The sequence below is a fragment of the Sorex araneus genome, chromosome 3 (genome assembly GCF_027595985.1).
Source record: "Sorex araneus isolate mSorAra2 chromosome 3, mSorAra2.pri, whole genome shotgun sequence".
NCBI classification, from domain to species: domain Eukaryota; kingdom Metazoa; phylum Chordata; class Mammalia; order Eulipotyphla; family Soricidae; genus Sorex; species Sorex araneus.
Window position 1 is genome coordinate 175416820 of NC_073304.1, and position 62717 is coordinate 175479536.

General features: G+C 59.4%; 3 protein-coding genes across 5 annotated transcripts; 1 reads left to right on the plus strand and 2 right to left on the minus strand.

The window, feature by feature from the left end:
- Window positions 1-20112: 20112 nt before the first annotated feature.
- Window positions 20113-33451, plus strand: ROBO3 (roundabout guidance receptor 3). Its single transcript, XM_055132790.1, has 28 exons — window positions 20113-20342; window positions 23126-23452; window positions 23680-23837; window positions 24147-24267; window positions 24357-24495; window positions 24879-25006; window positions 25190-25314; window positions 26548-26719; window positions 26827-27032; window positions 27220-27301; window positions 27715-27880; window positions 27990-28156; window positions 28710-28831; window positions 28916-29132; window positions 29221-29342; window positions 29423-29594; window positions 29692-29880; window positions 30576-30599; window positions 30674-30716; window positions 30805-30944; window positions 31117-31311; window positions 31432-31570; window positions 31661-31849; window positions 32061-32200; window positions 32298-32393; window positions 32468-32629; window positions 32872-33044; window positions 33270-33451. Exons 1-28 carry the CDS (start codon window positions 20183-20185, stop codon window positions 33279-33281), a joined length of 4086 nt encoding a protein of 1361 aa, XP_054988765.1. The 5' UTR covers window positions 20113-20182; the 3' UTR covers window positions 33282-33451.
- Window positions 33452-34304: 853 nt separating this feature from the next.
- Window positions 34305-45070, minus strand: ROBO4 (roundabout guidance receptor 4). 2 transcript variants are annotated; one of them, XM_055132791.1, is made up of 19 exons: window positions 45001-45070; window positions 44453-44690; window positions 42856-43158; window positions 42536-42693; window positions 42332-42452; window positions 42083-42210; window positions 41795-42005; window positions 41546-41658; window positions 40452-40620; window positions 40191-40376; window positions 40053-40095; window positions 38264-38400; window positions 37918-38181; window positions 37308-37415; window positions 37078-37216; window positions 36706-36951; window positions 36271-36629; window positions 34985-35173; window positions 34305-34887 (listed from the first exon to the last, which is right to left on the minus strand). In XM_055132791.1, exons 2-19 carry the CDS (start codon window positions 44520-44522, stop codon window positions 34877-34879), a joined length of 2955 nt encoding a protein of 984 aa, XP_054988766.1. In that variant the 5' UTR covers window positions 44523-44690; window positions 45001-45070; the 3' UTR covers window positions 34305-34876. The 2 variants fall into 2 exon arrangements, with proteins under 2 accessions (XP_054988766.1, XP_004605203.2); XM_004605146.2 differs by having other exon boundaries at window positions 44453-44566; window positions 45001-45019.
- A 2497-nt stretch (window positions 45071-47567) lies between these two features.
- On the minus strand, window positions 47568-60384 carry HEPACAM (hepatic and glial cell adhesion molecule). Of its 2 annotated transcripts, none has more exons than XM_055130894.1 (7): window positions 59980-60384; window positions 51583-51924; window positions 50686-50967; window positions 50447-50546; window positions 49852-50081; window positions 49655-49722; window positions 47568-49246 (listed from the first exon to the last, which is right to left on the minus strand). In XM_055130894.1, the coding sequence occupies exons 1-7, from the start codon at window positions 60062-60064 to the stop codon at window positions 48959-48961; spliced, it is 1395 nt and encodes a 464-aa protein (XP_054986869.1). In that variant the 5' UTR covers window positions 60065-60384; the 3' UTR covers window positions 47568-48958. The 2 variants fall into 2 exon arrangements, with proteins under 2 accessions (XP_054986869.1, XP_054986868.1); XM_055130893.1 differs by having other exon boundaries at window positions 47569-49246; window positions 49655-49725; window positions 59980-60383.
- Between the last annotated feature and the right edge of the window lie 2333 nt (window positions 60385-62717).

Consider the following 62717-nt stretch of genomic DNA (forward strand, 5'->3'; position numbering starts at 1 on the left):
TGGGGGCTACGCCCAGCAGGGCTGGATGTAGGGGGCGGGCAGTGCCAGGGATCGGGATCGAACCGAGGGCCTTGAACAGGGCCAGGTGAGCCCCATCCCCGGCCCCAAATAAGTAAAATCTAAATTATTTTTATATAGTCCCTTTCTCTAGCATGGATATCTATGCACATTTATTTGATTATGGATTTGGGGGCCTCACGTGGCAGTGCTTGGGGACCATTCCTGCCTCTGTGCTCAGAGGACCATATGTGATGTTGGGGGGTTGTGCCAAGGTTGTCCGCATACAAGCGCCTTACCACCCTCTACCACCTCCCCGGCCCTTATCTATACCCATTTACAGTGCACATGTGGGTGTGCCCAGGGCCCACAATTGTCCCCCAGAACAATCCCACACTGGGGAGTTTGCGTCAGTCTCAGGGTGTCTCCGCCCACCCCATAACGAGGGAGGAAGCCTCAGGCTGACCAGGGAGAGGAGGAATGAACCCCACAGGCTAGTGGGGCACTGCCCTGCCTTCGTTAGGGGACCTGGTAATGGTGTTGATTACGTCCGGTTTCCCTGGAAGGGCAGAGCTGTGACCTTGGTGTTGTGGTGGGTGTTTCTGTTCTCATTGCCTGCTGCCAAGTCCTGAGGGAGGAGGCCTTCCAAAGCCCAGCTTCTCGCGCGTCCTTCCCAGACCATCACTGTGCCCTCCCATCCGTACATACCATTCTTGCTACTTACTGTATGCGTTTGCTCCATGATGTTACACCCAGTCAAGATCTTTTGGAGAAGAGAGAGTAGGCCGGCCCGCCTCAGGAAGTTTCTAACAAATCCTGGAAGCCAACAGTCTTAAATCACCGCTAATGAGGGGAGGAGAAAAGCCCCCCCCCCCCCTGCACCTGGCTGTGTTTATGCAACACTACACACCTCTGGTCTGAAGCTACATTCATTGCACACTCCTGAAGTACTGAAGTAACCCGTTTTCTTTTTTAAAAAAAAAATTAATTTTATTTTGTGTTTTAAATAATGTAGGAGTACTGATATTTATTCAGCCATTGATGAAGCTGATTGAATTAGGTCTGAACGCCACATTACTTTTTTTTGGGGGGGGTCACACCTGGCGATGCACAGGGGTTACTCCTGGCTCTGCACTCAGGAATTACTCCTGGCAGTGCTCAGGGGACCATATGGGATGCTGGGAATCGAACCCGGGTTGGCCGACTGCAAGGCAAATACCCTACCCGCTGTGCTATCGCTCCAGCCCCCTAAAAAGATTTTTTTAATTGGATATCCATGAGATAGACCACTACAGAGCTGTTCATAATTGAGTTTTCAGTCATGATCCAAACCCATCCCTCCACCTGCGTACATTTCCCACCACCAATGTCCCCACCACCACTTCCCACCCCCAACCCCCAGCCTCCCTCTATGGGAGACACTTTCCTTCTTGCTTTCTCTCTCCTTTTCCTTTTACACATTATGGTTTGCAACACACTAACCCGTTTTCTTATGGCTACAAGAGGAGGTGACTCTTACCCAAGAGGGAGAGCTAGGAAGTTTCAGTGAGTCCGTTCTTACGCATGAGAAGGCTCCGAGGATCACTTGGGCACATTGGCAGCAGCTGCAGAAGTAATTGCCCTCCACGCCTGGGTGCCTCAGTGGTTCCAGGTTCTGAGGAGGACTCAGCACTTTAGTCCTGGCTCTGGCAGGAAAGCAGGTGTTCTCATTGAGAACTGAACTCTAGGACCCTCTGCTCCTAGAGACTATGATCCCAGAGGTCTTCTAACCCATTTTGGCACCCAGAGTGGCTTCTTACAGAAATGCATCTAGACTGTGAACTGAGCTAAAATATCAGAAATCCAAAACCGCGCGGCCACGAGTTCATAGAGTCTTCACTCTCAGCAATGAAAAGAAATTATTAAATGATGCCTTTTCAGCAGGCCTGATTGTTGGGGGAAAATTCCAACCAATAATAGTGAGTTCTCTATTGAAACATTAAATGTATTCAAAGTTTAGAGAGAATAAAGTGAAGATCATTAGCTACTTAGGTGGGGGCTGGGTGGGAGGGGGGTATTTTGCGGTTCTTGGTGGTGGAACATGTGCACTTGTGAAGGGATGGGGGTTCAATAATTATATGACTGAGACTTAAACCTGAAAGCTTTGTATTTTTTTCATGGTGATTCAATAAAATAAAACTTTTTAAAAAAATTTTTAAAAAATAATAAAAGAATTAAATTCTAGGCACCAGAGACATACTACAAGAGTAAAGGTGCTTGGCCTGCACACAGTCCAGCCTGGTTTGATCCCCAGCACCCATAGGGTCCTCCCAAACCCCACCAGGCAGTGACTCCGGAGCACAGTGCCAGGGATAGCCCCTAAGCATGGCCTGAAGGACCGTGGAGTTATCATTAAAGAGGCAAGGTCTGCCACCTGGTGGTCAGAAGTAAAATGTCACTTACCCTATCTCCCTAGATCTCTAAGGCACACCCCCATCCCACCCCCCACTTATTTTTCTTTTGATCTTTTTGTTTGTTTATTTGCTTTGGTTTTGGGGCCACACCCATCAGAACTCAGGGTTGTTCTTCAACCTGTTGAAGGTTGTTCGCACTTCAGTTGTTTTTTTACTCTTCCTTTCGAGCTCAGCTCCCAAGCCCGCGTTATCCAACCTCAGCGCGGCATTGCCTGGGGAATGATTAGAAAATACAGAGTCTCAGGCCCAGCCAGAAACCAGACAGCATCGGCCAGTGCCTGGAGATGCGGCGCCCGCTCAAGTCTAGGACCCTATGGGGGCCGGACCACACCTGGGGCAGCCAGGTCCCACTATACTCTCTCATCAGACCTCCATCCTCATTTTAAAAATCTGGTCTTTGCAAACCCATCCGAGGCGTCTAACTTGGGTCTTCCTTACATACCACCAACCAGTGACAGCTAAGACAATGATACTGATAACTCATACCTCGAGAAGTTTCCAGCAGATTCTGGAAGTCAACCACCTTAAATCACCTTGGAGCGTTTCAGAACTACAGCGAGAGGGAAGGGTCTTGTCAGGGTCCCCCAGGAAGAGGGAGAACCCGTTCACACTTCATGTGGACGCGCACCCAGGGAGTCTGAGTGCCCAAACTCCAGGTACTCTTCCCCTTAGTGACAAAGTGAGCTGCCACCAGCCACGTTTGCCCTCGCACCCTTCCTGCTTCTCTGCAAGATGGCAGAGAGCACAGAACCGTAGGAGTCCGTTAGTGCAGAGTCAGAGAAAACACTCTCTCTCTCTCTCTCTCTCTCTCTCTCTCTCATTTTGGACAAGCCCTCAGTCCCTGGAGATTGATTAGTCTGTCCCTGCGGAGGTGGGGCCACCCCGGCCCTGCAAGCACTTCAGTTGTTTTTTAACTCTTCCTTTCGATCTCAGCTCCCAAGCCCGTGTTACCCAACCTCAGCGCGGCATTGCCTGGGGAATGATTAGAAAATGCAGAGTCTCAGGCCCAGCCAGAAACCAGACAGCATCGGCCAGTGCCTGGAGACACGGCGCTCTCTCAAGTCTAGAAAACCGCGGAGGGAGGAGGGGTGGGGTAGCAGGGGGGTAGCGGCGGGGGATGGAGGGCAGCGGCTCCCACAAGCCAGCTAGGTGGAGGCAGTTATTGCTGCAGGAGGCGGCTCGGGCCAGAGCGGGGGGCGGGGGGGGGGAGGGGGAGATGGAGGGGCAGCACAGAAGTCAGGCACTGATGAGGCTTTGCCCGCTTCGTCTGGGGCCAGTGGCCAGTGCACCCCCTCCGCCAGGTGCGTCGAGGTACCCAGGTGCCGTCCAGAAAGAGGTAGCCCGCAGAGTCCAGGGCCTGGCACCTCCAACCCGCACAACCTCTGCGTCAATTCTCTGTGGCCGCCGCTTCCCTCCAGCACACGCCGCGGTGGGGCTGACGGTCCGCATGGTGTCCCCGCGCGCTCCCGGCTCTGCGGCGCACACCGGGTGGAAACGCACAGCCCCGAATCTGGGGGACCTGAGCGCAGCGCGGTGGATCCGGGGGTGCCCTGCCCACCCTCCTCCTTCGCCCCTACCCCGCAAGTGGGTGTTTAGGGAGCGGGAGCGAGCAGATGCGGCTTCTCTCTCCCGCGGTGCGCGTCTCACCGGGTCCCCGACTCAGTGGGTTGGGGTCCCCGGCTTGCGCCCGCCTCTCCCGGCCGCCCCCACCCCTGACACGTGCGCACACAAAGAGCGGCGAGCGCGCGGGGCCGAGTGGGCACGCGCGAGGTGCGGGGCGCGGGGCGCGGGGGTCCCCGGCTGCAGCCTGGAGGCGGGGCGCGCGGCCCGCGGGGAGCAGGGCTGTCAGGCCGCATCTGCTCCAAATTTATGGCTCCTCCCCGGCCGCCGGCGGCCTCTCCACGGCCTCTTTACCAAGTGCAGCCCCAGCTGAGACCCCTCCCGCGGGGAGACCGCGGACACACCCGCGCGGCCCCGGGCTGGGGGCGGGGAGCAGGTGTGGGGCGCGCGCGGTCACCCTCCAGCGCACGCCGGAGCCCCCGCGTCACCCCGCGCGCACACAATAGCGGCTCATTACCCGCGCGGGCTGATGAGGAAGGAGGTGGGAGCGCCGTGCCGCCCTGTGGAATGACCGCGGCCGGCGCACCTCTGTGGTCCCGCCTCCGCCAGACCCTCTGCGCTAGAGGCAATCTGGGCCCCGACGAGGCGGGGGCGGCGCTGGGGAACAATCAGAGGCCCGTGAGGGTCCGGAGGGGCCGCACGCGCCTCGGGAGGGGTCCCCGCGAGTTCAGGGTGGACTGATTGTCTATTGTCCGCCGCGCCCCCGGAACGCCTGGAGCGGCCAGCGTCGCTGCAGACTGAGAGCCCGAGAGCTGGGGGCAGCTTCTGGTCGAGGGGGTGGGGTGCGGGTACCTGTGCAGAGACAAGGAGGCGTCACCCGCCCACTGCCCCCACGTCTACCTGCCTTTAAGGGACCTGACACGCGCTCTCCTTCCACGCAGCGCCCCAAATGCTTCTCCCACATCCCCAACGCTGCCTCCCTCTTCTCCGACATGAGCCTGGATGTCACCGGCAGTGATTCCTGCCTCTGAGTTTTCTATTCCCCCCTTTCTTGTCCAGGCCCTGGGCTGCGCAGGGTGAAAGGTCCGGCCAAGAAGGCGCAGGCCTGAACTTGGTTAAGGAACTGAATAGAGCTGGTAGGGGTGGGGGTCTCCGCCAGAGACCCGGATCCTCTTGGTCCTTTTTAGTTGGGGGAATTCCGGCTGGGGCTGGCGCCCAGCTTTGTTTATTCTCCTCTGGGGCAAACCGTTATCACCTTCCCTGAGAGGTGGGCACTCAGGTGGGGCCTAGAAAAAGTGCAGGGACATCTGCTAGGGCAACGAAGGGCACCAACGCGGTGGGCCATGTTTTTTTTTTCTTTGGTTTGCTCTTGGTTATTTATTTATTTATTTTTATTTTTTATTTTATTAATGAAGCACTGTGAGACAAAGTTACAGACTTACAGGTTTTCATGCTTACGTTTCAGTCATACAATGATCAAGTACCCATCCCTCCACCAGTGCCCATTTTCCACCACCAATGGTCCCAGCATCCCTCCCACCACCCCCACCCTGCCCCTTCCCCCAACCCTGCCTCTGTGGCAGGGCATTCGGCGGGCCATGATTTGAGGGTGGCTGAGAGCTAGATGGAATTGGGTGTCTATGGACACCCCTGGACCCTAGAGCTGTTGAAACATTTCTGATCTCACTGTCCTGGAGACAACAGACTCTGTAATGAGGGAGAGTGACAGAAGGACACCCCTCCCACCCAAACCCATGAACTTCTGTGCACCCCTGGTCTAAAGCAACCTGCCTTCACTTCCTCCCACACCCCCTTCTTGATTCTGAGGCAAATCTCAGAAGTGGTCTTGCTTCTCTAAACCTTTAATGTCATCCTAAAAAGCAAAGACTCATTTGATAAGACAATAATGTCATCAAGATGGAGAAAGTCAAATAAATAGCCCATTTTCAAACTTCCCAGTCCTCTCATCTGTTGTTGCTGAAATCGGAGTCCAAATGAGTCTTGCAGTACAAAGTTTCTTTTAACCTGATCACCGTTCCCCTCAGCTCCCACCCTCCCCCATCTCTTTCTTTTATCCCCCACAATTTATTTGTTGGAGCAACTGGGTCATTTATTCTGTAGACTTTCCACAGTCTGGGTTTTGGGAATGGATCCCCATGGCATCATTGAACACCTACCCCAGCCCTCATATTTCCTGTAAATTGGTTGTTAGCTCCAGAGGCTTGATCAATTAATGCTTGGTTGACTGTTGCAAGATCACTTCACAAGCAGCGTTCTCTAATCGGATGGGACATCACTCAGGGTTGCTGTGTGTCAGCTTACCTGTTTGGTGGTGGTTGTCCCGGTCACCAGCAATGACCCTTTGACAGCCCCGTTATTTATCAGGGATTGTCAAACTGCAACATTCTGATTCTGTGATTGCACCTTCATTCAATCAGCTAGCCAATGTCATCCCGCGCTCATTTCTTTAGAGCAGAGCCTGCAAGGAAAAGAGGTCAACCGGGCCATTCTTTCCTGTCCCTCCTTACTTTTCACCCGCATACCTCGATTCCTTGGCTTCTGCTGCAGGTGATTTTGAAATTGGGAGTTAGAGGAGAAGCAATGAGCCCCGGCTTCCCCTGTAGGCACCCTGGTGACCCCACAGTCCTCTCCACCAGGGCCAGAGCACTGGGGATGAAGATTCCCGCCTCTTCCCCCCTTCTGGGGTCACTTATCCTGGTGCTGGTCTGCTTCGGCCTGTTTCCTCTGGCCCCCGCCTAGTGTGAGCTATGAACCAGACGCAACCTGTGTTGATGCTACAAGTGAGAAGCAATGTCCCGCCTGGGCCCTTGACAAGTGGCCCTGCTGCCTGCAGGACCAAGACAGTACCTGAGCGTCCACATGGGCCTGGATGGAGACTTTGGACCACCCTAAGATAACCTTCCTCTCCCAACCCCCCAGACATCCTTTGCAGAAGGAGCTTGGGAATGTTCCAAACATTCCTCTCTCAGTCTTGCCTCCCACACCCAGTCAGTCACCTCATCTGCTAATTAGCCTATTCCTTCCCCGCCCCCCACCCCCTATCCTCCTCACTGGCTCTCAGGCTTCCAGGCTTTTCAAAACACAGAATCTAAGCATAACCCTGCTCCAGCCCTCACTTTAAAATCTGCCTGTCAGGCCTCACTACCGTGAGGTGACACCTTAAGTCCAACTTCTGTGGGGGAGAAACCGCGGCCCCCATGGGGCTCCTTCCTGTCTGTCACCTGGCTCTGTGGTTTGCCTGTGCCCTGGATTCTGTCTTCTGCCCTTGCTCTCTCTGCTCCTCTAAGCACCTCACCCCACCGTGCTCCCCAAGTGTAGTGTCAGCCCTGATTCCAGCCTCTAGAGGTTTGCTGTGGCCACCCCCTGTGCCTTTCTCTGGCATCCTGTGCTGGCTTTAAGATGAGCACCTGCCCTTGTGGGTTTAGATTTGGGGGTGGCAGGTCCCCCACACCCTTCTGCCTGCAGCCTCAGCCCCTGGAACTGGGTTCTGCACACAGGGAGGGGCTGCAAGGGTAGAGCAGAGATGGAGGGGAACATTTTTGTTTGTTTTTGGTTTTGTTTTGGGAGCCACGGCCAGTGGTGCTTGGGGATCATGCCTGACTGTGCTTGTTGGGGGGCCATGTGGGGCTCCAGGGATGGAACCTGGCTCAGCTGTGTGCAAGGCAAGCCCTCTACCCACTGTCTTACTTTTGAGGCCTGAGCAGGCCTGAGCAGGGTCGTGTGTGTGTGTGTGTGTGTGTGTGTGTGTCTTTTTGGGTCACACCCAGTGATGCTCAGGGGTTGCTCCTGACTCTGCACTCAGGAATTACTCCTGTAATTCCCTCAGGGGGAATGTATGGAATGCTGGGGATCTAACCCTGGTTAGCTGAGTGCAAGACAAACACCCTCACTGCTGGACTATTGCTCTGACCCCAAATGTGGGCATTTTTGGACCAAGAAGTTTCCCGTTTGCTTGTAGGGAGAGAACTCGCTGTAGTGCCAGGTCCACTGCACCCAGTGGTGTGCAGATGGTGTCCTGGGAGCCAGCCTGGAGGCTCTGGGTCTCCTGCCTTGCCTGATCATCCTGATCCTGCCTGCCTGGGCCGTCTATGGCCATGCTTGCATGTGTGCACGTGTGTGCATGCCTGCGCATGCATAGTGCACATGTGCTCACATGCTTGCATGCATGTGTGCGCTTGTGGGTGTCTGGGTGTGAGCCATACCCACCTCCTCCCGCTGGGAGGATAATTAAAGCGCCAAACGGCAGAGCGGGCGGCCAGCGTTCCCGGGGGCACATTTCATCGGGGCTGATTAATGAGGCCAGGGAGTTAATGAGGATAAAGCCGGACGGAGGGAGCTGAGCAGCGCGTGTGTCCCTGGGGCCCTGAGGGGCTGTCCGAAGGCATCTCCCGCCCGCGCCGTGCAGACGGTCAGTGCGGCCCACATGGTGCCCAGGAGTCGGGCAGGGGCCCATGGTGCTCAACAGAGAAAGAAGCTGCTTGTGCTACGGAAGCTGGACCCTGGAGACCACCCTCCTCCATTCTGCCTGGAGGCACGTGGGCAGGAGTCCCAGACCACCTGCAGATTCCCCTCCAGGCCCCTCTCAGAACCAGACCCTTGGTTTCTGCCCCGTGAAATGGGACCATACTCCCCGCCACGCCCAGCCAGGACTTGATATGTGCCAAGCAGGAGGCATGGAGCCCCTCTCGGCTTCTCCCAGGACTCACAGGCGTGGGCTCCCCCTTCATCATCATCTTCCACGCACAGTGCGGCCGGGCCCACGGCATAAGCTGCCTGAGGTCGCAGAGACTATGGTCTGGGGTGAGGCAGCCCTGAAGCAGAGCTGGGCCCGAACCCATGGGACGATGATCTGCTCACCCTGGCACACAGGTGGGATGCAGCAGGGGGTCGGGGGCTGGGCCAGTGTGAGAAGAAGCTGCTGTTCTGCTTCGGTCTGGCTCTGACCCAGGGTGGAGACGGGCGGGGAAAGTGGAGCCCTGAGCAGGGGGAGAGCACAGGAAATGTGGTGGCCTTCTTCCAGCCAGTGTGGGGAGCAGAGCAGGTGGTCTGCTGCACCCCGAGAGCCTCCCCTCAAGGCACCTGTCTCCACCATCAGGCCAAGGACACACCCCATAGTCCCCACAGCGGGATAGAGCACACCCTCAGGTTGGAAGGCATGGGGCTGAGGTTAGATTCCCCAAACCCTTGTGCCAACAGGAAGCTGCCTTAACGCAGCTGGCGGAACCCAGGAGCTGCGGAGGGAGCCCGGGAGGCTGCCCCGGCCTCCTGGGGAGAGAACTGCCAGGTGTGTCTCACCAGACTGCAGAGGACAGGCACCGAGCTGTCCTGTGATGACTTGTGGTTCTGCTTGTGTCTGGAAGTGGCGGGATGGGGAGCCTGGGTCACTTCCGGGGTGCACTCCAAGGCCTCCTGCCAGGGCCAGCTGGGCAGGCAGCCTGGGTGTCCCCTGGACTCTGCCTCCCATCCCCCCCGTAATCTGACTTAGGCATCTACAACTCCCCCCTTATTGATCTCCAGTCTAGAGTGATTTGAGCCCAGAAGCCAATCAGCGCCTGCAACGTCTTGATGGGTTTGAAATGAGCCAATTTCCTCAGGATGAGTTCCTGCTGCTGAATCAGAGAAATTGAGGCTGGCCAGGCCAAAGGAAAAAATTGGTCTGCCCGCTCTTGTCAGACCCCTCCGCCTTCCCTACCGCGTCTACTCCCAGCCTTCGCTAACACCCCCCACCCCACCCCCAGTCCCCCTCTCTGTGGGAGACGCCAGCTCTGGCAAAAGAGGGAGCATCAATAATTTTCTCCAAAGGAGCTTGTGTCTGGAGAAACCAATATTTAACATCCCCATTTACATTGAAAGCGTGATTCTGATTATGAGATGGTAATGAGGGGATTAGATCGAGGAGAGCGCCCCCCTGCCTGCCGCCCCCGTCCCACTCTTCCCTCCATCACCCTGCACCCCGGCTTATTCCTGGAGGAGGTGTGGGGGAGGGTCGAGGCGTCCCCACTGGGAGAGCTTCAGAAATGCCAGAGCAGGGCAGGGGTCCGCCAAGACCCCATCTGAGAGCCCCTCATTCATGTCTGGAATCAATTAGCCTCAGAGGGGCGAGTTGTGAGACCCCGAGCTCTGGGGGGGCCTTTCATGCTGCTCCCCGTGGCTGGGCTGGTGGAGGCCTACGGATCTGCTATTTCTTGGGGGGAGTTTCTTGCGCCATGTGTGCGGAAGTAGAGAATGACACTGGGGGAACTTTGCATGGCTCCGGCCTAACCTCCCCTGGCCTCCCAGATTCCCGGCCTTTCTGGAGCCCTGGCCCCTTCTCCTTGCCCCAAACCTTCATGGTTATCACGGGCTCTTCCGGTGGGGCAATGAAGGGGGGGGTGGAGGGAACCCAAGGGGGTCACCCATCCCGAGGCCCCTTTTGTTGGTGGACAATTGCGCCGGACTGGATAATTCAGTGTGTGATTGTGGTCACGCCCCTCCTTTTGTGCCCCTTTCAGAGCCAATCTCCCAGGCCCAGATGGGTTAATCCATAATGCAGACGAGCAAGTAATTGGCTGTCAGCCGACCCCCTGCACCCCCTCCCCTATTAGTGCCACTGCCCTAATGAAGCCCAGCTTGGAGAGCGCCCTTCTCAATGAGGGGCCAGCCCCAACCCAGCCAGCCACACATGCGGCTCTGCGGCTCTGCCTGCAGCCCGGCTCCCTTCAGGGAGCCCCAGCCCGGCCTCCCCGGGGTGACCCAGCTGCCGGGGCTGCAGAGGCCCGGGGGGAGGCCATGATGAATGGGAAGGAGTTAGTTAATAGAGCCCACAAACACATGGGCCCTGCCCCCACACCAGCCCTCCCCAGCCCGCCCCCTCACACACACACACACACACACACACACACACACGCACACACACACACACACACACACGCACACACACACACACACGCACACACACACACACACACACACACACACACACACAGAGAACAGTCCTAGTCTATTGAAACAGCCTCATGGAACGCCGGAAGCTGGACTTTGGGGGATTGTCCACGTCGTTGCTGTCTGACCCCTGCCAGCTTCTGCCGACCGAAAGTCCCTCTTTGACCAGGGCCTGGGCCTTGCCTGGAACCTTGGACTTTGTCTCTGGTTCTGGATCTTACTTCCCCTCCTGCCCATGGCCCACCTGGGCCCGTGGTCACTGTCAGAACCGGAAGCAAGCCCAAGAGATGAGGCAGGACTGATTACCACCCCCTATAGTCACCTCCTCAACGCGGGGTTCCCACTTCCTGCGCTGAGGAGGTCTGTTTAAAACATCACAGAGAGAGCTGGGGAAGGATGCCCTGCTGGCTCCTGGCACTTGTTCCTGTCCTGGCCACCTCGCCCTGGCCTTGTCGACCCCCTTCCACACCAGTGGGTGAAAGACAGCTGCTGCCTGTCCCTGAGGGCCAGAGCTCGGCCCAGGAGTCTGTTCCCTCTAAGCTACTGTCTCACACCTCCGCATTGTTCTCTCGTCCCCACTAGGAAGTTTTTCAAATGAGTGAAACTCGGGAGTATTGTGTGTACCCCCTCACATCCAGTTCAATTTTACTTATATTTTGGTTTATTTTTATTTTCATTTAAAAATTTGCATTTAGGGGCTGGAGAGATAGCACAGCGGGTAGGGCGTTTGCCTTGCACGCGGCCGACCCGGGTTCAAATCCCAGCATCCCATATGGTCCCCTGAGCACACTCAGGGGTAATTCCTGAGTGCAAAGCCAGGAGTAACCCCTGTGCATTGCCAGGTGTGACCCAAAAAGCAAAAAAATAAATAAATAAATAAATAAAAATAAAGATTTGCATTTAGGCTCAATTAATTCCCTTATGGAATATTTGCTCAATATCTCTTATGGGCCTTTTCGGTGTTCGGGCCACACCAGGTGATGCTCAGGGGTCACTCCTGGTGACTTCTGGCTCAGGGGACCTTACAAAGTGCTGGGGATCGGAACCTGGTCAGCTGCATGCAACACAGGCATTCTGCCTGCCGTACTATTGCTTTGGTCCTCAAATGGCCATCCTCCTGCCCAGATCCATTTTTCTCCTCCCTCCTTTCTTGCTCTCCTAGCTCAAGTCAGAGCCAGTATATTGGGATAGCTGAGCCTTCTCACCATGGCCTGGCGGGAAGTCTCACATGTAGAGATCAGCTATTGGGCCCTGATAGGGGGTCACCTCTTGTGATGCTCAGGGGACCACGCAGTGGCAGGGATTGAACCCAGGCCTCTGAATGCAAACCATCACTCAGCCCTTTGAGCCAAATCCCAGGGCCCCTGGGGCCCTCTCAAGGCTAGAGAGACCCAAGCCTGTGGGGAGGCAAAGGGCCTGTGTTGCATCCACCAGGCACAGGGGCTGGAGGCAAGTAACCCTCAAAAAGTCCCATTTCTGATGAGATGAGGAAAGAGTGCTCTGAGTGCTCTGTGTGTGTGTGTGTGTGTGTGTGTGTGTGTGTGTGTGTGTGTTGGGGGGTATCATTCAGAGGTCGCTTCTAGGAAATGTTAAATATTTATGAGCTGTGCAATCAAGACTTAGGAGGTGAGGCTTTAAAAAGAAATCGGCAGTGAGATGGGGGGCAGGGCAGAGGGAAGGGAAGGGGGGGACTTGGACTGGAGGGGTGAGGAGGTTCCTGTGAGCTAGAGAAGGGCTCTCCCCCAAAAGCTGCTCCTCAGCTCATTGTGAAGCCGGGGATTAAGGTCACAACAAAGAAGAGTCCCCAGCTTAGACTGGGCAGCCCCAGATCTGGGGGACACCTTCATTCCAAGGAATGAGTCTAGTTCTCATGGGACATGGGACAGAGATCCCTTTCCTGGGGGAAGGAGGGTCTTCCGGGCTCATGCCGCAGATCAACACTGTGTCAATGTGGACCCAGGTGATCTGTGCACACAGGAAGCACCCAGAGATGCAGAGCACAGGGTCCATGGCACGCAGGGAGGTCAGGGCTGGGGTAGGGGGGTGGGGGGGAGGGAGGGTGCCGTGCAGATACGTGCTTACCACAAAGGCATCGCCCTCCCAATGCAAATAGTAAGAGGCAAGGGAATATTCCTCTGTAATTGAAAAATGTGACATTCTCTGTTGGATACAGGGGATTTAAATATCTTAATTGGTCTCTTCCTTTGTGGATTTGATGCTCACCTACAGTGAGAGCAAGGGAGGAGAAGCAGAGGGAAGGGGGGTGGGAGAGAGAGAGGAGGGGAGAAGTGACAGAAGTGACGGTAGTCGGATAGAGTATGTTTCTGAATTCCCTGAGACAGAAAAACAATAGGATAGACATAAATGAGCAGTACAGAGGGCTGCTGCGGCCTGTCCGATGTCCTGGCCGTGCTGGGAGGTACTGGGGGAAAGGATCTAGTAGGGACAAACAGGCTGGGAGGGCCAGAAGACAGTAAGTCACTTGCCTCCCTGTGGTTGACCTGGGTTTGTTTTGATCTTTGATCCCTCCTAAGGTCCCCTGAGCCCTGCCACGCATGATCCCTGAGCGAAGCCAGGAAGAAGCCCTGAGAACCACTGGGTGTGACGCCAAACAAAACCAACTCCCCTTCCCCCATAAGCATAGACAGTATCATGCATGCCAGTGATGCTGGCAGGCCCCACGGGTGACTTATGTGAAGCGAGGAGGAGAAAGACGGTCACTTTCTTCCCAACCGTCTCCGCCACATGAGACGGTTTCTTGTCTCACCTCGCAGAAAAGAATTTCAGGAGTAGACAAGCAGCAGAGTAAATAGATTTTATTTGGAGGGTGTTTGAAGGTGTGGCGGGGAGAGAATGTGTGTGTGTGTGTGAGAGAGAGAGAGTAACACGCTCAAGAGAGAACCTGGGCTTCTCCAAGGGCAGAGAGAGCCCCTACATACACCCCAGCATTAGACATGAAAGCATGAAAATACACATCTCAAAAGGGGAGATGCGGGAACCACATGTGTTCGGGCACCACATGTGCTTGGACACATGGGCACAAGCAGCATGTGGGCTCAGCTAGCATACTTGCGCCCTTCCTTTGTTCAAGGTGGCCTTTACAGGGCTTCTCTAACCTGCCCCCACATGGGGCTTATACCTAGGTCAAAGTCCATTGCTAAGGAGGTTATGGGGCGGGGGGTTGGGAATGGGGATGGTCTTCTTTGAAATTCCTTTCCTGGCCTTTTGTTCCTTCAGGAGCTTCTTTTGGGTCTGTGCCAGGTGAGAGTCTTATCAGGCCTTAGTTCCTGTTTATCCTGTTTATTGCAAGGTTGGCTTTTGCTATTACCTTGGGAGGGGCCCTACCCTGTCTACCTGCCTACATCACTGGGAATAGAGGTCTTGCCTCCTAGCCGTGGCCGAGGGTGTGGGGGGGGGGGGCAGTGGAGTTGGGAGAGGCAGCCGCCCTTCCCGCTCCCACACTCCCTACTGAGGGCACAGTTCTGAGCCACAGTTCCAATTGGGGAGTTGCAATTTGACTTTTGCTTACGGGTTTGGGGCCACACCCTGCAGCACTCAGAAGTGACCCCTGGCTGTGTTCAGGGAAGGTGCATGGCTAGGGATGTGGACCGGGGCCCGCGGGATGCAGGGCAAGCCCCTCCACCCCTGGACCATCCCTCTAGTCCCGCCATTTGAGTGGTTACAGAGGTGGGTGGGTGGCAGGATGAGGCTCGAACCTCAGAGGCAAGTGTGTGTGGCTCAGCCTGGGCACTCCAGTGCTTTGCCCGTAGGCGCTGAGCAAGGATATGGTGGAGAGAGCAGTGGGGGCATGCTGGGGTCTGGGGGGGGACAGAGGCGGGGTGTTTGTTCATTGGCAAGGGTTGGGGGGAATGGGGAGAATCTAGAGCAAAGCAATGGCATTGGGGTGTGCAGGAGGCACAAGCCGCCCTAATGCAATGCTGCTAGAAACCCACCAGCGGGGCAAGCTCAGCGTGGGGTCAGGGCAGGAAGAGGCATGGGGAAGTTAGAATCCAGAGAAAATGGCCCTGTTCGCAATATACATGGGCGTAGGTAGACAGCGAACATTGCACGCTATTATAACCACTCAGAATGGGACCCTAAATGGCAAGAGGGTCTTCATAGGCGCTGTGAGGTCTCATGGGGTGAGCGACCCTAAGCCCGAGACTGGTGTCCTTATTAAAAGACACACACGCACACGCACACACACATGTGTGCACGCACAGTGGGAGGCATGGTGTGTGGGCAGAGACACACCCAGGCAGAGGGATGCTGAGGGTGGCCAGCAGCTGCCCAGAGGCGGAGGAGGGACTGTCCCCTGATGGTGACAGCAGCCCCCAGCCCTGGGCCCCCAGCCCCTGCTCCCTGAGGAGTCTCTTACTCCTGGGCAGAGGGAGATGGGCAGGGATGGGAAGGCAGCGGGCCCCTGGCAGCCGCCAGGCCTCGCCCCTGGGGCAGCTGCAATGTGTGCCAAGTACCCCTGCATGCTTGCTCAGGCTCAGAGCAGCAAGGAGCTTTGGGAAAGGAACTGGGACGGGGCCGGAGTGACTGGATGGCGGGCAGGGCACTTACTTGCTTTGCATGCACTGGCCGGGGTTCGATCCCCGGCACCTCATATGGTTCCCCAAGCCCCACTAGGAGTGGTCACCGAGCTCAGAGCCAGGAGTAAGCTCTGAGCACCCCCCCCCAAACAAACAAAACAGAAAAAGCAGAGGAAGTAGAGACACCTTGTCCCTTAGTCTGTGTCATCTGTCCCAGTGTGAGGCCGCCTGAGTGCCTGGGATTTGCAGACTCACTGTGCTGCAGTCTGAGGGGCCTTCTCTGGGCAGGGGCTCCGTGGGGGTTGAGCCGGTGAACCCTGCTCCTGCCATCCACTTCCCAGGGGCCTGCTCTTTGCTCTCTCATGCCCTGCAGCCCCCTGCTCAGCCCTCTGGCCCCTGCTGGTCACTTCCCCCTGGCATCCTGGCTCTGAAGCCAGCAGCCCCGCTGGGCCATTCACTCACAGGCAGAGGCTCATGGGGGTGGGGCAGATGTTAGTCCCTGGTCCCCACCCACCACCAAAGCTCACACATATGTTCAGTGTGCCTCGGTGCCCCGGGAAGGAGTCCAAGCTCATGTAATGGACGGGGCGGGAGCACCGTGTGTGTGTGCCAGGGAGAGGCAGTGACGTGATCACTGGGAAATGGGGTTGTCCTCCAGGCCCTCCCGGGCAATTACATGCCAGCAGCTTCATCTACTACCAGCTGGCATGCGGCAGGCACTGGACCACCAAGAGCCCTCCCACACAGGCCCTCATTTGCCCCTGGAAATTCCCAGCCTCTTTCGCTGCTCTCTGTGCTGGCACCAGGCCAAAGACATTGGCCAGGGGTAGCTATTTTCTCCTTCAACACACATCCACAGCCCAGTGTTAAAGGGAGGGGTGGAGAGTTTCTTTAGCAGCATTTCCCCATCCGGGGTGTGGGGGTGTCGTATGGCCCTCTATGGGGTCCAACATATTCCAGCGGGGCCACAGTTGAAAATCTTGTAAATGGGGCCAGTGGAACAAGACCAGGGGACCAATTGGTAGGATGGTGGGGGGTGAGGAAGCAAGGAGAGGTGGGGGTGGGCTGGGGAAACACGGAGAAACACTACTATTTTTTTCTTTTTGGATCACATGTGGCGATGCTCAGGGGTTACTCCTGGCTCTGCACTGAGGAATTACCCCTGGTGGTGCTCAGAGGACCATCTGGGATGCTGGGAATCAAATTCGGGTCGGCTGGTGGAGAGCAAGGCAAATGCCCTACCCGCTGTGCTATTGCTCCAGCCCCAGACACTGTTGTAGAGGTATGGTTCTTCTGAAACAGTTTTAGGGGGATTCTCTGCCCCTCAGCTCTAGTTCCCTCCCTTGTAAACAGCTCCCCCTCACACCACCTGGGGAAGGATGGTCCTCTTTCTCCTCCAGCTCAGACCTGCCCAGGCCTCTCCATGCAGGTTGTTTCCTACACATAGATACAGACACAAACACACGCACACCCTCTGCACAAGCTGTTCCCTGTCCATACACCACCGAGGCTTAGATGTTGCCATCCTAGCCAGAGAGACCCACCCAGTACCTCCCAGCCTGCTCTCTCCTTCCGGCCTGTCCTCCCGCCTCCTTGGAAGTAGAGAGTGCATACCCCACTGGGATGCAGGAGCAAAGTGTCCGTGACCCTCTCTCTGCAGGGACCCCAGAGGTGTGGGGGAGACACTCCCCTGCAGGGTGCGCTCTCAGGGTGACCTCTACACAGCCTGAAACGGAAATGGAGCTGACACAGAGAATGACCTGCAACTCCCTCTGGGCAATTTGCGAGTGTGAAGGGACAGGGAGGTAGGGGCAGCTGGAGGAAGAGGGTCTTGAGGGGTTGCGATATGCTGACCTGGCAGCAAAGACAGACACAACCAGGCAGGACTACGCACTCTTTGGGGACTCCAGCGCTCTAGGACCCTGGGGAGTGGGACACACTAGGGGGAGGGAAGGTGTTTGTTCTCCAACATACCCAATGCAGGACGGTTTCCTACTCTCCCTTTTTAGCAGCTCAGAACTCCCTATTCTGAGAAACTTCCAGAGCTCCAATGAAGTGCAGAGGAGCCCAGAGACGGGAAGGAGCAGAGCGCACTGGAAGGCGGCAGTGGAAGGGGTGCCAGCGGGCAGCAGGGAGGTGCGGGGGCCCGCTGTTTGTCCAGCTCCAGACCCCAAGATGAAAGGATTAGGAAGCAGCCTGCCCCCCCCACCCCTGGGCTGAGCTGCCACTGCCGCTCAGGGAACCTGAGCAAATACGCCCTGATCCCCACATAAAGGGCCAATTAACTGCGCTGGCCCCGGGAACAAATCCGCTAACAGGGTGACAAGCCCCCAGACGCGGGCAGACCCTGTGTTTGCAGAGCAGGGACAGGGACAAAGCAGGGGATTAGCTCCAGAGGAGCCCCGCCGTGGGGAGGGGCTGTCTGGAGGCCCACCCGGAGACAGTGGTGCCAGGATGGGCATTTCTGTCCTGGGAGTGGGGGGGTGGTCACTGGTGCGATGGAACCCCGTGACTCCCTAAGTCAGAGGCTGGGCAGAGGGCGCCAGAAGTAGACATCTGAAGGATGGGAGCTGAGCCAGCGAGAGAAGCCAGGCTCTTCCTAATAGTGGGCGCCTTACACCCAGGATGGAGCCCCTTTCTGGAGTCTGTCCCTGGGGAGGCAGAAGGGAGCGTGTCCTGACTCTCCCTCCCCCCATGTAGCTCGGCCTGGCACTCAGTACTGACTGCGGCCCCCTCCTCTCCCTCCTCATCTGCGGGTGCTGGTGCCGGCCAGCGTTTGACTGACGGTGCTGAAAGAACAGCTCCCCGGGGCTAGCTTTCCTTAAGGGTTTCCCAGGGACCAGAGTTGAAGTGAGGGGGTAGAAGACTCCTTGCAGGCCCCTAGAAGAGGTGGGTGCGTGGGAGACGCTTGGGAGACAAGCACCCCTCTCTCCCTCCCCTACAAAGTCTGACTCACTGGCCTGCTGCCTGCCTAACTCTGGACTCCGCTGTCCCTGTGTCCACTGCTGACCCTACCCAGCTCCCGCCCCCCCCCCCAGGAAGTGCGACTGCTCCTTCCCGGGCTGTCTAGGGGGCTGTGCAGAGGGGCGAGGGGCGGGGGCCAGGGCGCACGGGGAGTTTTCTGGTGAGTTTCATCTGGAAAGAAACGGGGAAAGTCAGCAGCAGGGAGACCCAGTGGCACCGTGGAAAAATGAGAAAAAAACTCTTGTTCTTCTCTCTCTGTCCCTCTGTCTCTGTCTCTGTCTCTCTCTGTCCAGAACCCCGGGGGTTCTCCTTCCCTCTTCCTCCAAAGATCAAACAACATAATGAATCACATCAGAGCAGAGCGGTGCAAATACTCCAAGAGGCCAGCATACTTGGAGCTTTCCGGAGGCCCCTGCCGGAGCGACTTCATACCTCTGGGCTCTAAACAGAGACGCTGGGGGCCAAGACCTGCCCCTCACCCTGGTGGGGGCGGGGGAACGACCCTCGGAAATGGCGAAGCCTGCCCTGGAACTGTTTCCTCACTGGAGCCGCGTCCAAGCCCCGAGTCTATGCAGGCGTGCTAGAGAGGTGGTGCTTGGGCTTGTTTGGACTTTGTCTCCCAAAGAGAAGGAGGGGGGAGAAGAGAGGGAGAGAGGAAGAGCGTGAGAAAGGAGAGAGGAGAGGGAGAGGAAGAGAGAGAGAGGGAGGGAGGGAGAAGAGAAAGAGAAAGGGAGAGGGAAAGAGAGGAAAGGGAGAGAGTGAGAGAAGCAGAGAGAGAAAGGAGAGAGGAGAGAGAGGGAGAGAAAGGGAGGGAGAGAGAGGAAGAGAGGGGAAAGAGAGAGGGAGGGAGAGACAGGGAGAGGGAGAGACAGAGACAGAGAAGGGAAGAGGGAAAGAGAGAGAGGAAAGGGAGAGAGTGAGAGAAGCAGAGAGAGAAAGGAGAGAGGTAAGAGGAGAGAGGGAGAGAAAGGGAGGGAGAGAGAGGAAGAAAGGGAGAAAGAGAGAGGGAGAGACAGGGAGAGGGAAAGAGAGAGAAGGGAAGAGGGAAAGAGAGAGAGGAAAGAGAGAGGGAGAGAGAAAGAAGAGAGAGGAAAGAGGAGAGGGCGGGAGAGAGAGGAAAAGAGAGAGGGAAAAGGAGAGAGGGAGGGAGGAAGTGACAGGGAGAGGGAGAGGGGGAGAGAGGAGAGAGGAACGGAGAAAAGAGAGAGAGGGAGAAACAGAGAGAGGGAGAGAGGGAGGGAGAAAGGGAGGAGAGAGGGAGAGATAGGGAGGGAGAGGAGAGAAGGAGAGAGAGGGAGGGAGGGGGGGAGGGAAGGGATTTCCGTTGGGCGCCCGTGCGGGGTACGGGAGAGGGGACGGCGCCTGGCCTCGCACGCCGCTTGGGGGCTTTGAGAAACTCTCCTGCAGGGCGCGGGGCGGGGACTCCAGCTCGCGCGCGGCGCGCCCAGTGGCCGTCGGGGCTGGAGGGTGGAGGGAGGCGAATTAATCCGGTAATTACGCCTTGATCGGCGCGGCACCTGCTTTCGGCGCGGCGCTCCCGGGGGAGCCGGGCCCGGCGGCGGCGTTGGCGGCGGGCAGCGGAGGCACGCGCGGGAGCGGCACCACAGCGGCACCGTGGCTGCGCCGGGGCGCACAGGCTGCCGAGGGGCTCCCGGCTCCCGGCCCGCGGGTCCCCGACCCCGGGGCTGGGCCCCGAGCCCCAAGCCCCGGGGCCCGGCGGGGGCCGCGATGCTGCGCTACCTGCTCAAGACGCTGCTGCAGATGAACTTGTTCGCCGACTCCCTGGCCGGCGAGGTCTCCAACTCGAGCGAGCTGCTCTTCGGCCTCAACTCCTCCGTGGCGGCGCTCAACCACAGCTTCCCGGTCCCCGGAGACCCTCCTATCAACGGTGAGACCCTGACCCGCCAGCACATGGGGGGGCGTGTCCGGGACGGGGACCGGGCACCGAGGCCAGAGCGCTCCGGCCACCGGCGGACGCCCAGGTCCCGAGCCCGCCACATCTCTCAGCACCTCCTTGGAAAAATGGGGGGTTCGTGCCCCCGAGTGGGGGCATCGGAGGAGGGAGGGCTACGGAGCTCCTTGCACCCCACCTCCGCCCCCGACCCCCCAGATCTACCCCAGGCTGCCGGTGGGAATGTTGGGACTAAGGTGGGAGAGGAGGGGACGGCGGTCGGCGGGTCTGTGACCCACCGGGAAGTAGGTCCACCCCATTCGGAACTTTCCCCCCAAGTTTTCCAAGTTTTCCAAGAACTCACTTAGGACGGGCGCGAGGAGGGTTCGGAGGTGTTTGCTACTAGAAAGACGGGTAAGGGCGGCGCGATCGTTTCGGGGAAATGTAAAGTTTGCGGCTCTGAGGTCCTGCTCGGGCCCCGGGACAGAGCTGCGGCGCGCGGGAAGCGCCGGCGGCGGGGTCGTTACCGCTAATTAAGGTGATTAATAAATGACGGCGACAGCGCGCGGGGCCCAGGCGCGGCGGGGAGGCGGAGACGCGCGTCTCCCGGAGCCCGGTGGGTGCCCGGGCGCGCCCCCTGCCGGCCGCGGCGGGACTGCCGCCCTCTCTGGCGCGGGCGCGGGGAGGCCCCCCAACACCCGCCTCGCCACGCCTCCCCAGCAAGGCCCGCGGGCCTCCACCCACCAGGTCACCCGCGAGCGCAAGGCCGCCCGTGACACGAAGCCGGAGAGAAAGGCGGCCCGGACAATGCGTTGCGTTTGTGCGGGGTGCTCCAGGTGCCGGGGTGGGGCCCTAGAGCCCCATTAGCACGGTCATTAGCTATTCATTAGCTGCTGTCCAAGTATCTCCTGAGACCGGGCATGACGGAAGAAATTCCGGGGAAAGGGCGCCTGCAGCTGCGTCTGCAGGAATTAGGGGTGTGATATGTGTGGAGGAAGGGGGTGTGTGTGCGAGCTGTCTTCTGCCATCTCCCGACCCTCCTGCAGCCTCCAGAGCTTTGGCACCGAGGCCACGCGAGGCCTGCAGCTAAGTCTCTGCTTCCCTAGAGCTGGGACCAGCTTCCACCACACCTGCCTTGATGACAGTTAACGGCATTGGTGGTCACATTTTTCCATCGGGGAAACAAATTCCGGAGAGATGACAAGTTCTAAAAGCAGCCTAAGCAAGGCAGTAACAGACCCGTCTTGCTTCCCTGAAGGGGCAGGTTCAGGGAAGGGTTCCAGGAAAAACTGAGACCTGATAGAACCTGAGTCAGGTGGCAGTGTGAGAGAGAGCCTTAAGAAATGATGGGGGGGCTGGAGCAATAACACAGTGGGTAGGGCGTTTGCCTTGCATGCGGCTGACCCGGGTTCGATTCCCAGCATCCCATATGGTCCCCTGAGTGCAGAGCAGGGAGTAACTCCTGTGCATCGATGGGTGTGACCAAAAAAGAAAAAAAAGAAAGAAAGAAAGAAAAGAAAAGAAATGATGGGATAACCCTCTTTCTGCATGTGCTTTGCACGCAAATGGCCTTAAGAGGACTCTGCCCACCCCCCACCATGACACAGACACAGCAGTGCCAGCCTGATATCCCAGTCCCTGTAGGTTTCTTGCCAAGTCCTGAGCAGTTACTGCCCCTGGAAGCCCTCGCTCATCCTGACATCTGCCTAAGCCGGGCTTGGGACAGTGCATGGAAAAGTGGCCAGTGAAAGGTAGATTTCCATCAGGAAGGGTGGGAATTGAGGCCACCCCTTTCTTACCTATAGTGTAGCATCACCAATCTTTATTTGTAGTTGTTTGTTGGGGCCACACCTGGCAGTGCTCAGGGCTGACTCCTGGCTCTGTGCTTTGGGATCACTCCTGGCAGGGTCGGGGGACTACCGGAGATGCTGACGATCAAATTTGGGTTAGCTGCGGCAGCACGGCAAGCACCCCACTGTTGCACTATCTCTCCATCCCCCCAGAGGGTCAGAAACTTATCCCAGCCAGTTAAACTTTCCCAGGACGGCACCAGCACCACGACAAGTTCAGCCTGGTCTCCGTCAAAACTTCTGAGAGTTGGGATGGGAAAGGGACCCCCGCTCCACAGGAGTGTTGGTGGGGAGCAGAATCTGGCAGAGGAGGAGGAGCAGGATTGGGGTGTTTTAGGGCCATCTGAATTCCCCAGACAGCAGCGGCGCCTACTGGCCGCAGGGTTACAGACCCACTAGGGATGCCTGAGCATAACTCAGACTCTAGTCCAGGGATCTGCGTGTGGGAGCATCTAGGCAGCCAGCTCTGAGTGACAAGGTTAGTAGAGGACTCTCTTCCCTGCTGGCTCTCTGCCTTTATGGGCTAAAAACAGGCCGGTAGAATAATCCACAGGAAAGAAAAGGAGCACGACTCACCTATCCACCAGTCGCTGGGGTTTTCCTGGCAGATAAAGGGTTATCTGTGCCCCGTGAGGGTTCGCTGGTGCCAGGTCGAGTCCCATCTGGTCCCAGCCCCAGTGACACTGGCATCTTCCCTTTCCTACCGGTGTCCTTCCGGTGGGGGGCCATGAAGCACTTGGGATTCCTCTTAAACTTGGCAACAGAAGCCAGGTGTCTAGGCGCCTGTGTCGGGGTATCTTTGTTCTGACCAGGACCGTGCGGCATTGTCCAGAAGATGCTGGACCTCATCGGAGCTAAGCGGGAGTGAGGGGACCTTCTCCATCCCTCCCCCTGGGTCTGACCGCTCCGTGCCCCACCCCCCTCACATAGGCTCAAAGGTGGGGCCAGAGGACGCGGTACCCCGCATCGTGGAGCAGCCGCCGGACCTGCTGGTGTCGCGGGGCGAGCCGGCCACGCTGCCCTGCCGCGCCGAAGGCCGGCCGCGGCCGCGCATCGAGTGGTACAAGAACGGGGCGCGCGTGGCCACGGTGCGGGACGACCCGCGCGCGCACCGCCTGCTGCTGCCCAGCGGCGCCCTCTTCTTCCCGCGCATCGTGCACGGCCGCCGCGCGCGGCCCGACGAGGGCGTCTACACTTGCGTGGCGCGCAACTACCTGGGAGCCGCGGCCAGCAGAAACGCCTCGCTGGAAGTGGCCGGTGAGAGCCCGCGGGGACGCCCCTGCAGACCCCGTCCAGTCTCACCGCATCCCGGCTCACTCCCCTCCCACACCCTCTCCACCCCCGCCCCCCCCCCCCCCCCCCCCCCCCCCCCGGCTCCGCTGGGACCTTCCTTCTGGTCCCAAACTGTTCCCGGTGTCCTGGCCCGGTTCTGACCACGCCCCATCCCCCCCCCCCCCCCCCGCCGCGTCTCTTCCTCTCCCCAGTCCTCCGCGATGATTTCCGGCAGACTCCGGGGAACGTGGTGGTGGCCGTGGGGGAGCCCGCGGTCATGGAATGCGTGCCCCCCCGCGGCCACCCGGAGCCTTCGGTGTCCTGGAAGAAGGACCGGACGCGACTCAAGGAGGAGGAGGGAAGGATCACGGTGGGTGCCGGCGGGGAGTCCCCGCCTAGGGGTCCTCAAGGGGGCGGCCTGGAGCTGAGCGCGTCTCCCAGACCAGATGGGGCAGTGGCCAGCGATAGACCAGGGTGGTCAGCATCTATCGGGGACAGGCTGAGGTGGGATGCAATGTGCCAGCGGAGTTCCACCTTGGCCAAATCTCGCTAGGGGTTTCCCCTTTTGAAAAATGGCCCGGGTCCCCCTGGTGACCCTCACTGGCTGGGTGTGAGGCGCAGAGAACCAGACAAATGCCCTGGCTGGGTCCAAGGAGCTGAGCCTGTCGCTGCTCTGCAGATCCGCGCGGGGAAGCTGATGATGAGCCACACGTTCAAGAGCGACGCGGGCACCTATGTGTGCGTGGCCTCCAACATGGCTGGCGAGCGCGAGAGCGGGCCCGCAGAGCTTCTGGTACTGGGTAGGCACCTGGAGTTTCGGGGTGACCGGGTGTGCAGCCTGTGCAGTGGCCCCCCCAGCCCTAACTCTTCACTCTCGCCCACTCCCTAGAGCGCCCCTCTTTCCTGCAGCGGCCAGTGAACAAGGTGGTCCTGGCCAACGCCCCTGTGGATTTCTCCTGTGAGGTGCAGGGGGACCCCCTACCTCGTCTCCACTGGCGCAAGGAGGATGGGGAACTGCCCCCGGGCAGGTGAGACACCTGAGCGTGGAGGATAAGGTGCTTGCTCTACAAGAGCATGGCAGATTTGATCCCTGGCACCCCATATGGTCCCTCGAGCTTTGGCAGGAGTGAACCCTGAGTGCAGAACCAGGATGACCCCCAGAGCACCACCTGGCAGGCTGTGTCACCCCTGCCCCCAAAGGAGCACTCTGCCTACACACAGTTCCCTCGCTGGCATGAGGCCCTGTCTCCCCCAGAATTCAGCCCCTGCCCTCTCCTGAGCCACCTGCATTCATGGCTCCAGCGGGTGGGGGACAAGCTCTGGTCCCCATGAGGCCACTGTGCATTCCTGGGGGCGAGAGCAGGGGGCCTGTCGCTATGCCAATGCAGCCTGGGGGTGGGGAGTGGTGCAGGTATGAGATCGGGAGCGACCACAGCCTCCGGATTGGGCGTGTACACGCGGAGGATGAGGGCACCTACACCTGTGTGGCGGAGAACAGCGTGGGCCGTGCCGAGGCGTCCGGCTCACTCACTGTGCACGGTGAGGACTGGCCAGGGGCAGTGGAGGAGGGTCCGGACTAAGGGGGACACCTGAGCCATCTGGACTGAGGGAACAGGCAAGGTTGCCATGGGTGGGACACAGCAGGCTCAGGGCATCCCTCTGGCATCTCCCTCCCTGTTTAAAGCCCACTCTCTGCACCTCCGTTCCCCCTCCCCTTCGCAGTGCCACCCCAGCTGGTGATGCAGCCCCAGGACCAGAGGGCAGCCCCTGGAGAGAGTGTGGCTTTCCAGTGCAAGACCAAAGGAAACCCCCCGCCCGCCATCTTCTGGCAGAAGGAGGGGAGTCAGGTGGGCGGCCAACCTCAAGGGCACCCCCCCTGCATCCTGCCCCCTGGGTTTCTCTTTTCCCAGGGGTCCTCCCAGGAGCCCTTGCAGTGCGTTTAGGAGGATCAGAGGAGAGTGTGGACGTTTAAGAGGACTGGCTTGACATTAAGGCAGTTGGAAATTGTCCCTGAGTGGTAGCCGTGGGAAGAATATTCCTATTTGAGGGGTGGAACAAATGCCTCTGATTTCATCCGTTCCCCTCCCACCCATGGTCCTGGCCCCCTGATTATTAACACCAGACCTTGGCAGTGCACGCCTGGCCCAGGGCTGCCCAGACTGGGCCTCACCCCCTCCTCTTTCAAGAGATGTCCACCAGGGGGAGCTCACGGCCACCTGACTGCAACTCCCCAAATATTCCTGAATTTATAGCCTGTGGTCTCTGAGGGAAGAAGGGCGGGCATTGGCCCCACCCCAGTCCCTCATTGCAAACCCAGGGCCAAAGTTTCCAGCATCTTCTCTAGGGCCTGGGACTCACAGACATTCAATTCTTTTTTTGTTTTGTTTTGTTTGTTGGGTCACACTCAGCGATGCACTGGGGTTACTCCTGGCTCTGTACTCAGGAATTACTCCTGGCGGTGCTCAGGGGACCATATGGGATACTGGGAATCAAACTCGGGTTGACTGCGTGCAAGGCAAACACCCTACCTGCTTTGCTATTGCTCCAGCCACCAGACATTCGGTTCTTAGATGAATAAATGTGCTCACAGGGCTTAGGTTCACGGCCCCCCAATCCCCCCGCCCGTGCTGTATGGTCTCCCCAGGAGAGACCCCTGATCACAGAGCTGAGAGCAGCCTGGGGGCCCTACTGGGGTGGCCCCAGCTCCCACCCCTCAAAAACAACAAAAAGCGTAAGCAGTAGTGGGAAGGAGTAAATGCCAGTCATTTATGAGACTATTTTTCTCATGAGAAAATGTTAACCTGCAAAAGAGGGAGCGTATTCCACACCATCACTCAAGGTATTAGAAGACTTTAAAGTGATTATGTGTAACTCTGGCTCACAGACATCCTCTCTGTCATCTTTGGGGAATTGGTTGGCCGGGCCGAGCAGCAGGCTCAGTTTCCCTCCTCCCATGAGCCCCCTGTGCCGCTGCATGGGCTCAGGTGGGACTGGCAGGGGTCCGAGGGAATCCCTGGGTTGGGTGGGAATGGAGGCGCTCTCGGCCCTCTGCCTGCTCACCCCTCATGGCTCCCCCCCAGGTTCTGCTCTTCCCCAGTCAGTCACTGCAGCCCACAGGGCGCTTCTCCGTGTCCCCGGGGGGCCAGCTCAACATCACCGGGGTGCAGAGCGGGGACGCTGGCTACTACGTGTGCCAGGCAGTCAGTGTGGCCGGCAGCATCCTGGCCAAGGCCCTGCTGGAGGTGAAAAGAGGTGCGTGCCCGCGAGAGGCCAGAGGGGCACCAGCTGCTGGCCTGTGGGGTGGGCGGGTGGGCAGGAGCAGGGTAAGGCCCTGGGACCCACACTCTTCTCTCCCCCAGCCTCCTCCGAGGCACTGCCCCCTGTCATCCTCCAGGGACCAGCCAACCAGACACTGGCCCTGGGGTCCCCCGTGTGGCTGCCCTGCAGAGTCAGTGGGAGCCCCCCGCCCCATGTCCGCTGGAAGAAGGACGGCCAGTGGCTGCAGGGGGACCTCCCCCGGCTCCGTCCACTGGCCAACGGTACCCTGTACATTGCCAGCATGCAGGTGCGTCTCCCCCGAGACCCCCAGGACTCAGAGAGACCCGGAGCCACAGGCCCAGCACTGAGAAGCAGTGGGGACCCCCCCGTCTCCCCAGGGCTGGCTCTGTCCCCTTTGAGTATCGGTTCCCTCGTCCTGCTGTGTGCCACCATGCTCTCGCCCTGCCCCTCCCCTCCCCTCCCCTCCCCTCCAGGAGCCGGACTTGGGGCTCTATAGCTGCGTGGCCCAGAGTCCTGCAGGCGAGGCCTCGTGGAGCAGCTGGCTGCGGCGCCGCCGTGAGTCATGCATGTGTCCTTTGTCCTACCCTCACTTTCTTTCAAACCAGCTTCAAGGGTCTGGAGCGATAGCATAGCGGGTAAGGTGTTTGCCTTGCACATGGCCGACCCAGGTTTGATTCCCAGCATCCCATATGGTCCCCTGAGCACCACTAGGAGTAATTCCTGAGTGCAGAGCCAGGAGTAACCCCTGAGCATCGCCAGGTGTGACCTAAAAAGCAAAAAAAAAAAATCCAGCTTCAAGAGGCCAATGCCCAGGGTCATCTCTGGCCTGGCCGGAAGGGGGTGCAGCTGTGAACCTGGGGGGCATGGGTGGGGGTGGCTTTGTCCCCTTAGTACCCTTTGCACCCTCACCGCCCTTCTAGGACCACCTTTTCCCACCCTTCTCCCTAAAGATAACCTCCCCACTGCAGAGGATTGGGGAGCATCCCCAGAGCCCCCTGCTGAAGCCAGCGCTCCACCCGGGCCTCCCTCGAGGCCTGTGGTCACTGACGTCACCAAGAACAGTGTCACGCTGACCTGGAAGCCCAGCGAGCAGGCCGGGCCCCGAGTGTCCTCCTACGTGGTCGAGGCCTTCAGGTCCGTGCGGGGCCGTGGACACAGGCCTAGGGAAGCGGGGAGAGGGGGTGCAGACGTCTGAGAGAGGCCAGAGGGCATGGACTCAGGACACTGTCACCTTCCCTTGCAGCCAGGCTGCGGGCAGCATGTGGCGCACGGTGGCTGACGGGGTACAGCTGGAGATGCACACGGTGGGGGGCCTGCAGCCCGACACCACCTACCTTTTCCTGGTGCGTGCCGCGGGCGCCTGGGGCCTCAGTGAGCCCAGCCCCGTCTCTGAGCCTGTCCACACCCTAGGTAAGAAATGTCCCCACTCTTGGCTGTGTCTGGGGCACAGGGTGGAGGAGGAGAGGGGAGGAGAGAAGGGTGGAAGAGGTAAGGGGAGGGGAGGACAGGGAGCAGAGGGGAAGATGGAGAGCAGAGGGGAGGGTGGGAGAGCAGAAGGGAGTTATGGAGTGCAGAGGGGAGGCTGGGAGAGCAGAGGGGAGGAGAGGGAAAGGAAGGATGGGAGAGCAGAGAGGAGGATGGAGAGCAGAGGGGAGGGTGGAAGAGAGGAGGGAGGATGAAGAGAAGAGGAGAGGAAGAGGAGGGAGAGAAGGAGAGGGAAGGGGAGGGAAGAGAAGGGGAAAGAACGAAGGGGAGAAAAGGGGAGGGTTGGGTGGGGTTCAGTCATCTGGATCTGTGGGGGACAGAGAGCCTTTGGGGACAGAACGGGTCCTCACTGGGACCTGTACATGGGGGACTCCTCAGGCTCATTGACTCCCCCCACCCTGACCTGCTCTTGAGGCTGCCACCGCCTTGGGGATCACTGTGGCCTGCCCACTGCAGAACAGTTCTCTCTCTCTCCTAGCCAGCAACCCCACACGGCCAGAGGACGACCCATGGCGAGGCCAGCGGGGACTGGCTGAAGTGGCTGTGCGTGTGCAGGAGGCCACGGTCCTGGGGCCCGGGACCCTGCAGGTGGTGTGGACTGTGAGTGTGGCAAGGGACCAAGCCTGGGGTGGGAGTGCGGGGGACGGGCAGCGGGGTTGGCCTGGACCTGTCCTGTATCCATAGGTCGAGGGGCCTGTGCAGCTGGTGCACGGCTTCCGTGTGTCCTGGAGGGCAGCGGGCTCCGGCTGGACAGTGCAGGATCTGGCCGCGCCAGGCCCCCAGAGCATGGTGCTGAGGGGGCTCCCCGCAGGCGCCCAAATCCAGGTCAAGGTGCAAGCCCAAGGCCAGGAGGGGCTGGGCACTGAGAGCCCCGTGGTGACCAGGAGTGTCCCGGAGGAGGGTGAGAGGCTGGGACTGGTGGGGCGCGGAGGGTGGGGGTGGGCAGGAGGGGGTGGCGGTGACTGTGCTCTTCTCACCACCCTGCCCAGCCCCCAGTGGCCCCCCCCAGGGAGTGGCCGTGGCCTTGGGGGGTGACGGCAATGGCAGCATCACGGTGACCTGGGAACCGCCACTGCCCGCCCAGCAGAACGGGGTCATCAGGGAGTACCAGGTAGGGGTGGGGGGCTGCGGGGTGGGCACCTAGGGCCTCCTGGGGCAGCACTGGTGACCCGAACCCCGGCATCCTGGCAGATCTGGTGTCTGGGCAATGACAGCGAAGCCCACGTCAACGGCTCTGCAGCCGGCTGGGCCCGCTCTGCGGTGCTGCGGGGCCTGCGGCCGGGCCTGCTCTACTGGACCCGGGTAGCGGCGGCCACCAGCGCGGGCGTGGGCGTGGCCAGCGCCCCGGTGCGGGTGCAGCTGCGTGAGTGGGGGCTTGGGGGGTGCTGCGACCTGGGGGGGTGGGGGTCCAGGGCCGGCCCCTCCCAGCTGCCGGCCCCTCATCTCTCCCATCCCCACAGCATCCCCGCCGGCATCCGAGGAGCCAGGGCTGGAGGCCGGGCCCGGGCTGGCAGAGCGCCTGGCGCGGGTGTTGCGGGCACCCGCCTTCCTGGCTGGCGGCGGCGCGGCTTGCGGGGCGCTACTGCTCGGGCTCTGCGCTGCGCTGTACTGGCGAAGGCAGCAGCGCAAGGAGCTCAGCCACTATACCGGTGAGAGCGGGCACCGAGAGCGGGCCGAGGAGGGCGTGCGGGGTGCAGGGCGCGGGGCCGGGGTGTAGGGCGCGGGTTACAGGGTGCGAGGCACAGGGTGCGGGCCGCAGGGTGCAGGGTGCAGGGGTGGGTTACAGGGTGCGAGGCGCGGCGTGCAAGTTGTGGGACTTAGGGTAGGGGGTGCAGGGCGCGGGACGCAGGATGCGGGACGCTGGTTACGGGGTGCGGGCTGCAGGGCGTGGGCTGTGGGTTGCAGGGTGTGGGTTGTGGGTTGCGGGGCATGGGTTGCGGCTGTAGGACGCGGGACGCTGGGTACGGGCTGCGGTTGCAGGGCGCCAGGTGCGGGTTGTTGCAGGGTGCCGGCAAAAAGGGACAGAGGGGCGCCCCAGGAGCAGAGCTGTGCCTTCCTCTCGGGCCTTAGAGCTCCTGTGGAGGTTCAGGGTTGTCCCCGTGGGAACTGGGGTGCGGGTTCGGTAGAAGGTGGCTCCAAGGCCCCCTCAGAGCGGCGCAGGTCTGGGGGTGTCCAGCCGGGGCTGCAGGTAGGAATCCCTCCACCTGGAGCTTTAGGAGACTCTGATCCCGGAGGCGCCCCCACCCCAGCCTCCCAGGGACACTGGCTGCGGGGGGGTACCTGACGCCCCCATCCCGGGTACCTGACGCCCCCATCCCGCGTCTCTCCCCGTGCCTCCCGGAAGCCTCCTTCGCCTACACGCCTGCAGGTGAGCCCGCGCTGAGCCCCGGGGACTGCACCCCCGCTTGGGGGGCCTGTCTCACTGCGTCTCCCCCTTCCCAGTGTCATTCCCCCACTCTGAAGGCCTCTCGGCAGCCAGCAGCAGGTAACGCTCCTGTCCCACCGCCTCCGGACCGCGCCCCCAGTGCCGGCCGCGCCCCCATGCGCACCCTGCCCCTGTGCCCCCCCCGCAGGCCGCCTGCCGGCCTCGGCGCCCCCTACCCGTGGCTGGCGGACTCCTGGCCCCACCCGTCCCGGAGCCCCTCGGGCCAGGACCCCAGGGGCAGCTGCTGCCCGGGGGGCCGTGCTGAACCCGACGACAGATACTACAATGGTGAGGACCCCGGGATCCCCACCCGTGCCCCCTCTCTCCACCACCGATCTCTCCTGGGGTCTCGCCGGCTACTCTCCCCCAGGGTTGGGGGAGCCAGGGGTGGGGGGTGGGGTGTCCTTCTCCCGTGGCCCCGCCTTCCTGCCTCTGCTCCCCGCCTCCGCTCTCTTCCCAGAGGCGGGTATTTCCCTGTACCTGGCTCAGACGGCGCGGGGTGCAGCGCCCCCTGCCGAGGCTCCGGGGTACAGCGGCGTGGACCCCGCCGGGGAGGAGCTGCAGACGTTCCACGCGGGCTTCCCACAGCACCCCTCGGCGGGCGCGGGCTCCTGGAACCCCTACGCGCCCCCAGAGTGGAGCGAGGGGGACAGCGGTACGGTTCCATGTCCGCGCCCGCGTTCCTGCCCTGGAGTGTCCTGCACCCTCCCCTCCTGGCCTGGCCTGTCGCCTGTCCCTCTCGGCCCTTATCTAGGGTCCCCCACCCCGTCCTCAGGAGCCAGGGCGGGCAAGGCGAAGCTCCTGGGGAAGCCGGTGCCCATGCCCGCCCTCAGCTGGCCGGAAGCCCTGCCCCCGCCACCCCTGTCCAGCGAGCTGAGCGGCCTGGAGGGGCCTGAACAGGAGCTGGAGGGCAGGTAAGCACCCCCACTCCGCCCCCCAGGAGAGGAAGGGGCGCCAAGGAGGAGCAGCTTTGAGGCCCACCCCTACACCACCTCTGTCCCCAGCTCACAGCCAGATGACTGGTGCCCACCAGTGGCCGGGAGGAGCCAGCTGGCAGGGCCTCGGGCAGTGGGATCGGCCCCTGCATCCCCTACCCCGTCCTACGGGCAGCTGTCCACCGCCCCCCTGACGCCCTCCCCACCTGCCCTGCCCCCACCGCCCCCTGACCTGCCGCGTCTGCCTCAGGGGTCCAGGTAGGAGACTCCCCAGTCTTGTATCTGGGCATAATATGGGGGGGGGTCTGAGGACTGTCCAGTTCTTGAGGGTTTTTTTTTGGAGGAAGCAGGCCAGGGCTGCCCTCCTGCCCTCCTCCCGTCCCCCAGCCTACGGGCTCAGCTCTTGTCCATCTGAGTGCCAGGCTGAGCGGCGTCCATGTCTACTGCGTGACAACATGTGTGGTTGCAGGAAGGTGCCCCTGGGGCCCAGCTCCCCCCTCAGCGTGTCGCAGCCTGCGCTGGGTAGCCACGAGGGCAGGCTGGGGGCCCTGGGCGCCGGCCTGGCCCCCTCCCCACCCCTCAGCCCCAGCCCGGCCCCCATTACCTCGGGTGAGTCTATGGAGCCTCAGCCCACCCCTCTACCCCCTCCCCGGGGCTGGTCTCGCCTCAGCTGCCCCTGAGACACCCCCTCTGGCCTCTGCCCCAGGGAGGAGCCGGCAGGGGCCGGGGGAGCAGGGGCCCCGCGGCCGGGCCCGGAAGAAAGCCAAGGCTCTTCCTTGCAGGCGGGAGCAGAGCCCAGGGGGTAAGCCGGGCAGGCAGGGGAGGGGGGCCGCAGGGCTGGGGGAGACGGGACCCCTGAAGCAGGTCTCTCCCCAGACCTGCCGCCGCCTCCTTTGCCACCGCCGGGGGAGGAGTCGCACTGGGGCCCGGGGCTGAGGGCCGTGGGCAGCATGTCCTCCTTGGAGCGGGTGCACGGCGGGGAGCGGAGGCCGGCTCCAGCGGCACCCCTAGGGGCACAGAGGGGCCCCCACCTGGACGGTAAGGGGGCTGCTGCAGGAGCATGTGGGTCTGGAGGCTCTGGGCTCAGCTGGTGTCATTCAAGGCCCAGCTGGCTTTAGTGTCCCGGCCTCCAGGTGAGTGAAGGCCCCAGACGTCGCCTTTGTGGGGACTGTGGCAGAGGGTGGACAGGGCTGGGTGTCTCAGAGCACCCGTGTGTGGACGCCCTGTAGCGCCCATCCAGGGCCCGGCTGGGGGTTACCCCTGACTCTGTCCCGCTGCAGATGAGGCCTGGGCCCCCTACGGCCGACCCGGTTTCCTGGCGCGGGGCCCCAGCACCAGCTCCACGGCGGGCAGCAACTCGTCCAGGGGTTCCAGTGGTTCTCGGGGCTCCCGGGGCCCCGGCCGCAGCCGCAGCCGCAGCCAGAGCCACCGGCCGGGACAGAAGCGCCGAGAGGTAGGGTCCAGGGGACCAGAAGGGGGGGTGAGGTGAGGGAGGACAGGCGAGAAGGTAGGAAGGGACTTAGGAGTGTCAAGGGAGGTGACCCAATGAGTGAGGGGAAGGTCGGTCTGGTAGGGGGGACACGGCATGTGGACAAGTGGGCTCGCTCAGGGAGCCGACCGGAAGAGGCTGCTTGGCCCTTGGCCCAGGCCCAGCCAACCTGCCCCTCTCTCTCCCTAGGACCCGAGATGACCCCCGAGAGAGTCTAGGGCGTGCTGAGCTATTGTCCCCACCCTGCAGCCCCCTCCTGGGAATGAGGAGCGAGCAGAAGGGCAGCGACCCCCGGGCACCCTGTGAACAAGCAACAGACCCCTTGGACCCTGCGCTCCCCTTCCCTCTGCCTGACTCGGTGATGAGGCTAATAAAGCGTCCGTTCCAGCCCGGGGTCCGATGTCTGCCTGGGCAGGGGTGCGGGTCAGGGCTGTGGTGGCTCCCGTCCCCTCTCCCCCCATGTCTGATGCACGGCCAGAAGCTGCCTGGTGTCACCTCCAGCTCTGACCACAGAGGTGCTCCCCCGGGCCCCCCGGGAGTGTGCACATGGCCCTGTGGGCCACCGTTGTCCTTCACAAAAGCCATCGTTTCCAAACTCATGAAAATGAGCTGCTGGCGGGGGAGCCCCCGGCTGAGGGGGACCCAGGTCTTGGCTCCCCTCACATCTGGCCGGGGTGTGGTGTGTGAGCTGCAGAGCTCAAGGGGCCGCCCCTGCTCTCACTGGCCACTGTACCACCAGCCCTCAGCAGCCAAGGTCCCAGAGCGCTGGCTTCAACCTACGTGAGCCCCCCGCCCCCGCCCTTCTGTTGCATGACCGGGGCTGGAAGGTTTTCAAAAGGAATTTTACCAGGAAGTTGAAAGAAAAACAAAATCCAAAAAAGGCCAAGAGAATAGACAGGAAGGGAAGCGTCTGTGCATAGAGCTGATTCCTCACCAGGCTGGGGTCTGAGGGTCAATCTGGAGACGCCCAGACCTCCCCCGCACCGCCCACGCACCTTGGGTTTGGGGCGTCATCACCGCCCCCCCCCCACCAGAACTGCTTCCCAGAAGGCCCTGCCCACTGTGTCTTCCCACCAGCCTGGGTCATGCTCAGAAGCCCTGATGCCCTGCCCGGAGTGGGAGGCATGCCCACCCTGGCCCCCCTGAGGCCTGAAGGACCAGCTGCTACTGCCTCCCAGGTGCCGCCCCACAGGCGCTGGAAGAACCACGCAAGACTAGGCCGGTTCCAAGCATCATTCCAAAGTGCAGGGCCAGTGGGAAGGGCTGTTTCCCACATCCCACCCTTCCTCGGTCCGCCCGGAGCCTCGTGTCCAGGAGCTGAGGGTCCCCGTTCCTCAGTGGTCTTCCTCTCTTGCCTTCATGGGCTGCTGGGGAGAAGGTGGAGTCGGACCGTCCCTGGGAAGGCGCAACAAGGCTGGGAGAAGGTTCTATATGTTCCATGTCCCACAGCCTTTGACCAGCGTCCCTGTTGCTCTCCTGAGAGCTCTGACCTCACTTCCTGTGGTCTGAGTGGGTGAGGAGTGAGGTGGGGGTCGGGGGCGGCTCCAGAGGCAGAGGCCTGGGGCTCCAGGGGATGGGGGAGCAGGAATGCCGGGGCGGGGAGACGTTGGGCAGGACTCAGGCCCCCAGGCTCCCCCAGGTTCCCGGATTGCTGGGCTGGAGCTTCTTTTGGCTTCCAGTCGCTTTCACAGGGCGGGATGAGAAGGTTCCCGGAGGCCCCAAAGGTGGATCCCGATCTTGGAGGTGAGCCCCACCGAGGCAGCCCAGGCTGAGTCTCTTGCTGACTCAGGGACACTTCAAGGGGAGTCTGCAGGGGGAGTTGGAGCAGAGTGGGTCACCCCCTGCTGCCCCCGTCTCCTGCAGGCCCCCTCCCCTGCTGCCACCGAGCTCTCCCGGCTACTCACCAGAGGCCTTGCGTGCTGGGCGGCGGCGCTGACTTCTCCGCGTGGGGAGTGGCCCGTCGGGGGGCCAGGGCGGCAGCACCCCTGCCAGCGGCTGCATGAGGTTGCTGTCCAGGCCCTCCAGCCAGTCTGTCCTCCACTCCCACAGGGGCAGAGAGAGGGCGTCCCGGGGAGACGGGGGTGACGAGGCATCTGTTGGGGAGAGCAGAGCTGTCTGGGGCCAGGCCTGAGCTTTACTCCTGCTCTGGTTTCTGGCAGAAGCTCAGGGCCCAGGGGCTGGAGCTATAGTACAGCGGGTTTGCCTTGCACAGGGCTGACCCAGGTTCGATCCTCAGCATCCCATCTGGTCCCCCAAGTGCCGCCAGGAGTAATTTCTGAGTTCAGAGCCAGGAGTAACTCATGAGCACTGACAGGAGTGACCAAAGAGCAAAAGAAAGTAAGAAGGAAGGAAAGAAAGAAAGAAAAAGAAAGAAAGAAAGAAAGAAAGAAAGAAAGAAAGAAAGAAAGAAAGAAAGAAAGAAAGAAAGAAAGAAAGGAAGGAAGGAAGGAAGGAAGAAAGAAAGAAAGAAAGAAAGAAAGAGGAAGAAAGAAAGGAAGGAAGGAAGGAAGAAAGAAAGAAAGAAAGAAAGAAAGAAAGAAAGAAAGAAAGAAAGAAAGAAAGAAAGAAAGAAAGAAAGAAAAAAAGAGGAAGAAAGAAAGGAAGGAAGGAAGAAAGAAAGAAAGAAAGAAAGAAAGAAAGAAAGAAAGAAAGAAAGAAAGAAAGAAAGGAAGGAAGAAAGAAAGGAAGGAAGAAAGAAAAGAAGAAGCTCAGGGCCCTAACCAGAGCCTCTGCTGGGAGCTGCCAATGCCGGCCGGTCTCTAGGAACTGAGGCTGCCCCACTGGCTTCTGGACACCTGCCTTATTGGGGTCACCTCCATCCCAGATGAGCCAGGGAGGTTGCGGGGCAAAGGGCAGACTAGGGGGTCTGAGACAGAGTGGGGACAGTGAAGGCCAGAGGCCGCTCCGGAGGCAGCTCAGGAGTGGGGCTGGAGAGGGGGGGAGGGACATAATTTTTGGACTGTCCTACTTCTGAGGGCTGACCCCAGCAAGCCACTGACCCCTGCTGCCTCCCCTGGAGAAGAAAAGGAAGGAAAATTTCAGGCAAATTTGGCACGGGGGGAAGCAGAGCACCGGGACACCCCCGACCCCCATATGACCCCACAGAGGGCTAGCAAGTGGGGCCTCATGGTCAGGGCCGCAGCAAGGTTCCCTCGGGAAGATGAGGAGCAGGACGGGGCGGTGTGCGTACCCGTGAAGACGGAGTCTGTCTCCCTGGGCTCCAAGCCCAGGCCGAAGCTGTCCACGGCCACGGCTAGGGCCCGGGCAAAGTGGGCGTCGGCCAGAAAGGAGCCGTCGGAGGAGCTGACCAGGCTGGCCCTGGCGCTGGGGGCATTGTCCTCGGATGCTGAGCCCCAGCCATTGGCCAAGGAGCCCTCGCTGGGGGTGGGGGTAGGGCAGGGCCGAGGAGGACACAGCAAGCTGGACCCGTCTGACCCTACCCCTGCACCCGCCCGGCCCATGTCGGCCAGGCCCGAGGCGGGGGGCACACTGATGTAGCCATAGGTGACGGGCGGGGAGGGCGGCCTGGGCCTCGGTGATGCGCTGTTCCTGGGAAGAGGGACAAGGGAGGCAGGGCAGAACATTCTAGAAGGTGGGGAGGGAGTCACAGGGAAGGGCTGCTCACCTGGGCGTCTCCTCGCCCTCACTGAGCTCCAGACACAGGGCCACCTCCTCGGGGGTCAGCACACTGTCCTGGTCATCCTCCAGTGAGGAGAGGGAAGAGCTGGACAGGTGGCTGGAGGCTGGACTGGGCCCTGAGAGGGAGGAGGCCGGGGGACTGGAAGGGCTGGGGGGACCTGAGGGGATCAGGCTGGGGCGGGGGGCTGCTGACAGGGGCAGGTGGGAGGGAGGCTGGGGCTCCAGTGGGTGCCTGTGGGGGTGAGATGGTGCAGGAAGGCTAGTGCAGTTCTGAGGTACTGACACCTCCTCCCCAGCTGCTGTCCCATCCCCAGAACACCCCCTGCACCCCAGGGTCCAGACCCCCTGTGCCTCTTACCCAGCTTGAGCTCCCTGAGTGGGGGCTCCCTGAAGTGAGAGAGGTGTTGGGGGGAGAGGGCGCGTGGCCAGCTCGTTGGAGCTGCTGCGGAGCTGTGGGCCCAGCGCCCGCCAGGCCACCAGCGCTCGGGGAACGGCACCTGGGCATGAGAAGGGAAGGATGCTGTCCCCACACGAGACCAGGGGCTCCAGCCCGCCGCCACTGCCCCTCCTTCCAGGGTCGCTCCTCACCTGGACTCTGGGAAAGGTTCCCGGTGCCTCCACTCCCTGGCTCCCATGCCCACAGCTCCACCGGGCGGCTGCCACGAAGCAGCGGGGAGCTGTTGGCCTGATGCAGCTCTAGAAAGGGAAGTCAGTACTGGGGGGCACACCAGGGCGGGCTTCTGACCCCAATTTTGAGCTCTGTCTTAATCCCCAGCTAAGCAGCAGTAGGAGAGTGCCCCCCCAACCCCCCGCCTCCACCCAGCCAGCCATGATTGGTGGAAGGGGCTAAGCCACGTGGGACCCCACTAAGGGGCCCATGAAGTGACTCAAGAGCACAGGCCTCGCATATGCCAGGCCCAGGGGTGATCTCCAGCATAGCCTGACACAGCTGGGTATAGCCCCGGTGGACCTTGGTGTGACTGTGCAAAGCAAGAGCGGGGCAAGGAGAGGAGAGGAGAGGAGAGGCGGGACGCCTTCTGCTTGGTGACTGCCTTGGGAGCAGGTGGCCAGCCCCGTGGAGAATGGAAATTTGGGGCAGTTCCAGGCCAGGTTCCAACTTTCCACTCCTGGGCAGGTACATGCAGGCATGGCCCCTCCCAACTTCCCACGTTCGTTGGTAGATCCTCCCTGGCCTTACCCTGCTTCTTCTTGGCCTTCCAAACCTCCGCGGGAGCCAGGGACAAGCGTGGGGAAGCGAGGCCCCTGCGGCTGCAGAGGCTGTCAGAACTGGGCCAGGGGCTAGAGAGCCGGGCCCTCTGGGGTGGGAGACGCCGGACAGCAGGGGCCTGGGGGCTTGGCCGGGCTGGGGGGCTGGAGGGCAGCTCAGCGATGAGAGAGCCATAAAAAGTGCTGGTGTCGGGAAGCAAGGGCACTCCAGGGCTCCGGGGGTCCCAGGAGATCACTGAGGACAGGAGGAGGTCACCGGTGGGCACAGGGACCGTCCCCAGCCCTCGACCAGCCTCGGCCCCACTGGACATGCTCACAAGAATGACGGCCGTCCAGAGCATCCCGAGGGTCCACTCCCAGCCTGCTGCTGAGGCTGCTGGTGCTGCTCAGGTCCCGAGAACCAGATGTGGAGCGCCACGTGTCGGCCAGCCATGGGGAGTCGCTGTGGTCCATCCTGGAGCAACGGGGCAGGGCCGGTGAGGCCGCTGGAATTCTGATTGGCTAAAGCCTCCAGTAGGGACTCTGATTGGCTAAGACCTCTAGCTCACACAGACTCTGATTGGCTAAGACCTCCAATCGGTATGCTGATTGGCTAAAACTTCCAATAGAGACTCAGATTGGCTAAAACCTCCAGCGTGCAGGGACGCTGATTGGCTAAGGCCTCCAGCATGCCAGGGAAGCGGGAAAAGTTGAAAAGCCTAGGATGGTGGTGGCGGTACGTAGCTTCGCAGCCTTTCACCCACTCCTTAAGCTTTGCCACCCCAGACTCTGTTCCGCTTGAATCCCGGCTCCCGGGAAAGGCAGCGGAGGCTCAGAGCACTGCCTGGAATCAGTTTCAGAACTCCCAAGTCCCGCAGCCTCGCTGTGCGGAGCGTGCACGCCCCAGGATCTCCTGCTGAGAAGTGGCTGCTGGCTTGCAGGTGAGGACACTGCTGTGACAGGAACAGAGCCCTGGCTGGGCTGGGCTGCCCAGCCAGACCGCTGCTTAGGGGCGCCTGAACCAGGCTGCCTGCCTGCATGATATCCCAGAATAGGACCAATGGTCTCTAGTACTGAAGAGTCCCTCACAGACGGCGAAGAGGCCCCAATTAAAAGAAAAAATAATCCTCCTTTTCGGGGGAGTCATATACTAAAATATTTGCAGAAGAGAAAGGAACAGGGATCAGACTCAAGCACCTTCTGCCTGAAAACCTCCCATCACTCCTTGCTTACCGAGATGGGGACCAGGGGCCTGGCACTGCCCATAGCTCCTTGGTCTGGCTTCCAGTGCTCTCCTGACATTGTGCTCTGGCCTCTCTAACCCCAGTGTCCCCCAAACTAGAACAAATGCTTGTCTTTCTCTGGGAACCTAGTGGGTCTTTTCTCGCTCTTCTCTTTTCTCCTCTGCTTCTTGTTATCAGACCAAGGTAAAGTCTTACTTCCCCGTGTCCCTGATCTGGTCCCCTTCACCCAGTTATTCTGCACACATTTCTGGGCTGTATTCGTGTGCCAGTGTGGCTGTCTCTGTTGAGACTGAGAATTCTGACTGTTGGAACGAAGTGGATGCAGACAGGCATCAGAATGGATAGAGGTAGGGGCCCAAGGAGCCTGAGACATTTGGGGACAGAGCAGACAGAGCCAGGAGGTGGCTGGAAGAGAAAGTCAGGAACACAACCCTGGTGTGTGGGAACATAGTTCCAGATTGAGGAATGGTTGGCAAAATGGGAGCCCAAAGGCCTTGCTGTGGCCAGCACATAGTAGGTGGTCAGGAGACTCCTGATCACGGAAAGGTCCCACTGGCAGAGAGAGGGAGCTGCTTCCTTCTGCTTGTCTCCTGAACGTAGACTCTGTAGCCTTCACCCTGGGCAGCTGTCCCTGCCAGCCGGCTGGCAACTGGGAACCATGGGAAGGATCCCTACCATGGGGCAGAGCGCCCTCTGCTGGAAATCTGGGTGACCCCAGGCAGGGCGCTGAACATTGCAGAGCAGACCCAGGGGAGCCTGGTGGGAAGGGCAGCAGCGGGGAGGGCCTGCCCCAAGTCGGGAGTGGCATGATGGTGATGGGGCCACTGGGGGTCAGGGAGATCCAGGTGGGGACCCAGCAGTACACAGGGCCCTGTTCCCTCACCTGTGCTTTAGGATGGCGTCCTCACTGGTATACCTGTACAGACCTGTGGAGGGCAGGAGGAAGGCCATAGCTGGAGGCCTGTCCCCGCCCCCGCCATGGGCTTCCAGTCCTGGGTCCCTGGGAAGACTCCCCCCTCACCTGGGCCCAGGTGCACCCCAGCTCGACGCCGGCGGTGGATACACACAGCAGTGCCCAGCAGCAGTAACCAGAGCCCCACAGCGCTGCTGGCAATGACCTCAGGCCGGGCCAGGGCGGCCTTCAGCTGCCTCAGTGTCCACGGTGCCCTGCTCCCCGGCTCTCGGGCCGCTTGCTCCACGGGCTGCTCTATATGGGATAGGAGCTCAGGCCGGGGGAGGCCAGCGGGGACGACGGGCTGGGGCTTGGGGGCGGGGGCCTCACCTAGAAGGAGGCAGACAGGGGTGCTGGGATCCCCAGCCCCGGCTCCCGTCATGGCGGCCACCTGCACGCAATAGGAGCCTGGCATCCGCGTGGCCATCTCCAGCTGGGTCTGCTCACCCGCCACTGTCCAGTTGGCGGAGGGCACGGAGGCATTGCCCAGGCTCCAGACCTGAGGCAGAGCAGAGGTGGGCAGCCCCCAGGACCCCACACCTGCCCCCTGGCGCACACCCACTTTCTGTTCACCTATAAAGCAGAAACATTTCTCTCCAGGATGAGGAAGAGGCACATGCAGCAGTCTAGGAGGCGGGAGGATGGGGAGACAGAAGAATGGGGAAAAGGGAGGATGGGGAGACAGAAGGATGGGGAGACAGAAGGATGGGGAGACGGGAGGATGGGAAGATGGGAGGATGGGGAGATGGGAGGATGGAGAGATGGGAGGATGGGGAGACAGAAGAATGGGGAAAAGGGAGGATGGGGAGACAGAAGGATGGGGAGATGGGAGGATGGGGAGATGGGAGGATGGGGAGATGGGAGGATGGAGAGATGAGAGAATGGGGAGATGGGAGGATGGGAAGGCGAGAGGATGGGGAGACGGGAGGATGGAGAGATGAGAGAATGGGGAGATGGGAGGATGGGAAGGCGAGAGGATGGGGAGACGGGAGGATGGAGAGACGGGAAGATGGAGAGACGTGAGGATGGGAAGGCGGAAGGATGGGGAAACTGGAGACCCAGGGAGACATAGACCGGGGGTGATGCAGGTGGTCAGGCTGTGGAGGCTTTTGGGACTCAGAGAAGTGTGAAGATCAGGGTTGGTCCCCGTCCCCCTGCCATAAATTTTGACATGTGAAGCTCAGGAAGGACCCCCAGATGTACGTTTCTAGCAGGTTCTTGGGGCCCTGCTCATCCTGATTCCCTCCTGCCAGGGCCTCGGCCTCACTGCCCAGTCTGAATGGGGGGTGCTGGCCGAGCGCTTGTGGAGGCCAGGAGTCTGGCAGTGCCAGCGTCAACCACAGGAGGTTTCCTTTGTGCCCAGAGTGAGGGTCTCTGGGGAGGCAAGTCCCAGGGTGTCGGGTGAGTCGGCCCTGGGGGGGTACCTGGTAGCCACGGATGATGCCGTTGTGGTGCTCAGCTGGCGGTGGGGCCCAGCTCACGAGGACACTGCCATTGTTAGCCTTGAGGGTCACCCCCTGAGGAGGGGCACTGGGCACTGGAGAGGTGGGGACAGAGCGGAAGAGTGGAGGGAGAGAACTCAGGGGCGGAGCTGGACTCAGGGACATGGACCTACCCCCCAGATGGCTGTGGGGTAGTGAGGGGTCCCCCTGGCCCCCAGGACCAGTCCTGACCTTGCTCAGGCAGCCTCAGGAGCAGCACGTTGCTGTCGGGGCCGCGGGCACGGCCGGAGGATGGTCTCACTTTGAGCTCGTAGTCCTGGCCCCAGCGGAGGCCTCCCAGCTCGGCGCTCTGCTTCCCGGCCAGTGGGGCCTCGGCCCACGGCGCTCCCTGGGCCCTGAACAGGGCTGTGTAGGACTCAGCCGGGGCGGCCGGGCCGCTCACCTGGGGGATGCAGGCACGGGCTTAGGGCCAGTGTCCCACCTTCCCGGGCTCTGCCTCCCTCAGAGCGCCGGCCTCACCTTCCAGCGGAGCCACACGGCAGGCCCTGGCGAGCGGCCCCCGGCAGGCCTTGGGTTCAGGAGGGTCGCGTTCTCCAGTTGAATGCGCACAGCCAGGAGTCTCAGGGGTTCCTTGGAGTCAGGGGGCTCTGTTGGGGCGCAAAGGACTGAGCTGGGGCCTCCAGGCCAGGGTGTAGGAACCCGTTAGAGCTGTCAGCCATGGAGGACCCCCAACTCCCAAATCCCAGGGTGGGGTGCAGCCGCCCTTACCCTGCACAGACACTCTGGCGGCCCGGCTCTCCCTGCGGCCCGCCCTGTTGGTGGCCACGCACATGTAGGTGCCCCCATCGCTCTTCTCAGCTCGCGCCACCAGCAGGGAGCCCCGGACCATCTGTCAGGGTGGGCACCGGTGACCTCTTCAGGTGGGGGGCTGGGGCGAGGAGGGGAGCCCCGCCACCCGCTCTGCTCACTCACTTTGTGCCGCCCAGGCTGCAGGGCAAGGGGCTTCCCGTCCTTCCACCACGAGACAGTGGGCTCGGGGCGGCCCCAGGGCGGCCCGCACTCCAGAGTCACCTGCTTGCCCACCGTGGCCACCGTGTCCCGGGGCTGCACCTGGAAGTCCTCCTGAAGGACTGTGGGGGAAGGGAGGGGGCAGGAGAGCCAAGCCCAGAGGCCCCGTGGGTGTCTGAGCGCACGTTCCCCTAGGCCCACCTGGACCCCACCTGCCCCCTGGCCCCCAGTCTGGTCTCCCAGAGACACCCACCCTGCACCTCTCCCCGTCTCCCCAGCCTCACCAGCCGCAGACAGCCGTGCACCCCGACTGACGGCCGTGCCCAGCCGGTTGCTGGCCTCACAGGTGTAGACCCCCAACTCCTGTCCCTGGGCAGGGGCTGGCAGCAACAGGAGAGTCCCGTCGGGCAGGAGGTGGTAGGGGTCTGTGGCAGTCATACTCAGGGGCTGCCCATTCAGCATCCAGCGGATGGTGGGGGGCGGCTGGCCCGAGGCTCGGCAGCTCATCCTGGCAGGCCCGGGGCCCTGCAGCAGCTGGTCTTCGGGGTGGATGGTGATCCGTGGTGGGGAGTCCTGAGCCAGGCCTCCTGCGAGGGGAGGCAGCGGGGAACCAGGTCTGGGTACTGACAGACCCCCGGTCCCAGCACTCTCATCTGCCTTCTCTCATTTGTTCCAAATAAGCCAGGGGAGGACCTGCAAAACTGTGCGCCTGCCCCTTCGTCTTGTGTATAAGCATGTCACCAGCATCGGCATCACCATTGCCACCACCATCACCATCACCTCCACCATCATCTCCTCAGCTATCACCACCACCACCACCATCACCATCACTTCCACCATCATCTCCTCAACCATTACCACCACCACCACCACCACCACCATCACCATCACTTCCACCATCATCTCCTCAACCATTACCACCACCACCACCACCACCACCATCACCATCACCTCCACCATCACCATCACCTCCACCATCACCATCACCTCCACCATCATCTCCTCAACCATCACCACCACCACCACCATCACCTCCACCATCACCATTATCTCCACCATCATCTCCTCAACCATCACCACCACCACCACCACCATCACCATCACCATCACCTCCACCATCATCTCCTCAACCATCACCACCCCCACCCCTACCATCGTCACCGTCACTCCACCATCACCATTACCTCCATCACCTCCACCACTCCCACCATTATCACCATCACCTCCACCATCACCATTACCTCCATCATCACCACTTCCACCATCACTGCCTCCACCTCCATCATCACCACCTCCATCATTACCACCACCACCTCCACCTCCATCACCATCACCTCCACCATCACGATCACCTCCACTTCCACCATCACCTCCACCTTCACCATCATCTCTATCATCACCACCTCTACCAGCACCACCTCCAAAATCACCATCACCTTCACCTCCCCCATAACCATCACCGCATCCATCACTGCCACCTCTACCATCACCACCTCCACCATCGTCGCCTCTGCCATCATTATCATCACCACCTCCACTATCATTCTCCACCTCTACCATCACTGCTCCTACTCTGCCTCCATCACCATCACCAGCTCCACCATCACTATCTCCATCATCACCATCTCCACCATCACCGTCTCCACCTCCTCCACCATCACCACCTCCACCACGATCACCTCTTCCTCTACCAACACCATCACCACCTCTACCACCACCACCTTCACCACTGCCACCATCACTCCCACCCCCATCTTCATCTCTGGGACCCCTCCAGCAAAAGGAAACCAAGAAGCAAGGGGCCTTTCTCCCTGGCCTGGGCACTGGGCGGGGGTGGGGGTGGGGGCAGGATCCTGCCTGGGGGAGGGAGGCCACACTCACCCGGGCTGAGCAGAAGCAGGAGCGACAGGGCACACTGGACCCCGAGGAGACCCGCTCGCACGGAGCCCATGGCCGCGCCGGCCAGGTCCTTGTCCCCAGCACTTTGTCCTGGAGCTGTGAGCTCAGAGCGGAGGGAAGGAGGGGCGGGGCGCCGGTTGTTTGTGGCCGAGGCTGCCCCAGGAGGGAAGCAGCTCTGAGGAAACCGATGCTTCCTGCCTGGCCCTCGTGCCTTGGAGGACTGGGAGGAGACCCGAGGAGAGAGACTCTGACCTTGACCCGACACCCCACCCCATTGCCATGGGCCTCGAGAGCCGGTCAGGGCTTCCTTGCGGCTCGTGCTCCCGGGAAAACCCCCACCCCCGTCTCCATCTTTGGAGCCCAAGCACCCAGTTCCTCCTGGGATTCAGCCTCCGCCCTTTGCTTCTAAGTGGCCCTCGCTGGAGGGGAAGCGGAGGGGGAGCAGGAGGGGCTGGGCTTCCCCGGGACAGATGGGTGGGGAGGGCACGGACAGATGGGTAAAGGACCGGGCCCCTTGGTATGGTATTCACCCTCTCACTTAGCCGGCCACTGCGTCTTCCAGCCCGGGCTTAGAGTGAGTCTTCCCAGCCTGGAGCCCCCGGTTTGCAGGTTTGCAGTCGGCCACTCTCTGGAGTGAGCCCACTCCCCTCAGGCCCAGCCCCTGTTTACAGGCTCTTCCTTCCAGACCTGGAATCTCAGCCATTTCCTGGACTTGTTCCCGGAAGGCCAGAGCTGGCCGCTGGGGTCTCAGAGGAAGAGTGTTCGGCCTTTGTTCCCCATGGTTCCTGGCCGGCTCCCCTGCAGAGCCAGCACCAGCTCAGCAACCCCCACCACACACACCCACTGCCACAGCTGCATGTGGGGAATGGGGGAAGGGTCCTTCCTGCAGCCCCCTCCCCTCAGATGCACCCCAAAGAAGCTGATCAGTGCAGAAGATGGCCGGGGTCTCTGGGCTTTCTCATGGGGGAGAGAAGAAATGAACTGGGAGGCGAGGGATCAGATGGGGCCGAGCGATGGGACAGTGGGGAGGGTGTTTGCCTTGCATGTGGCTGATCCTGTTCCATTCCCAGCATCCCAAAGGGTCCCCTATGCGGGCCAGGAGTGATTCCTGAGCATTGCTGGGTGCGGTCCGGAAACAAAACAAAACAAAACAAAAAGGCCAGGGGAAGGCCGGCATTTCCCACATGGAGGGTCTTTGGACAGAGAAAGAGTCCTTTGCAATTTCCCAGGTGTCTGTGGGGGCAGAGGTCACGGGGTCAGTGGGACATGCAGACATTGATGTCTGCTGAGCCCGAGACAAGATAGAATGGGGGGGGGGGTGGGCTGGAGTGATAGCACAGCGGGGAGGGCGTTTGCCTTGCATGCGGCTGACCTGGGTTCTATTCCCAGCATCCCATATGGTCCCCTGAGCACTACCAGGGGTAATTCCTGAGTGCAGAGCCAGGAGTAACCCCTGAGCATCGCTGGGTGTGACCCCAAAAGCCAAAACAACAACAACAACAAACCCAAGATAGAATGGGGGCGTTGGAGAGTCTTCACAGTTTGGAGCCTCTGGGCCCGTGCTACACCCCGACTCCTGTCCCTGGCTTGACTCAGGGTGCTGACTATTCCCCGCTTTCGTTTAGGTCTCTGTGATCAGAAAGATGCCTAAAGAGGGGACTAGAAGGCCAGTCTCCCAGGAGGCCCTCCTCAGCTGAGGAGCTAAGTGGGCCTGTCTGGACGGAGCCCCGAGGGACAGCATGTGTCGCTCTCCGGGACCTGGCCTCGAGCTGGGCCTCTGGCCACGGACACTTGATGAGTGCTAAGAACTGAAGGGCTGGGGGGATGCTTCCCACCAGGCTGTCACTGTTACACAGGCCTTTGTTCTCCCCACTCAGCCCAGTCCTCTGGGGGCCCTCGGGGTGGCCCGCCTCACTTCCTGTACTGGCTGCCTGGTGGCCTCCTTCCCACTGCCAAAGGCTGAGTGGCTAATGAGTCACAGACCCGTGTTGGTCACTCAGTGGAGTCACCTTTACTGTTTATTTCCAAGAAGTCATGCTTAGGGGCCCCGGGGCCCAGTTACCTACCACCCCAGCCTGGGCTTCTGAGGTTCTGTCACGCCTTAGTTGCCGGTTAGGAGGAGGCCAGGCGGGGGCCTAGGGACCCTCCAGCAGCCCCTCCTGAGATGCTTGTTTTCCCACCTCAGCCTTTGCTGGCTTCCTACCCCAAATTCCCTGAGTCCCACTGACTGGCCAAGAGGTGGGATAAGAGGCACGAGTTCAGGTGGGCTTGAAGCCAGTCACACTTAGGTTAAGGGGGGTCCCGGTGACCACTTCTACACCCAAATTTCCTGGGGGTAAGGATTTCCTTTAGCCTCCATATAAAATAATTTTTTTTGGGGGGGGGCACCTAGCTGTACTCAGGACTTACTTCTGGCTCTGTGCTCAGGGATCACTCCTGGTGGCTCAGGGGACCAAATGGGGTCCCAGGTCAGCACGTGCAAGGCCAAGTTCCAACTGTTGTGCTAGCTCTGGCCCTTCCTCCTCCTTCACCTTCAACGTCACATCTTCTCCCAGAGGTTCTCTCCGATCTGTGCTGGGCCCTGGGCTCTGATTACCCTGAAGGCTGGAGTGTCCAGCACCAACATGACCGCTCCCTCTGCTGGAAGGGGTGTCTTCCCTCCGCCCCTCCGTTTATCGAGGGGATTTTTCTCATACAGAAATTCTAGGCTGTTTGCAAGACACCTCAGTGCTGAGTCCTGGCTGCTCACGGGGTCTAGGCCAGGCTCCAGACACCTGGCTCTAGCTGTGGTTTCGCGGATGTGGATGTGCTTATGCCTGTGTTCCTTAAGGACAAGTTTGCTGGCGGGAACACGGCACAGTCACACTTCATGTGACCTATTTCCCTTGAGTCCCCAGGGCTGACCCATCCATGAACAACTGCTGGGTGAATGAATGACAGTGCACCTGAGCGAATGAGGGAAGGAGAGTATGTGGGAGCGTACACTTCGGGTGTGTTTACCAGGAGGGTGGAAGATGACGAAGGTGACGGAGAAAGAAGAGGAGAAGGGGGCTGCCTAGTGTTTTTAAGCTGTTTGTTTTGTTCTCTTGACTGTTGTCAAATCAAGCTGTCATTTCATTTCATCAAAAGTTTATTGAGCACCCGGGATGTGCTAGGCACTCCGCCGGATGCCAGTACCACAAAGATGAAGAGCGACATAAAACCCAACCCCACCGAAAACCCACTTCCGTTCTGGTCCCCCAGGGTGAAGGCGGATTTGGCTTGAGCCTGGAAGCCGCCCTGCAGGTGGGGGGGTCAGGCCCAGGGGCTGGAGCATGGCCTGCTTCCCTCTCACTCCTGGCTGACCCCAGGCCCCCCAGTTTCCCCACATGCCCAGTCTGCCTCCCGAAGGCCCTGGGGAAGGCTAATCAGGGACCTACTCCAGGGAGAATGAGAAGTGCCCCAGGACAGTTGGGGGTGGGGTGGGGACAGTTGGGGGTGGTATGGGGAGAGGCAGCTAGAAACATGGGTGTCAGGGGCTGCCAGGGAGCTGGCTCCAGCAGGCAGGCTGTGGGGAATAGCTCTGTGGGGTTGGGGACTGTCAGAGCTGGAGCTCAGGAGGTGGGGGTGAGGCCAGGGATGCCCAGACCCCAGGAAACATTAGGGACTAGAGCAGACCCCACCCAGGGCCTCCTCCTGCAGCTTAGGGGTGCCCCCTGTCCCCAGTCTCCCGGCCCCTCTGATGTGTGTGATTATGGGAGTCTGTCCTGTGCCCACAGACCCCTGGAGCCTGAGCATCGGATGGAGCAGGGCAGGTGGAGGGGGAGGCTGGATCGTGTCTCCCAGCCATGCTGGCAGGGGAGGAAGCTCCGCTGGGGTTCCCGGGATCAGTGATTGTTTGAAAGCCTCAGCGTGTCGGCTGGGAGAAGGCAGAGGGTGTGTGTGTGTGTGTGTGTGTGTGTGTGTGTGTGTGTGTGTGTGTGGTGTGTGTGTGTGTGTGTGTGTGTGGGGTGTGTGTGTGTGTGTGTGTGTGTGTGTGTGTGTGTGTATAGGCATGTCCCTCCCAGGGTCTTGCTTTCCGGGGAGCTGGTGGGGGCCCCCATGTCTAGGACCAGAGTTCAATTTAGAAACCAGGTTGCATGGAGGGAGGGGGCGGGGGCAGGCTGCCAAGAACATGCCCGTTAGTTGTTGGGGGGCTGGACAGGGGTGGCAGGGAGGTGGGGGGCAGCAGGAGCTCCTGGGCAGGCCGCAGGGGCGTCATGGGGAGTTAGGTTACTCATGTTAGTTTCCGCCGCCCTGGGGGGCTTGGGGCTGGGGAAGTGACCAGTCATCTAGCTGGTCCTAAGAGGGCGCCACCCAGACCCCCTGAGAAACCCAGGGAGTGGGTCCCGAGCACACGTGGGCCGGGCTCCCACCAGAAGCTCCCCCCAGGCCGCCGGGTCCCCCTGGAGCGCCAGCCCCGCGCCCCTTGCGGGCGCGGCCGCGGGCCGAGGGCGCGTCCGGGGCGGCTCAGGCGCTGATCTCCACGGCTCCGCCCTCGTCTTGTTCGCGGATAAGGTGCACGCCCGCAGTCCGCAGTGCCCGCGAGCGGCCGGGCGAGCTGGGCGCGCGGGTTGGCGACGTGTGCGTCCGGCCGGCGGCGGGCGAGCGCGCGGGCGAGCGCGGGTAGCGGCGGGCCGAGCGCATGGGCAGGGCGGGCGAGCGGCCGGGGACGGCCGCGGACACCGAGTAGCCGGGCGGCCCGGGCTCCGGGGCGCGGGGCTCCGGGGAAGCGCTCTCCTCCAGCTCTGCGGGGTCCTACAAGGACACGGGCCACCGGGCTCACGGTCACCGCCCGGCCTGGGGCGCGCGGAAGAGGGGGGTAACCCCCTGGAACTAGGTTCCCATCCAAATTGTGGAATCCCAGGGAGGGATGCAGAGACGCTCAGTGCTTGGGGCTAGCACCTCCAGGAGTGACCCCAAAGTTGAGCAGGAAGTAGCATCCCGTTCCCTTGGGGTGTCCCCCTGCCCCCCAATAAACAGATGAGTAAATGGATTGCTCCTGGGTGAGTCAGCCCCTCCCCGCCAGTCCGTCTCCTCTCCAGAGGCGCTGACAGGTATTTCTCCGGGGTGTCGAGCACCGTGAAGGGAGAGGTCAGTATGGGTCACTTGCAGAGGCAAGCTTCTGTGTGCGTTGGGGTTCCCGGGTGACTCCCGGCCACTCACCTTATCCTTCAGGATGTACAGAGCCAGGGGGTTCTTCCGCTCCTGCTCGGTGCTTCGGGGCAGGCTGTCTGCTGCACACAGAGAGAGGGGCAGCGGCTGGCCCAGGGCCACAGCTGTCCCACCAGCACCCAAGGCCTCGCCGCCTGAGTCAGGTCCCCACCATGACCCCAAAGGCCGGGGGCTCCCGGGAATCCTACCTTGGCCACACCTCTCTCTGCTCTGCAGTCTGCGGGCAGTTGGTGGTGGAAGGGGCCCAGGCGAGCTGGTGTCCTTGTTGCTCAAGTCTGCCTTCTCCCAGCAGCCCACGGGTCTGAGTGGCGTGGGGACGGGCGAGTGGGCAGCTGGCAGCTCACCTTCCACCTTCAGGCGCTCGTCGTTCTGGTCCATGTACTCTAGGGAGCTTTGCTGCTCCAACTTCCTCTTTTTCCTGCAAAGCCCACCAGCCCCCGTGAACAGCCCGGACAGGTGACACCAGGAGGTCTGGGCGTGGGGACACAGGATCGGATGGTGATCTGGGGTTGCAGGCAGGCAAGCAGGAATGGGAGAAGGCCAGGAGTATGGGGACAGGTTCCGTCTCGGCATGTGCTGGGATTCGTCTGCATCTCAGGTAGCAAACTACAGATTGTCATACTTACGTGGCAAGCTGAGCCTGGAACAATTAATAACCGCTCGCTGGGGAGTCGGTACAGAAAGTGGGGTCCCGCAAGCCAGGCACAGAGCGGCAGAGCAGACGGGAGGATAGAAGGCGAAGGAGGCTGAGCTGGGGCAAAGGATGTGGGATTGGAGAGTCACCTAGACTTTTTGGAGGGTTTCCAGCAGGCACAGACCGTCACCAAGGTCACCAGGAGGAAAATGCCGCCAGTGGACAGGATGATGTAGAGGGAGCTTCTTCCTGAGGACAGGGAGGGAGATGGGCGAGTTTGAAGGGGGACCGGGTGTGCGAAGGAGAGTTTTCTGAGAAGGCAGGGAGAGAAACGGGGCCCCAGGCAGCAGGGTCTCCCTCCCGGGGCTTCCCCATGGGCACGACTCACGGTACACGGTGATCCTGACGGGCAGGCTGCGGCCCTCGCTGATGGGGTTCTCCACCACGCAGCTGTACAGGTCGTCGTCGTCCATCAGCACGCGCGTGATGGTGAGCACCTTCTGGTCGGGGGACAGGAGCATCCTGGAGTCGTTGAGGAGGGGCTTGCCGTCCTTCAGCCAGGTGTAGCTGGGCTTGGTGCCATTCTCGTGTGAGCAGTTCAGGGTGAAGGCCTCGCTGAGCTCCAGCACCGTGGTCGAAGCCACGACCACCTGCGGCCTGGAAATGGGCACTGAGTGCCAGAGCGGGGAGCCTGTGAGGGCCGAGCCCCGAGCACCCCCCTGCCCCTGCTCAGGGCCCGCTCTCATCAATCAGCCCCTCAGGAGAAGGCCCTTTAGGGCTCAGCGGTCCAGTGCTTTCCTGCCCTCCATCCGTCCATCCACCCATCCAAGAACTGACCCTCCCTTCCTTCCTTCCTCTCATTCATTTATCAGCTATTTATTGAGCATGTAGTAAGCAGAGAGGCACAATGCTGAGCCAGACAGTCAGGATCCCTGTCCTCAGGGGACCCTCCTTTGCCCCCTTTTCTTCTTCCGAAACACCTCCCAGGGATGTCTAGGACAGACCCGGCCAAGAACGCAGTTTGGCTAGGCTAAGCTGAGGGGGCAGTGGTCTGGGTTCGAATCCCAACTTCTTCTCTAACTAGCTGGGTGACCCTGGCAAGTCACTCGGCCTCCTGGGACCTCAGTCTCCTTGTCTGAAAATGACGCCTGGAGTAGGAACGACCCCTCGAGCCTCATGATCATTAAAGGAGTTGACACGTGCCACAGCGTTTAGGGTTCTGGTGCGAGACAGCAGCAGTGGACCAAGTGTGGAAAGGTCTGCCCACGTCTGCCCTGCCCTTTACCGTCCACAGTGAGGTTGATGGTCTTCTCGCCAGTGAAGGTGTCGTCGGTGATGGAGATCTCCACCTCATAGGTGCCCTCGTCAGCCAACTGCAGGTCACTGAGCAGCAGGGAGCCGTTGTCGAAGAGGCGGATGCGGTCCCGGTAGTCGGGCCGCAGGGTGCCGATGACCTCTGTGCCGATAGACTGCACCACGGTCACTGGCTTGTCGCGCTTCAGCTGCCACTTCACCACGGGCTTGTCGCTGCTGGTGCTGCTGTAGTGCACGGAGAGCAGGGCCGACCTCCCCACTGTGCCATGGATCAGGCGCACCGGGCTGGTGATGTTCACGCCCTCCAGCGGCTCTGTGGAAGGACCAGGAGAGCCGGGCCGGCATCAGACTCCAGTCTGGGGGACTCTGTCCTCTCGGTGCATCCGCCCCTCTCCTGCCTGGCCCTTGTCTCTGTCACCTGCCTGTGGATAGAGCTTCCAGCAGCTCCCTCACTCTCAGGGTCTGACTGACCAACTACCAGTGGTCTCAGCCCACGGAACCAGAATTGCCACGTTTCTGGTTCCTTGAGATGTGCCCATACAGAGGAACACTCTGACACCCCCCAACTTCACCCTCTCCCCGCAGTAGATAGACTTCAGGATGAATCTTCCAAGTGTGTGTGTGTGTGTGTGTGTGTGTTTCTTCTTTTTTGGCAGGGCGTATACTCTTGACTCTGTGCTCAGGGATCTCTCTTGGCAGTGCTTGGGGAACCATATTGGATGCTGGGGCCCCTGTCGGCTGCATGCAAGGCAAGCAACTTCCCTGCTGTGCTGTCGCTCTGGTCCCGGTCAGGTGTTCTGAACTGTGGCTGGGGAGCATGTGGGCGAGGGGTGGAGAAATGTGGGAACAGAGGCAGGAAGAAGGGCGTGTGTGCAGGGCAGTCCTGGGCTGTGGAAGCTTAGGGATCCATGGATAGCTCGACGCTCTTCCATCCCAGGGGCCTCCCTGTCCTTCTCCTGCCCAGTGCAAAAGGACCTGTAAGATGGCCCTGAAAGCACCCCTGAACAGGCAAGCAGATTCGGATCAGCCTTCTAGGGCGGCTCCTCCTCATTAACTGGCGGTGTGGACTTGTCCACATCCTCATGTGGGCCATCGTTTCCTCACCGAGGAGACAGGATGTGTGCAGTGAGAAGAGCAAGTGCCGCGGTGCCAGACCTAGGAGTCCCGCGAGCAAGGGGGTTCGCAAATCCCATGACCTCGAGCACCGGCATTCAGGGGGCTCGTTTCCTCCTCCAGGGAGGCTGGACAGCTACACCCCAGCTCCTAGGGGAAATCATAGGGTCCTCTGCCCTCCCATACTCCCATGTCCACTCCCCCATGTCTACTCCCTCCCACCCCGTACGAGATCCCAGGAGGCCTTCTCGTGATGTCTTTCCACTCCAGTTTGCTCTTTCTGTCCCTTTAAAGGTGATCCTTCCGAGAGAGCCATGGAGACGCTGCCATGCCTGGTGGGCATGGGCAACCTTGCCCTCTTCCAGACAGGTGCCTTGTGCCCGTGAAGGTGAGTGTGACTGGGAGTCGCCAGGATGTGTGTGCATGTGTGACCGGACAGTTTTTCTCGGAGAGTGGCAAAGAAGACATGTTGCTGGGCAAACACTCTCCCAAGATGCCAGCCCAAACTTGAGCTGGTTAGGTTTGGGTGCACCCACCCCAAGGGACACAGAGGCCTGGGATGGGGACCAGGACAGGATACAGGGCCCTGGGAATGGCTAATGGCTCCCATCCATGGCAGAAATAAAAGGGCTCAGACCATTCAACCTTGAGAAGTGAGTCCCTCTGCCATCCTTCCTTGGCTCCAAGGCATCGTTATGCCCCCAACGGAGGCCAAACCAAAGGACACTGCCTCGGCAGCAAGCTGATCCTGTCCCTGTCAGTCTAACCTCAAGTAGGGTCAGGGGGCAGCTCCTGGGCAAGTAGGATTTTTCAGTTGGGCCCACCAGGCTGTCCCAGTGGTGGTGGGGTCTATGTGATGCAGGGGTCACGCTGGGTCAACCCCAGACCCCTGAAGCCATCTCCCTGGTCCTCACAGAGAAGTCTGACCAGCTTGGGATGTCCAACCTTCGAGTAGAGGATGATTCCTGGGGGTTGGAGCAATTGTACAGTGGGTAGGGCACTGGTCTTGCACGTAGCCAACCTGGGTTTGATCCTTGGTGTCCCATATAGTCCCCAGAGCTCCACCAGGAGTGATTACTGAGTGCAGAGCCAGGAGTAACCCCTGAGAATTGCCAGGTGTGTATCCATAACAACTGTCACTGTCACCATCATCCCGTTGCTCATCGATTTGCTCGAGCGGGCACCAGTAACATCTCCATCGTGAGACTTGTTACTGTTTTTGGCATATTGAATACGCCACAGGTAGCTTGCCAGGCTCTGTCGTGTGGGCAAGCTACTCTCAGTAGCTACTGAGAGTAGCTTGCCGGGCTCTCCAAAAGGGGCGGAGGAATTGAACCCGGGTAGGTCGCCCTACCCTCTGTGCTATCTCGCCAGCCCTCCACAACAACATCAATAACAGTAATAATAAACATAGGTGGGGTCCTGCCGACGGCCTTGTCCTTCCCGGAGTCTCTCTCCAGAAATGCACCCTCTTGTTTTCTGGCTCCTTATGGAGAATGTTGGCCAGTGCCTGCCTTTCCTTTCAAAGGTGTCTGACGTGGTGCTCAGCGAGTTCCCTAGATTTCGGGTCTCTCTCCACTGTCCCTCCTCCCTGCCGCCAGAGCTGCTGTCCTGTCTGTTCTTCCTGGCCGCAAGCCCATCTGTCCCATGGGGACTGCCCACAGAGGAAGCCCCTGTCCGGGCTCTCTCCAACTCTTGGTTTCCTTTTTAAGGTGTGGCCGCCAGAAGCACTCAGGCCAGAGATGCGAGCACACGGCCTGGCATTCTGCTTTGGTTCAAAGCCCCTTCCTCCTGCGACTAGTGAGACTCACAGCCCTCCCCACCCGGTTCTGTATATGGGGCAGCTGGGACTGTCCCGATGCTTAGTGGGCCCTACCAGGACCTCCAGGGCGGTGACATCATCTTAAGTATAATCCCACAGGAATGTCAGAGAAAAGCAGGAAATCAAAGTTGTGAAGAAGCCCTGGGGATCCAGGAAGGGGGCGTGGCGGCAGCTTTATTTTTTTTTTTAAAAAAAAATAATACATAAGAGGGCTTCCGTGGGGTCCTGCACGCACGGCTCTGAGTCGGTTTACTGGTGCACTCTGCCATGGAGATGGGACCATTGTTAATTCGCAGTTCTCCCAAGCTGACTTATAAATATAACACAATATGACTCAGAGCCCGCCCAGTCTTCTCTGTGCTGTTGGCCCAGGATACAGAGTCCCAAACCAGGTTCCTGTGGCTGCCCCACCAGTGCCACACTGACACCCTCCCGTCAGAGCTGAGGATTCCTCTTCAAGGAATGTTCGGGGCAGTGGAAGAAAATAGTGAATTTAGAGCATTATTAGTACAGAGGGCAGAGCACTTGCCTTGGATGCAACCGACCTGGATTGATTCCCAGAACCCTAGATAATGCCCTGAGTCCTGCCAGGAATGACACTGAGCACAGAACCAGGAGTAAGCCCTAAGCACCACTATATATGTGATCTTCTCCCTGCCCCCCCCAAAAAAAGGAAATAGTGAACTTGACCCTTGCCTCACACTTTACATAAATACCAATTCTAGGTAGATTATAGACCTAAAGATGAATGTTAAAACAAAAACGTTTAGTGAGCCTAAGAGATAAGACAGCAGGTAAGGTGCTTGCCCTGACACAGCCTACCCAGGTGATTCCATTACATCTCCATCATGAGGACAAAATGGACTTTCTAGGATAGCAGAGTGCTGGGCGTAAGAGAAAATAACATGTCAACACAGTGAAGTGAGTGCTTCTGTTCACGGGGAGACACCAGCAGAAGGGCAGAAAGGTGGGAGATAGCCCAGTGGGAACCACAAGCTAAGCCTGTGTGCACGTGCCTGCGTTTAATTCAGTTTAACTGGACACCCAAGCATCACTGGTCCACCCCACTAGTCAGGCTCTGCCTGGAGTTCCCCGTCCCTCACTCAATGCCTTACTCGCTGTACTATCACTCCAGCCCCTAGCACTGCTGGGTGGAGCCCCTATTAGCAATGAGAAGGGGGCTGGAGAGATGGGTCAATGCACTGGGTGTACTCTGCATGCAGGAAACCACCTGGTCCCACAGACCTCCAGGAGTCACTCCCAGCACTGTGGGCATGTACCAAACAAATTGAACAAAACACAGAGAGAAAGATACTGTAAATAAGAGAGACTCGAGGCTGGAGTGATAGTACAGTGGGTAAGGCATTTGCCTTGCACACGCTGACCCAGATTCAATCCCTGGCATCCCATATGGTCCCCCAAACTCAACAGGTCACCAGGAGTGATCCCTGAGCACCACTGGGTGTGCCCCCCCCACCCCAGGGAGAGAGAAAGAGATAGTCAGAGACACAAAGAGAGACAGAGAGAGAAAGAGGAGAGAGAGAGAAGAGAGGAAGAGTGAGAGGAGAAAGGAGAGAAAGTGTGTGTGAGATTCAGAGAAGACACCGAGAATTTTAGGCTGCAGCACATTACCTGAGACTCAGTCAGAAGAAATGATAGACAAACTCTACTCTATGCTTCAATACACAAAATTGAGGCTCTGTATTTACAGAATTCATAGCCAACACATGCTAAATGTGCTCAGACCCCAAAAGTCATTAAGTTTAAGCTGAACCTGAAGATTTTAAACTTTACTTAATCTTTGCATTTTCTGCCTCCAACAATGTTTTATTTGTTTTGCTTGAAAGGTCACAATATATCACATTAGTGATTTTTTAAACTCCTCCATTCAGTTATTCGCTACTTCAAGGAGGTATAAGGAAGCATTTACTTGGTAGCATCAGTTTCTTCAAGAATCATATTTGTCCCCAGGACACTGTACCGGTGGTTCTGGGCCAACTGGGCTGGTGAGTGAGAGGCCTGAGGCCGTGCTCAGTCCTTCATGCTGGGATTTCTGGGTCATCCTGGTTTGCTCAGGGGTCTCCAGGGAGCACCTCAGGATGCTTGGGGGACTCTAATCCCTAGACTACCAGGCCCCCAGAGGGCTTCAATGTTTTTCATATTGCTGACAAGACTGGATGATACATTTTTTTCAGAAAGACTTTCATTGGCTAATATCTGCTGTTTCTCTTACCTTCAACACACCAGAAACCATTTTAACGGTTTATGGAGTTATTTACTGCTATTAACCATGATGGTTTTTTGTTTTTTGTTTGGGGGGGCCATACACACTGTGCCCAGAGCTTACTCTTAGTTCTGTGCTCAGAGATCATTCCAGGTGGCCTGGAGGACCCTACGTGGTGCTGGGGAATCGAAACTGGCTTGGCTGTATGCAAGTCAAGTGCCCTGCCCACCATTTTCTCTCTTGTTTTAACCATGACATTAAAACAAACAAAAAAAAGTGTGCCAAGGCTTTTGGGGCTCCACTGGCTTAATCCCTGGGCAAAGCCCCGAAAGGGAAGGTCTAGGACCTCAGTAGATCTGGGACTGCTTTAGAGTAGAGCAGTTTAGATCTGCGACAGTCAGTGCCAGAACAACCACTTTTGGAATTTGTTTGTCACACAAGCTGGCATTTCCAAACTAATATACTAGGGATGGCAGAAATTCCTTCTAGAATCTCAGCTCTTTATTTCTCTAAGTCCACAGAGGTCAAACCTAGGTCATGACCAATCACTTATGAATATTGCTTCTAGGTAGAATTATTTTTTGCTCAATGTATTAAGTCACATTTCCTCCCACAGAAGCGTCTTTGCCAACTTTTGATTTATGCCTGCCCACTGGACTGAGGAGATTGTCCTGGGGTCGATTTCCTTACCATCTGTTGGCCCAAAAGAATGCGGGACAGCTGGGGCTGAAGCAACAGCACAGCGGGTAGGGCGTTTGCCTTGAATGCGGCTGGCCCGGGTTTGATTCCCAGCATCCCATATGGTCCCCCGAGCACCGCCAGGAGTAATTCCTGAGTGCATGAGCCAGGAATAACCCCTGTGCATCGCCGGGTGTGACCCAAAAAGAAAAAAGAAAAAGAAAAAGAATTCGGGATGGCTTGGAATAGTCCACGCCATGTCCACATTCTCTTCCTAGTTCTTCATCCACATACTTTTCCTTCCTGATTTTCTCATCTTGTCGTTTCCTCAGGGGCTGCTCACCCTGAGGGGAGCAGTACCACCCTCACGGTCTCCTTCACACCCTATTGACACTGGACTTTGCTGCATCGGATGTTGTTCTCTGGGAAACTCCCACCTCCCCTCGACTTCCTGGCACCCTGTCTCTTTGGTCCTGTCCGTTATGGGTCTCCTCAGTGGGCCATCCCCTCTCTGCTTCCTTGTAAATCTTGGGGTTCTCTGATGTTCCAGGTCAGCCCATTATTTCCCTTCCCACATGTGTTGTCTATCCTCACCGAAGTCTTATGTGGGGCTACAGCTTCTGCTTGTCCCTCCATAACCCCGACCGCCATCCTCCAACTGCGGGGTGCTGAGCAGCGCCCCCCCAGGTGTTTCTCAGACATGTCAACCCTGGCATTCCTCACTCCAGAAACCCCCCTCCCTCTCCAGTTTGCCGACTTTCCTCCCAGGTACACTGTCCACATGCCTCGTTCCCTTGCTCTGTATTCTACTCCCAGCCCCCGTTTTTTTTCTTCTTCTTTTTTCTTTTTGCTTTTGGGCTACACCCAGCAGTGCTCAAGGTTTACTCCTGGCTCTGAGCTCAGGGATCACTCCTGGTGGGGCTCAGGGGACCAGATAGGTAGGGTGCCGGGGATTGACCCCCAGTGGGCCGTGTGCAAGGCCAGCTCCCTCCCTGCTGGACTATCACTTTGGACTCTGGGTCCTATTCTTTCCCTCCTGGCCTATGGCCTCTGGCCAGTTAGGGGCATCTGGCACTCCTCCCACCCCAGACCCTTGGTCTGTCAGACCCTGTTAGACAATGAGGTCATTGAAGATGTGCTAAGTTAAGGTCAGCTAGACTTGTATGGGTGCCTCATCCAGCGGCCTTACTGAAAGGGGAATTTAGACACAGACGCACACATGGGAGGGCAGCATGTGAGCACTGAAGTCATGCTGCTGGGAGCCAAGGGTGCATCTGAGCTGCAGAGAGGCCCTGAATGAAGTCTCCTGGGCCTCCACAGGCGTCACGGGCCTTGCTGAAGCCTTAACCCCAACTTCCAGCTTGCAGAGCTGTTAATTAGTAAATAGCTCTTTTTGTTGGTTTGTTTTAGGGCCGTACCTGGCGGTGCTCGGGGCTTACTCCTGGCTCTGTGCTCAGGCATCACTCTTGGCAGTGCTCAGTGGGCCATATGTAAAACCATATGGAATACCGAGGAATGAACCCTGGTGGGCCATGTGAAGGCAAATGTCCTACCTGCTATCCTTTCCTTCTGCCCCCAAAAAAGAGCTCATAAGCCAGTCTGCGGGTCTTTGGTACAGCAGCCCCAGAAAAGCAAGCCGGGTTCCCTTCCTTAGCTGCGTTCCCTCTGCTTCTGGTGCCCCGCGTAGTGCGCCCTCTGAGCTACAGCCTGGTCCTGCTGTCCCCTGGCCCCTCCCACGTGGGCAGGTTCTCTTCCAGGTCTCCCAGTGTGCTTCCCAAGGCTCTCACCTCGCTGTTTTCACACGCTCCCTCCAGCAGCGAACTGCTGGGCTTTCGAAGAATCAGTCACTGCACACTGTCAGCCTCTGTCCATTCCCCCCTGCAAGGCCCAACCTCCCTATAGTCCTCATCCTTATCCTTTAGGATTTAGTGCGGATGTTTTCAGGAACCCTCTCTCCCTGGCTATCTCTGTCTCCATGTATTTAACCATCAGATCAGTCCCCCAAGGCTTGGTAGGGGTAGTGCAGGCAGTAGGTGTCTTTGGGGTGAAGGATGGGTCCGTTAGTATTATTATCCCAAACCAGGAGGCTTACTATCACCAGAGTTTCTTTCTCTCCTTTGTTGATCTGCACTCAGAGAAGCCAGGGTGGGGGCTGGGGAGGCACGAAACCAAGATTGCTCCCACCTCTCCCAGCCCCACCGTAATCCCTTGGAAAGAATGCTGAATTGGCCCACGCCAACAAGACGTCCCATAAGAAATGGCTCATTCCTGTCCTCTAATGTACTGAATGTCGTGGGAGCTCCAGAGTCATGCAGGCTTTTGGGGGAGGGGGCAGTGGCCGGCAGGAGGCCCACAGAATGAAGAAATACATTCAACACTAATGCCTGAATTCAGAGATGCTTCCCACGGCCGCGAGCGCTCTCCCCTCCTCCCGCCCCCAAAGGCATTCTGGCCCTGAGCTCTCCCCTCCCTTCTCTCTGGAAGCCTGGGGGTCCTTTCCCAGACCCTCTCTGGGCCGCTGGGTCTCCTACCTGTCTGGATGAGAAGAAGGTACACAAAAGGAGCGAGGCGCAGGACAATGAGGGCTCCGCACGGGGCTCCCCTTTCTCTCTTCATTTTGGGTGGCGTTCTCCAGCTCTGGTGCAGACAATTAGCATGATTTCTCCACTCTGGGCACGTCCCTTTGTACCACTCGGAGTTTCTCTGCCCGAACACAGCCCTGCCAACTTCCCTCTGAATACACAGAGCCCTGTGTGTTGCTGGACTGGCTCTTTCTTCTCTTTCAGACCTGGCATTTTCGCGTTTCAAAGCCCCACATCCCCAGTTCGGAAGGGGGAATCTGCTTAGAAGATCATCTCCAGTGTGGTTCCAGTCCGAGGGGGCCTGGCAACTCTTTGTTGGCCTTCACTAACCCCCACTAGCAGGGGACGTGAAGGTCTGTGCTCAAGGAGGGGACAGGCTAGGACACCCACGAGCCCGGACCTTGTGTCCTGATCCCTCCTATTCCTCCTCCTTGTCCCTGCACAAGGGGTTCGGTGCCAGCAGTTGCTCTCCAGTGAGCCTAGCCAGGGAGGGAGAGGAGCTGGGGTGTAGTTAGCGGTACAGTACTGGTCTTGCAGATGTGAGGCTCTGGGGTTGATCCCCAGCACACACACCCCATCCCCAAGTAAATACAATTAAAAGCCCCCAAAGGCATTCTGGCCCTGGGAGCTATCAGAGGGTTGGGGGGAAAAGGCAGGCCCTTATATGCATGAAACTTTTCAGTATCTGTATTGCAAACCATAATGCCCCAAAGCGGGGGATGGGGGTGGGAGAGAGAGAGAGAAAGAGAGAGAGAGAGAAAGAGAGAAGTGCATGGGAGTGGGGTGGGGTGATGGGAGGAAATTGGGGACACTGGTGCTGGAAAATATACACTGGTGGAGGGATGGGTGTTGGAATACTGTATGATTGAAGCATAATCATGAACTGCTTAGTAAGGGTCTATTTCATAGTGATTTTTTTTTGCTTTTTTTGGGGGGTCAGACCCAGCGATGCTCAGGTCACTCCTGGCTCTGCACTCAGGAATTACCCCTGGCCGTGCTCAGGGGACCATATGGGATACTGGGAATCGAACCCGGGTCGGCCGCGTGCAAGGCAAACACCCTACCCGCTGTGCTATCACTCCAGCCCCCAATCTCATAGTGATTTAATAAAGAAAGAAAAAAAGAAAAAGAAACAAAGAAAGAAATGTCTGCCTCCTGCCAATTTTCTACAACTTGTTTTGTTTTTTTTTTTTAATTTTTATTAGTGAATCACCGTGAGGTACAGTTACAAACTTATGAACTTTGATATTTGGATTTGGTTTACATCCCTCCACCAGTGCCCATTCTCCTCCACCAATGTTCCCAGTATCCCTCCCACTACCCCGACCCCAACCCCCATCACCCACCCTGCCTCTTCGGCAGGGCATTCCCTTTTGTTCTCTCTCCTGTTTGGTGTACAGCTGGGTTTCTTAAACTTTTCCAAACAAGACCCCGCTCCATCTGAAAAAAATGGAATTGACTTCAGGTGTATAAAATAGTTATATATGGGGGCTGGAGTGATAGCACAGCGAGTAGGGTGCTTGCTTTGCACGCGGCTGACCTGGGTTCAATTCCCAGCATCCCATATGGTCCCCTGAGCAGCGCCAGGGCTAATTCCTGAGTGCAGAGCCAGGAGTGACCCCTGTGCATTGCCGGGTGTGACCCAAAAAGCAAAAATAAATAAATAAATAAATAAAAGAAAATAGTTATATAAATCAGTAACAGAGAAGAACTCATTTATGTTAAAACAAATTATTGCCACCCCATCCCCAAATTTAGTTATGTAAGCCCCTTGCCCCAATACGGGGTCATGACTCACAGTTTGGGAAAGTAGGTTTGAGACCTAGTCAGAAGCTAAGGGGAAGATGCCACGCTCCCCGCCGGGTGATGTGAGCTCTGTGATGGGGTGAAGCACCCGCACCGCACTTTTGTTTCTGCACTCCACCTGTGGTTGCGTGCCCAGTCTCTCTCAGGGCTGCTGGCAGTGCACCTTCCTGACTGTCTCATCTTGGGATGGGCTCACCAGCTCTTTGGGGTTCTGGCTCCAAATCTGCTGAATGGGGGAGCAATGACTCCCCATGGGCATTATTGGTTTGGAAGATGTGAAGTGATGCGAAAGGGCCATCTGGGAGCTAATGCGGATGACACCCCAGTCAAGGTGCAAAGGAGCAGGGACATTTACCCACCAACTGTCATCAGGGAAGGCTAAGCTGCTTCTCAGGAGTTTGGGGGCTTAGCAGCCTACCGTGGGCATCCATGCTTTTCGGAGATCGCTGACAAGCACTTCAAATCCATTTGCTCATTTAACTCTCTGAATCCCCAAATCTAGGCAGAAATGATAGTGCCGTTTTACAAACAAGAAAATCTACAATTCCGAGGAGACAAGAAGCAATTAGGGTCACTGAGCTGCAAAGTGGCAGGGCGTGGACGAGGAACAGAGGGCAATCACCCTCAGTGCTTCAGTCTTCACTCCTCAGTAGGAAGGCTCCAGCCCCGGGGCCGTCTCCCCTCTCTCCCCCAGCACCTCCTCTCTTTAAGCTCCAGGAGGCTCTTGCTGCCATTCCTCGTGGCCCCTTTACCACTGAAGTTATTTTTGGTCTTTTACTTCCTAAGGCTACTTGTGAGTGCTTGCCAAAGTTGGCCCTACCCTCCGTTCCATTTGCCAGAGCAGAGCCAGGGCTCCGGAGGCTGCCACCGGCCAGGGAGCT

Excerpts from the sequence above, each read along its gene's own strand:
- ROBO4 (XM_055132791.1), bottom strand. The coding sequence starts at position 44,522 with ATGGGCTCCGTGCGAGCGGGTCTCCTCGGGGTCCAGTGTGCCCTGTCG. Across the intron at positions 42,453-42,535 it reads TGCAGCCTGGGCGGCACAAA|ATGGTCCGGGGCTCCCTGCT; the intron begins GTGAGTGAGCAG and ends CCACCCTGACAG. Across the intron at positions 38,401-40,052 it reads GACGCCATCCTAAAGCACAG|GATGGACCACAGCGACTCCC; the intron begins GTGAGGGAACAG and ends CCGTTGCTCCAG.
- ROBO3 (XM_055132790.1), top strand. The coding sequence starts at position 20,183 with ATGCTGCGCTACCTGCTCAAGACGCTGCTGCAGATGAACTTGTTCGCC. Across the intron at positions 29,595-29,691 it reads CCCGGTGCGGGTGCAGCTGC|CATCCCCGCCGGCATCCGAG; the intron begins GTGAGTGGGGGC and ends CCATCCCCACAG. Across the intron at positions 31,571-31,660 it reads GAACAGGAGCTGGAGGGCAG|CTCACAGCCAGATGACTGGT; the intron begins GTAAGCACCCCC and ends CTCTGTCCCCAG.
- HEPACAM (XM_055130893.1), bottom strand. The coding sequence starts at position 60,064 with ATGAAGAGAGAAAGGGGAGCCCCGTGCGGAGCCCTCATTGTCCTGCGC. Across the intron at positions 50,547-50,685 it reads CGTCAGGATCACCGTGTACC|GAAGAAGCTCCCTCTACATC; the intron begins GTGAGTCGTGCC and ends CCCTGTCCTCAG. Across the intron at positions 50,082-50,446 it reads AAACCCTCCAAAAAGTCTAG|GAAAAAGAGGAAGTTGGAGC; the intron begins GTGACTCTCCAA and ends TGGGCTTTGCAG.